This window comes from Cucurbita pepo, chromosome 18 (assembly GCF_057944985.1).
Source record: "Cucurbita pepo subsp. pepo isolate OVF chromosome 18, ASM5794498v1, whole genome shotgun sequence".
In the NCBI taxonomy this organism is placed as follows: domain Eukaryota; kingdom Viridiplantae; phylum Streptophyta; class Magnoliopsida; order Cucurbitales; family Cucurbitaceae; genus Cucurbita; species Cucurbita pepo.
In genome coordinates this window covers 11,107-83,195 of record NC_141815.1, presented here as the reverse complement: position 1 = coordinate 83,195, position 72,089 = coordinate 11,107, and the positions used below count along the sequence as shown (strand labels likewise).

The following is a 72,089-nucleotide window of genomic DNA, read 5'->3' as shown; positions in this document are numbered from 1 at the left end:
AACACGTCAAATGGATCACCAAAGTTTTAGACGGCAATTTTGTAGGGAGTAACACAGATTTAGTTGGCCACTCTCCAGCCATTTTTAGGATAGGTTATATTTAAATAGGAAATCTGTTCCGAAGATTTAATAACCTGATTTTAAGCGCAGTCAAAATTTCAGTTATTCTCTCTCTTTGTTATTTTATGCATTTTATTTTTCTTCCAACAACCTCCTGTCGACAATTTCCTCTCACCGAAAAGAAAGAATTTCCCTGGCCGATTATCGAAAAACAATAGTCCCAGCACCCAGAGAAATCTAAGGAACAGGCTCGTAACATATCCTCTAAGGTTTGTTCGTCCGTTTGACGATGGAACGCTGTACTGAACCTCAACTGAGTTCCTAGTGCTATCTGGAGACTTTTCCAAAATTGAGAGGTGAACCTGGTGTCCCAGTCTGATACTATGAACACTGGTACCCCGTGCAGGCGTACTATCTCCTTGATATATAACTAAACCCACTGATCGACTCGATATGTGGACTTGCCTCAAATGAAGTGGGCCGTCTTGGTCAATCTGTCTACAACTTCCTAGATGACGTTGAAACCCTGCTTTGTCTTTGGCAAACCTAAGATAAAATCCATACAGACTGTTTCCCATTTTCACTGGGGAACGTTTCGGGGCTGTAGCAGTCTTGCTGGGTGTCACAATTATACTATGAAGAGAGTAGGTTGTGACCCTCACGTCATGACAAGCAAAGTGGCGTCCCTCAAGAGACGCCCATCCAGCCACATGCGGGCCAATATAGAAGAGTGTCATGATGCGATCGAGGAGGATGATGCATCATCCAACACACCACCATGCGAAGTGGACATTGAAGACAAGTTGAGACATACAGAGACATCGGAATAGACATGAAGGGCAAAGATAGGCTTGTTGAAGGGTCGGGTAGGGCCCCGGGCCTTAACCTCAAAAGTTGGAGTTTTGGAAGAAATATGGGCATGGAGTTTGGGAGTTAAGTCCGTCCATATGAAATATGATTGCTCACCAAGTTTCGTGTCAATTGGAAACCGGACGGACAATGCACGACACCGTATGACCGTTCACCAAAATCATGTCTACATCTGGAAGATTGAAAATGACTCGAAATGTAATATAGGGGGTACCATGGTGTTAGCTCTCCACCACCCCTGGACCCTGTGGCCTAAGTGAGCTACCCTATGGCAAAGTGTGTCGAGACGAGTGTCTCGAGCGACTTCCTTTGAAATGGGTTTTTGAAGGACGGTATCGGACGACACAGGAGTGCCGATATTGTGCCCCAGCCCGCGTGTTGGAGGTTGCTGCATACACCCGCTATCCAATACAGTATCCATAAACGACTCGGCATTGGCACGGGTGGGCTAATGCCTCGATAGAAATCAGATGGATGGATGTTCGGGAAGTTCCCCAATGAGATGAACGACACGCGGGCCCATTCTTGATGGCATGATCGAGCGAGTTATGATGGCCGACGACATCCCAAGACTCGAGATGGCATCAAGACATATGGACCCCGTCGATGGGGATCAAGATGACAAGATAAGATGCGACGTTGCATTGAGAGACCTTGGCCCGAGCAGAGGCAAGGTCGAGCCGAATGACTTGGCCTAGTGTAGAGGCAAGTCGGATGTGTCGCAGACGATTGAACATACACGCGCAGGCGGCGTGTGTGGTTGAACAAGCTTGAATTCCGCACAAGCGATGTTCGATTGGCGAAGATAAACCTCGCCTAAGGTCCGATGAAGCCACAAAGCCGGGGTGAAAAATATATATGGGGCTTAATTCTCCTTAAAGCTAGTCGTGAGCGTGTCAAGATCACGATGTCGCACGGTAAAAAAATGTAGGACCATGACACTCGCCGTTGCCTCGGGGCCTTCACCTGCTGCCAAGTCAAGCAACGGCTTACGAAATCCACTATGTCCCTTTTCATTCCGGACCACATATCTTTTCAGATCTTGATACATCTTTGTACTTCTAGGGTGGAACGTATAAGATGTATCATGGGCTTTAGTCATAATATCTTTTAAGATTCTCTCGTCACGGGGAACGCATATGCGATTTTGCCACAACAGGCCCCTGTCTGAGGAGATAGAATATCCTGCTGGTCTCTCTGTCTCAGTCTGACTCCACACTTTACTAAGGTGTTCATCAGATCTCTGAGCGTCGATAATTTGCTTTCATAGGGTTGGTTGTATGGTCAACTGTGTCATCTGAACAGTACCACCTTTGACCACCACATCTATCCCAACCCTCTTCATCTCATCTTGTAGTCTTTCCTGCGTGGTGATCATCGCGGAAGTATGCATAGCCCTCTTGCTCAATGCATCAACTACAACATTGGCTTTGCCTGGATGGTACAGGATTTCTATGCCATAATCCTTTATCAGTTCCAACCATCGCCTTTGTCTCATATTGAGCTCCTTCTACATGAACAAGTACTTGAGCCTCTTATGATCAGTGAAGACTTATACTTTTTCCCATTCAGGTAATGCCCCACGTTTTCAGAGCAAACACTACCGCTATTAACTCGAGGTCATATGTGGGGTAGTTTTGTTCATATTCCTTCAGTTGTCTAGAAGCATATGCTATCACCTTACCCTTCTGCATGAGCACACACCCTAAACCTTTCCCTAATGCATCACTGTACACCACGAGGTTACCTGACCATTCGTAATTGTAAGAACTGGTGCAGTCACCAACCTCTTCTTGAGTTCCTGGAAACTCTGTTCGCAAGCTGGAGTGGAGTCCAAGCAAAATGCTTGCCCTTCTTGGTTAGTTGAGTGAGTGCTGAGGAAATTTTGGAGAAATCTTGGACAAATATCCAGCTAGCTCGAGAAAACTCCTCACCTCCGTGACTGGTCGGCTTTGGCCACCTCATCACTGCTTCTATCTTAGCTGGGTCCACTATAATCCCCTTGCTTGACACTACGTGACCCAGAAATGCTACTTTAGACAACCAAAACTCGCACTTGGAGAACTTGGCATACAGCTGCTGGGCTCTCAGTATTGTCAGAACTTTTCTTAGGTGTTCCTCGTGATCTACCCCTGACTTAGAGTATACCAGAATTTCATAGATGAACACTATGACAAAAGTGTCTAAGAATTCCTTAAACACCCTGTTCATTAGTTCCATGAAAACCGCTGGTACATTGGTAAGACCAAAGGACATAACGAGAAACTCGTAATGTTCATATCGACTTCTGAAGGTTGTAATGGGTATATCCACTTCTCTGATCCTCAACTGATGATACCCCGACCTTAAGTCAATTTTCGAGAAAACTGTTGCTCCCTGTAGCTGATCAAATAGGTCGTCAATTCTAGGGAGGGGGTACTTATTCTTTATGGTGACATGGTTTAGTTCCCTGTAATCAATACACAACCGCATGGATCGATCCTTCTTCTTGACAAACAGAATAGGGGCTCCCTAGGGTGATACACTGGGTCAGATGAAACCCTTATCTAACAGCTCCTGTAACTGTTCCTTCAATTCCCTGAGTTCTGCAGGTGCCATCCTGTAAGGTGCCTTGGAGATCGGCACAATTCCTGGTTCTAAATCGATCCCAAAATCGACTTCCCTAGCTGGGGGCAAACCTGGTGAATTCTCCAAAAAGACGTCTACTAACTCCCTGACGATGTGTACCGATGAGGCTATCTGTTTGTTACTATTGGCTAAGGTCACGCTGGCTAGAAATGTACTTGTGCCACTACAAATCAACTTCTTAGCCCTTAATGCTGTTACAACGCTTGGGGTTCCTTGGGAAGTGGCTCCCTTGTAGGTAAAGTTGTCCCTTGACGGGAGCCTGAGAGTCACTATTCGAGTCTCGCAATCTATCACAATGCGATTCTCGCCTAGCCAATCCATACCCAAGATGACATCAAAGTCTTGCATGCTTAACACTATCAGTGTAGCTTCGATGACACGTCTTGATATTGTTACACCACCTCCCTTAACCCTATGGGTAGCTAACAACAGCTCGTGAGCAGGGGGGACACTAATAGGGTGATCTCTAGAGGTTCTTTCTCTAGGTGCGTTAGCTCTACAAATTCCTCAAAACAAACGAATGCGTTGAACCCAAATCAAACAATACTAAAGCAAGATGGCCAAATATGGGTAGCGTACCTGTGACAACTGCATCAGGCTGGTTAGCTTGCCTAGCTGTCGTTGCGTGGGCTACAGCTCGCTCCTACTGATATTGAGCACCCTGCCCCTCTGATGTTGTACTGCAGACCATTTGATGCGCTGATCGTCTCTGAGGGCAATCCACTGCAAAGTGCCCTACCTGGCCGCATCTGTAGCAGGCGTCTGTTCCTGCCTTGCACTCCCCCATGTGAGGACGCCGACAGTTAGGACAAAGGGTCATGTTCTGTACCAGGGCTCTTCTTCGTTTATCAGTGCGGCCAGGGGCGGTCTACCAGTTCTGGGGTGGCTACGGTCTGTCCCCTTTTCCTGGGCTGCAGTGTGAGATGACTGTGCTGTTCCCAATTGTAGCTTGTTGGTATGGGGCGCGTCAAGGAGGGTCGCCACCTGAAGGGCTTTCGCATAATCGAAGATGACTGGGCCGTCACATTCCCCTTCAGGTCCTCCCTCTGGCCAGCAATAAATCGTTCAGCCTTCAACTCATTAGAACTAACATAGGCTGGAGAAAACCTTGCCAACCTACTGAACTCTAAGTCATATTCCTCCACTGATCTGTCTCCCTATTTCAGTTCGAGGAACGATGCCTGCATTTTCACTCTGGCAGTGATTGGGTAATATTTGTGGAGATAAGCATCTTTAAACTGGTACCATGTAATAAACTCTCCTTGTGTATAATGGTCTTCTGAGCACCCTTCCACCAGAAGTGTGCCTCTCCTTTAAACATATACGTCCCACAATGGACTTGATACTTTAGCGGGCAGTTCATAAACTGGAAGGTCGTTTCTATGGCCTCTAGCCAATTCTCTGCGGCAATGGGATCCATCTTGCCTCTGTCAAAGGAAGGCAGTTTATGCCTCTGGAAATCTCTTAGGTAGCATGACTTCACAATCATAGTTCCTGAATCTTTGGCCCCTTGCCCTATTCACTGATTAGCCATCATGGTCTGTATCATTTGGTTCGTCAGAGCCTAATTCTCCATCGAGATCATCATGAACATCTGAAACATCTCTATTGTTGGCATGACTAACAACTAGTTTAGTGGGACTTCTGTACTAGTAGTTGGAACCAATGGGACCTCCTAAGAGAAGGGAGCAGTAGGGGGTGTATCGAGCAGCCTTCAAGCCTTGGCCTTCCTTCGGCGTCTTTTTGTTCTTGATGGCTGTGGTACGGTCCCTTCACTAGTTTGGGGCGTATCCCCAACCTCCTCTTCAAATTCAAGTTGTTCTACTTCAGGTGTTGGAATCGGGGTGTCCTGAATTTCCTCTCTTCTTCCCCTTCTGGGTCCGGGCCCAACATAAGGTTCGTGTCTCTTGGGTGCCATTATCTACCACAAAAGAAAGAAAAGGACTATGGTTACAATTACTTCATAGCACATCTTCTAGACAATGTGCGATTATAACGCCATAGAAGGTCGTGGTATACTCTATAAATACTAGCTTGACTTTTGTCTCTATGTTTCCATCACGTGAGAACATCTGGTCATGAGAGGCATGTGTTTGACGAGCGTGGTCACAGAGGATACGACTTTCTATCCTAAATGTCTACAGGACCTATAACCTGGCTGCTCTAATACCAAATTTGTAACAGCCCAGATTCACCACTAGTAGATATTGTCCTCTTTGGGCTTTCCCTTTCGGGCTTCCCCTTAAGACTTTAAAACGCGTATGCTAGGGGAAGGTTTCCACACCCTTATAAATGGTGGTTTGTTCTCCTCCCCAACCAATGTGGGACATCAAAACAGCCATGTCCATACACCCTGCAGTGGTGTACAAAGTTTCAGATTTTGTGCCACGTGCTACCACCATAGCACCCTTCACAATCTTCCATGAACTCTTCTCAAACTTTGTTGCATAACCTGTGCTATCCAACTGACCAATAGAGATCAGGTTCTTCTTGAGACTAGGAATATATTTGACATCCTGTAATGTCCACTGATTTCCTGTTGGAGTTTTTATGCAGACATCCCATTTTCCTTCGATCTTCAAATCTTTGTTGTTGGCAAGATACACCTTCCCGAAACTTCCAGACTTGAAATTTTGAAACAACTCTTTATTTGGAGATGAATGAAAAGATGCACCTGAATCCAAAATTCAGGATTCAATCGGATTGTCCACGCTAAGGATTAGAGCATCCCCAATATCTTCTGTTGAATGTATCGAATCATCGTCATCTTCTAATTTGGGATTCTGCTTCCTCTTTGTACAATCTGCCCGAAAGTGACCTTTTTACAACTCCAACACTTAACGTTTGTTTGGAGATTTTTCTCGGTTTCTTGATTTTGATCGCCCATTGTTTGGTCCCTTTGATTTACTTCTTCCCCTTCGATCGACACTGAGAGCATTGCCTAATTAATCTCCAATTTTCCGTTTGCGAATACTTTCGCTAAGAACTACATCTAGAATTTCATCAAACTTTAGTTTATCAGATCCTCGTGAACTGTTGATCGCGGCAACAACAGTATCCCACGACTCGGGTAAAGATGACATCAAAATCAATGCCTTAATTTCATCTTCGAAATTAATATCCACTGAACTAGTTGACTTGTAATCATATTGAATTCGTTTATATGACCAGCAACAGATCCACCTTCAGACATTTGTAGATTAAACAGCCTCCACATCAAAGACCTCGTTCATAACCGACGATTTCTTGTACATATTCGACAGTGCCTTTAATAAATCTGACATTGTCTTCTCCTTGATAATATCGAACGCCACGTTTTTGGACAGCATCAACCGGATCAACCCTAAGGCTTGACGATCTTTGAGCTTCCACTGCTCCGTGGTCATAGTATCCGGCTTCACCCCCAACAGGGTTCGTGAAGACCTTTCTGGTACAAACAATCTTCAATTTACATCTTCCAGAAACTAAAATCGAATCCATCAAACTTTTTAATTCCAATCTTTGAAATTTCCATCTTCACAAATCGTGGTGAATTTTGCCTCGCTCTAATACCAGTTGTTAGCTCTGAAACCAACTGTTAGGATCGCTCAACAACGCACACACTCGATCAAGATGAACACAAAGAATAGGAGAGAGAAAATACAAGGAGGAATGATGGCTAAAGGTTTTATTATTGATGACTTCATGTATGTATAACACAATAGAATACAGAGAATGAAGAAAAGTACGTTTTGAGAGCACGGCCTAATGGGGTATATATATGGTTTCAATTTACTAAATATAGCTTTCAAAGATTTAAACCTACAAGATATAATCTAACAAATATATCTTTATCAAATCTTTACCAAATATGTACCATATATCTCTATTAGATTTTTACCAAATATCTTCCAAATATATCTCTACCACATTTAGGCATCAGGCTCCATATCCCAACACGATAAGAACTTTTAAAAGCTGTTTGCGATTTCAAAAGGCTGAAATCAACAAGCATATAGATCACAAAGTTAAATTGGAGAATTGGGTTTGAAAAATCTTTACAAAACAGAGTTGAGAGGAGAGAATTGTGTGCATTGTTTGGTGTATTCCCCTTTGAATTGTGTACTTGATTTGTGTGAGAAATCTTCTTCTTTATTTGCGAGAGCTTTCAAGACACATAACAGATCTCCACAATACTATGATATAAGCTCTCATAGTTATGCTTTGGGCTTTTGGAGAACATAAGCTCTCATAGTTAGTCGGGGAGATGTGTTCTTTACTTATAAACCATAATCATTTCCTAATTAACTAACGTGGACTCCCTCCAACAATCCTAAGTAGTCTTGCCTTTCTTGAGTCATCTTTATTGCTCTTCGGTTTAGGGCTTGGTTGCATGTAGAAGTGTTTATTTATTATGCAACGTGTAAGGTTTATGTGTTAGCTTCTTGTTTTGTCTCGTATCTATTATAACAGTCGTACTCTTCTAATCGTGCAGTGCCATGAATATATATACAATCATGATCAATCTTACGAGGAATTCAAACCTCGTTATACTTCATTGCTTTTTTTTTTTTTTTTTTTAACTTAGTTGGACCTTAGGTGAGATCCTTGCTTCCTCAACCAAGCTTCACTTCATATTTAACAAAGCTTTACTTTGTCATACAAGTCACTTGTATTTTTTTTCATTTCTAAACGACTTACCTCTACTCTAGATCAAGTCTTAAGGTTCAGTCTATCTTTACTCTATGTCAAAGTTCTTCAAACACAATGTTGCATCTCATTTAAGTATCTTAGTTTTCGATGACACAGTCTCCATGTTGCTCCATCAACTCCAAACTTCAGAGTTTAGTTTGAACCATTTGTTGGTCAAAACAAGCTTACAACACTCTGCCGAGGCTTAACATTTTCATTCAAGTACTTATTGAGACAATTCAAACAAGTATTGTACCAACAAAGAAATATTGAGTCCCACTAATATTTTATGATGCCACTAGGGGCATCACGATATTATTTACTTTTGTAGCTCATTCAAATGTTATTATCAAGAATCAACCCCTAAGTTAATTTCGTATTCAAGACTTTTAGATATTCATTCATTTGATCATTATTGAAGCATGGATTCTTCCATGTCAATAATGAGTCATTTCTCTATGAACTCATTCTCAAAGAAAGATACTCAAGAATCTCGTTTTGCAATGCACTCACTTTTGCCATGACACACATATGTCATGGGGTGGCTCACTTAGGCTATGAGACTCAGGCGTTATGGAGAGCCAACTCCATAGTTCCCCTATAATATATTCTAAGACATATTTGGTTTGACATCCATACACATCAAAATGACAAGAAGTTATATACGTCAATGTGGGGCTTACACCGGGTGGAGAGTTTATATCTTTTACTTAAACAAACTTAACTCTCGACCCATTTATCAAAACTCACATTATTTCTTATGTTCTTATTCTCACCTTAGCTTAAGAGTATTGTCCTCTCTTCCATGTGTGCTAAATGATGTACCATTCTCCTCTCGATAGTGCCATAACACTTCGCTCGATCCTTGAAATAACTTGACAGATGACACTTGCATGCCACAACTATTAGCATGATAGTGACATCTAGCACTAGCAAGTGTGGTAATTGCCGGTAAATATTCAAGAATCATTTTGTTGAAAATGACGACATGGACAAGTTTGATGGAAAGGGTGAGTTTTAGGTATGTGTAGCCAAAATTAAGGCCATTCTGGCGCAATTCAAGATCCCTCCAAGATTCAAGCCTCTGTGACTGAAGAAGAAAAGGAAACTCATTCTAAATGTAAGTGACATTGTTCTTCGACAAAACTCCAAAATCAAGTGCCCAACCAGAGGTTTGGTTACCGTTCCGGATGCTTTGGTTACCTCATACCAACATTCCAAACCAAATGAGTTGCTGGAAAAGCATCAAAGGAATGATTCTCAAGCATTCAAAGAGTTCAAACAGTGGAAGACCTTACATCAAAAACAAACTTCTTTCTAAACACATAAAAACACTGAAAATGGTTGAGAGTTTTGTGGAGAAGACTTCATTTTGTTTTTGCACAATTATGTGGCCTCCTCTGACCCCAGACATGCTACAACAACAACATGAACAACATGGACGCATCTTTTCCAATTACTGTTTTCTATCACCCAAAACTTCAAATTGATAGTGATTTAAAATGATATGTAGAAGGGGAGACTTTCAACTTGATTAAATTAATATTTGATTAAATTAAAGTTTTGAATAATGGATGATTTAAGAGGAAGTTTGCAAATATAATGTGATTATTATTTATGATACAACATAAAGAGAGAACTTTCAAGGCATAATGTGTGGTCATATCTTTAAATATATTGTTGAGTTTTGAATTATTATTTATGAAAAGACTTTTAATTATCACACCTTTGTCTTCTTCTTAGGTTTTAAATGTACCAATAATTTATTGTGATTGAGTTGTCAAATCAACGTTTATTAGTATTGATGTAATATTTTTCCCATCCAAGGTCATTTATGTCATTTACCAACCAACCCCGTTTCCCCCTCGCTTCCTATTTCATCTCCACTTCTTTCGTATCATTATTATTTCTTGGAATCTTCCTCTCTTCACAAAAACTCATCAAAATTATACTTAAAAACAAAATGTGAATGAGTTTTAAACTGAAGTAGAATACATTTAGGGAGACAAAAACAACTTAAAACATTAAATTGTTGAAACACGGTGCGGCCCTGTACGACATTTGCTTCAAATCTGCATCTATCCTAGATCAGCTTCTTCTTGTCACCCAAAAAACATGGAGTGAGTACTAAAACTCAATAAGTAGCTTACTCATAAGTGTCCTTAAGATGTGTTAGGGTACACTTATTCATTTTCCTAATCTTGTTCTTATTCTTGGTTCTTGTTTCTTGCGTGGTGCTTAGCAACCTTCATGCTACTTTATGGCAGGATTGTGTAAAACATGCTTGACTTGATTTATGTCCTTGAGATAGCATATTGATTACTTGAAAATCAAAGGCTATCTATTACTAACTTGATTGATCCTTAGCCTTAGAGTATCATATTGGTTACTTCAAAATCAAAGGCTATCTAAAACTTACTTCTTGATCTTTACCCTTAAGGTAGCATATGATTACTTAAAAATCAATGGTATGATATTGTCCACTTTGAGCATAAGCTCTCATGGCCTTACTTTGGACTTCCCTAAAAGGCCTCGTTCCAATGGAGTTTGTATTCCTCACTTATAAACTCATGATCATTCCCTCAATTAGCTGATGTGGAAGTTTGTATTCCTAGTTTAAATCTTTGGAAGCTATATTTAATAAATTGAAACCATATATATCCCATCAGGCAGCTCTCAAAATGTACTTCTCTTCATTCTTTGTATTCTATCTTGTTGTACATACCTGAAGTCATCAATACAAAACCTTTTGGCCAATATTCCTCCTTGTATTTTCTCTCTCCTATTTTTTGTGTTCGTCTTGATCGAGTGTGTGCGTTGTTGAGCGATCCTAACAATTGATATCAGAGCTAACAATTGGTATCGATCCTAACCCTAATAGTAATTATGCATGAGATGTAGATGATAGGAAAAGCACTTCTAGTCATGTGTTTTTACTCAGTGAACGAGCTATGTCTTGGTCCTCTAAAAAACAACTTGTAGTTACCAATTGTGTCTTTATCCTCCAAAAAAATAACTTGTAGTTACTTTGTCTACTACAGAAGTAGAGTTTGTGGTCCGGAAGAGTATTGGAAAGGGTTGTGGACAAGGAGAGCATGGAAAAACTTGGTCATTTTTAGAGTTGGCTAGTTTGTAAGCCTCTAAAATCCAACCAAATTGGTTTGTATAACAATGTAATTGATTTCTGAGCTTTAGTTTGTGTGTTTACAACAAATTTTATTAAAATAATAACATTTAATTATGAAGTATTGAGTTGAAGTTGAAGCACTATGTCACAGAAGAACAAGTTGCAAATATTATGACAAAACCACTTCAGCTAAATGCATTCATAAAACTGCGTGAGACGACATGTATATAGTGCCTTTAGGCGTGAAATTATATTAAAATAATGACATTTTAATTATGAAGTATGAAGTATGTTTGTAAGGATAAATAAAATATTTTTAGTATGTTTGTCCATCCAATTTTCTTCTAATAATTTTATAGAATAAACATCTTATTGTTCATAAATAAATAAAAAATAAAACTTTTGGAGTATTTATCCAAAATAAATACCCTCCCAACATAGTGGAAGAATAAGATGTACATATTATAATAAGCAGACAGGAAGAATAACATAACTAACTACCTTGAATGAAACATCACAACATCTAAATGGAACATTTAGGTTCAACTGTATTGAAATTCTTTGAATTCAATAATAAAGATGTGGTTTTTAATTTTGGTTCTAAGCTGCTTTTCCAAATGGAGGAAGTGTCTAATCTTCTTGCGTGTTGAAACAAGGTTTCAGAAGGAGTGCAGATCAGATTTGTGATCTCACCACCTTCTTCTTCCTCGTTTATTGACTTCTCAATCAAATTGCAGTATGTGTTCAGGTTCCATGACGACAGAAAGAGAGCAATAAATGAAGAATCCAGCCGTTGAGGCTAAGCGGCTCTGAAAACCAGATGGTGGCATGTGGTGTCGCAAGGATAGGGACAATCAATCGCTTTCACTGCTGCTCGGTCGAAGTACCAATCTCCAACGGCCAGAGCAATTGGCTGCATATTGTCAATCCCCACATGTTACACATTTTCACACTAACTAACTATATTTACACACTCATCTCACCTTGTTTCCGATGACAGGAGAATTGTCGCCGAACCATGTATCCTGTCTCTCAGATTGGCAGTGAGCAAAGCATGAGTTAATAAATAACCCATTTTCTGAAGATTTTGAGAAATCCCGAACAGCATCCAACATTTGGTTCCTGAATCCTGTTAAAACAAACACACATGCAACAGAAGTCACTAAGAAACACAAGGTTAGTTAAGAGCTTGATCACATCCCATTCCGAGAATGTTACCTTGAAGAAATTGAATCTGAGGTTGGCTACATTTTGCATAATTCAGCCTACAATCGTGCCATTGCCCAGCCGGATCCACAGAAGGTGGAGCTATACTAGATTGTAGCTGTTTCGTAAGAGAAAGAGACCATTCCATCAGACCCCGATCCAGGCTTAAAATAAAAGGTTACAACACTCTCAGCGCAGGAGAATATACCTGCCAGGAATCGTATGCTGCGTTCACTAGAAACAGTGGGGTTTTGATTCCAGCAATTAAATTTTGTGGGAAGAAACACTGAGTAATTATGAGGAACACAAAGGATTTATCAACATCAAGTTCTCAATAATATTGAGACTACCAAATTAGGAAGGGAAAGAATTACCGAAGTTGGATCGAGATGGTTCATACAGAAGGATGGCAGATTCCCTCCTGCTCCCTGCAACAACAATTATAATGCATAATCATTTAACACTGAGATTCTTAGTAGAGAAAACAATTATAAATTTAAGTATCTTAACTAACTCCTCATGTCTCTTTACTTTCCTCACTTGTTCGGGTGGTTCGTGAGGAGTTACTTAAAAAACTCACTTTCGTTGGATGTTGGATGAAAGTCCCACATCGGCTAATTTAGGGAATGATCATAGATTTATATCAAAGAATACTCTCTCCATTGTTACGAGACCTTTTGGGGAAGCCCAAAGCAAAGCTATCATACGATTGTGGAGAGTCGTGTTCATCTAACAACTTTTATGATTTCCACAGTATGAAAGGGAAAATAAGGAATGGTGCCAATTACTACTTCCATCTTCACAAATTGACCAGATTCCAAGACCAAATTATCATCCTCTATGCTTCTAAATCTAAATCAAAACGATAACACAATTTGTGTTCATGGCAGAAAGTGGTACACATGAGGAGGATCTCCAAGAGATATAAAGAATCTGAAGAACTAATGAATACAACTTTGTACCTGCAAGCCCACCACACCACCAAATAAGTTTCTAATGTAGTGGCCTCCAGATATATCAGTCCTGCAATTCCATGAAGAACTAATGAATACTAGAAGCATCTAACTAAAGCCATGGCTCATGATTTTCATAGGAGCAATTGCTAACGAATATAACGAACAAAGTGAAAGGATACGAGAGCATAAGAGAACTTACACATCAAGGAATAATCCAGCATCACTCAGACATTTCACTTTAGTAGTTTTTGGAAATAAGTCTCGAAACTCATCACAGTGTAAAATAGATGCCAAACCTCCAGCAGAGCATCCAGAAAGCAAGGCCTGAAACATGAAAAAAAAGCATAAATCAGAACTAATGAGTTAACAAGCCGAGATAATGTGGCAGGTAAACTAGACCTGTTCAGCAAAACGCATTCCCTCGGCCTTCAATGCTTCCATAGCAGCCATCCAAATCCGCTGTCCTCTAAATTGCAACTGTGCAGCCTATAAAATAATCGCTCTATTCAAAATGTGATAAATGCAAGATAGCAAAAAGAGATAGAACAATCAACAATTGGAAAGCATGAATATATGTCAAAATGAGTAACAATAGCACGGCAGTCACTAATCTATTGGTAGACCGTCTATAGATAGCAAGATGTGAAACTGCCATTGACAGACACTGAAAAGTGGAACATATATTTTACAAACCTTGTTTTCTGAATCCCCAGTAAAAGAGGCGCCATCACAGTAACGAACCTTCACTCTGTTCCAATTAAAAAAATCTGGAATCAAAGTATGAACATGTAATTGTTAGTGTACATAATGTGAGGAAAAACTAAGACAGTAAGTGAGGGGAAAATAATAAATTCAAGAGAATGAAAAAGCAACCAGGATTTTCTTCAGCTTTGTTACTCAGAATTCCTGTAAATGGTATCTGCTTCTCCATAAATTTTGACGAGCCACGCCTTGTTGTTTTCCGATAGACACAATTCCTGATATTGTTACACCATCCACCTCCCTGCCAAAAGATGCTCAACTTAAGACCTCAAAGTTTGGACATTAATAGTATGATGGCAGAATATGTTGCAATTATCATGGCCAACACTAAAATCCTGAACAGATTGGTATTAATGTCTCATTTGGGAAGTTAATGATCCAAAGATATTAATGGGAGCGCGACCATGTATCGCATTCGCTAGATAAGTGAGAGACAATATCTCTATTAGTATAAGACCATTGAGTAAGGGATTCTGGAGCTAACACATTGAGTAAGGGATTCCCTTCTGTTCTAAACCTATGGAAGGTGGAGAGTTGGAGATTAGTGTATATCTCAAAATGTTTAAGAGAACATTTCTTGGATATGTAGATTCCATCTCGAATGTTTAAGAGAACCAAAGAAAACAGAAAAAAAAGAAACGTACATATAAAAAGGATATGAAGTTGAAAATAGATTGACCCATAATTCAAAACATGTTTCATTTAGTGGCATTGTTTGAACAAACCTCCAATTGAAGAAGCCAGCTTTTTGCTCCTGACCCATATCCACGATGCAGGTGATATCCTGGCAAAGTGCCATCCAAACAGACTGCACAGGGTAAAGAAAGAAAAACAAACACAAACACAAAGTTTACATGAACAAATCTAAGGTGGGTATGAAGAAAAGTAAAAAAGTGACGGAAGATTCAGATCAGCACCCAAAAAGAGGCTCCAACAATAGACAGAGAAAAGAAAATGCAGGAAATAAAAAAGGGGACCTGCTTGTTTTGTATCCGCTCCTTGAATGAGAGTGAGTCCCACCATGAGAGGAGTCAGGGTAGCAGCAAAGGAAGTTTCATAAGAGTCGAAGAGAGAAGAATCAGAGAGATTGTAGGGGTTTAAGGCGTGAACCCATTTAGTAAAAGGCAGTGCTAAGAGAACGAGAAGGAGCAAAGGCTTGGACATGGCTCTGCTCCTACCTCACACAGTACGAATCAATGTGGTTGGAGTGTGTAGAAGTGAATCGGTTATAGAAATCTGGGAATAAAGCAAAAGGGGGAAGAAATGGGAAAAGCGGAACAGAGTAGAGTGTTAGTATAAGAGCGGCAAAGGGGGGGTTTGTAAAGGCGTGAAGCTGGGAAATAAGAGGATGAATTATTGAGAAAGAAGGTTTGCCGGGGTTGTCATGCAAAGGATTTTGAGCTTACACTTTACAGGGAGGGACGGTAAGGCTTTACTTTAAGCAAGCACGAGCAGGTAAAAGCTACGCAGCAGTGTCAAACCATTTCTGACCGTGGGATCCGAAGCACCAATACCAGGCGGCACCGCACAAACCCCACGCTCCTCCCTCATCTCTGACGTCGGTGCCTTACATTTACCTCCCCATAATAACTGTTCGCTTTTAGTTTTAAAATTTTTTTATTTTGTTTATAAACTCTTTTCTTTGTCATTCATTTATTGCCGGTTGCCTGCTTTAATCAATTTTTTTTTTTTAGAGATTGTGTTTGTTTTTTTTACTGTTCTAGATTATAATTTGAATTTGGAAGAAAAGGCTTATAAAAATGTTTTAAATATGAATGTAATGGTGAGGAATTATTGAAAATTAGTATTCCATAAACAGACAAATGTTTAAATAAGTGTGATAGGAAGGTGTAGTATCAGTAAATATTCAAACATCTTTATGAACTTATTTAGGTAACTACATCTCAATCCTTGTAGCACATTAAAAAAAAATTGGGTCAAAAGTGATACTCACAGGTAGGCTACCAAATTTATCTGAAAATCACAAATTCCCTTTTCTATACCATTTTAAAATTTCAAAACTGTGACTAATAAAATTCTGAATTTGCCTCATATATTTAATTACTTTCATTAAAATCAAGAAATGAATTTAAGTCAGCAAATGGGAAAATAACAACTCCAGTATTATTTTTAAAGCAATAAATAAAGCATCAACTACTACTTTATTGTTGAATTAAAAATATATTGAAATAAGATTGAAATTATAGAAAATTGAAAGTAAACAAAAAATGTAATTAAGTAAAATAATAGAGGGATTAGTGGTTTAAACAAAGATGATATAAGAGCGTGAAGTCCGGCGCACGCAATTAATGAGGCTGCTCCATTCAAGTCTGTTGTTTCTTGATTGTTGTTCATACATATATTATATGATGATTTAAACATAAAACAAATGGGGGATGGGAGACCGGTGTCTGGATTGGGTTTTAATTAAGAAGAATAATAGTGGTTTAAACAAAGATGGCCCACAAACATTAGAGTGGAGGAGGTAGATGAGATCTAAGCATCAAACATCTTTTTCTTCCCAACAAAGCAACATTTTAATCAATTCTTTTACAATTAACCACTTTCACATGCTCTGATCTTAACAATTGTGTTTTTCTTTAGTACTGTTTTCAATGGAATGGGGAAGAATGATGGCGATGGGTGCGGAGGCTACTCGTGCAGTAGCAACATCAAACCAATAGTACCAACGTTATGAGTCTCTGCCTATCACAAACTCCCCACCGACACAATTTCACTCCCAAATCAATATATCCAACGCCCTTTCTCTTTCCTTTCGTTTTCGCTTCATTTGCCTTCTTATCCCACCACCTCAAACTCATCACCATGCTTAATTTCAATAATTATGTGTGCTTTGACTTTCCATCCCCCTTCCTTTTTCCAACATCCAATATTATACAAACTCACAATTCAACTTTCCCGTGATAAAAATTAAATAAAATTTCTATAATCATGTCTAAGATTCAATGTCTTATCACCTATAATTCACCCTTTGTTACGACTTTTAAAGAAGATGTGATATGAGAGGGCATAATTGAATAAAGGAAGCGACTAGTACGTGTCACTCCTCTCTCTAATTTTAGTTACCATACTAGGCTCGATCATGACAATAGGTTGCCGAAAAAGTATAAATACAAGGAACTTTTCTCACCTATAGAGGTATTCAATAATCTCCGGCTCAATTTGATACTACTTTGATCTAAACACTAATTTAAATATTAAACATGTTGCACTAGTATGAGTATTTTCTATACAAGTTGTTTGACTAAATGACAAATTACCTTCGTAGATACAACATTGACTTGTGACTAAATTTATGTGACTAAATTTATGCCTCCACTCTGAAGATACTTATTCTAAAACTGTTCTTTAAAATTTAACAAAACTAGTAAATAGTAACATTAGAAAGAAAAGAAAAGGAAAGTGTATTATTTCACATGTTTTTAAGAGAAAAATATTTTATTTGTGGTGGGTGTAGGTGTTTGAATTAATGAAAACAATTGACGTAGACAATCACTTGTTCAAGTAGCCTACCACCAAAGCTCTACAAGCTAAACAATCCACACAAAGTTTAAGTGGATGCAAATGTTTGGGAGCCTACAAAATAATATCTTATTATATTGATGTAATGCTATGTCCACACATTTTGTTGTTTAAGTTAGCATACATTAAGGAGCTGAGATTTTATAACTTACTTGTCGGACAAAGCAGACATTTTTAACAGGGAGTTGCTTCCTATTTTTAGTGTTTGAGCCTTTGGAAGTAGCCTTTTAGTTATTTATTGTGGTCACACTTACGATTTGAAGACGTGTGTTAGGAAGAGATTTTCACGCTCTTGTAACAAATGTTTCGTTCTTCTTTCCCACGCATGTGGGATCTCACAAAGACTTAAACTAAATTTGAGTGTCAGAAATTAGAATATGGGGCCGGATAAAATAATATATTGGGTGGTAGATTTAAATTTGAATTGGGGGGGGGGGTGTGGTTAAGTTATGAGGTGACGTTAAAAAAGGATGAAATAATAGGTATGTATTTATGAGATGATTGAGTTTATTAGTGGGCACGTGAAAGATCCATGATTGATGATAGAACATTAGAAAGAAAGAGGAAGGTGGTAGGGCAATACGGCATTAATCGCTCCCACACAGCCACATGAATATCATCACACATACTCAACCTCCCACTAACGGATGTCCATGTAACACACCATCTTCTTCTTTTATGTTAATTCTACTAATATCTTCTCATACTATTAAAATAAAGCCATTTTAACGTTAATATGAACATAAATTGAACTTCATTTTTTCTTCTTGAAACTTGGTGAACAAATTTGGTTTCAACGGGCCAAGAAAATACAAAATGGAGTTTACTTTGATGTTGGGCTCCATTATTCTTAACCATCTTCCACTTGGGAGACAAAGCAAGCAGCACGCCGACCCTACAGTGATATGGATATTGTTAGTGAAATAGGGATTGATTGAATGATTGATGAGAAGATTGAATTTTGAAGAGCAAGAATGCTCTATATATACACAGAGAATAGAAAGAGATATCTAGAAAATCTACCTAGAAATCAGAAAATCTGGTAACAAATCCGTAAACAAATCAAAACAAAATCTAATCAAATCAAGAGTAAATCAAATAAAAAACAAATCGACTCCTAACCATCAGAAGATTTAAATCAAATACAGCAATCTAAACACGTAATCTTTTAACACTCCTCCTGGTTTAGATGCTGCAAACTCCAAGTTTTTTTCTGAAATCTTCAAACTTGCTAAGTGGCAGCGGTTTGGTAAGGACATCTGCAATTTGATCTTCAGATTTGCAAAAGCAAAGAGTCACATCACCACTCTTTTGAACTTCTCGAACAAAGAATAACTTGATGTTGAAATGCTTAGTCTTTCCATGAAAAACTGGATTATTGGAGATTGCAATAGCAGCTTGGTTATCAACTAGTATCTCAGTGCTGTGTTTTTGCTCCAAGTTTAGATCCACGAGAATTTTCCTTAACCAGAGAGCTTGATTTACTGCGGCGGTTGCAGCTATCAATTCTGCCTCAGCAGTGGATTGAGCTACAGTTTCTTGCTTTCTTGAGCACCAAGAGAACATGCCTGATCCGAGGCAAAAACAGTAACCAGATGTACTCCTCATGTCATCGATTGAGCCACCCCAATCACTGTCAGAGAAACCAATTAGCTTCATTTCCTTGTGCTTTAAGAACTTCACTCCATAATTCCAGGTCCCCTTGATGTATCTGATAACTCTCTTTGCAGCTTTCATGTGAGTCTCATTGGGACAATGCATAAATCTGGAGAGAATACTTACAGCATTTACGATATCAGGTCTGGTTGTTGTTAAGTACATCAGGCACCCTACCAAGCTCCGGAACTCAGCTTCAATAACTTTGGTAGAAACATCATCTTTGACCAACTTCTCCTTTTGATTCATAGGAGTATTCATTGCTTTGCAATCCTCCATCTGAAATTTTTTTAGTATCTCCTTTGCATACTTTTTTTGACAAATGAACACTTCATCTTGGGTTTGCTTGATCTCAATGCCAAGGAAATATGACATCAGACCAAGGTCTGTCATTTCGAATATCTTTTTCATTTCCAGTTTGAACTTGTTAATTTGCTTTGGATTGCTTCCTGTAATTAATAAGTCATCTACATAAAGAGAAATGACTAAAGTGTTGGTGTTCGTATAACACATGCGGAAGCAATTTGGATCTTAGGCACTTTTAGAACATCAATAATTGTAAATAACTAGCATGTTCATAAGTATTAAAACTTAATGGGTTTAAATACTAACCTTTTGTAGTTCAAACTTCTTTTGCCTCACGAACCGGTTTCGAACCACCACTAGTGTCTTCTCCACTATCCTCCGGCCTTAGAACGGGATTGTGGAATCCGGTGAGTGACTAAACTTGGGAGGGATTTGTATATGTGAAAGAGAGTGTTTGTGAGAGGTTTTTCTCAAGGTTTTTCATCAAGATGAAGAATCCCTTTTCAAGTATCATGATCACTCTATTTAAAGAGTCAAGTTTGCATGTTCATGCAAACTTGAGATCACCAAATTTTGACACTTAAAATTCCACTCAAATGTTTGGGATTATGTGGCAAGCATGCATGTTTGAGTTAACCAAATTTTGACACTCAAAATTCCACTCAAACTTGTGTGGTTTATTTGGCAAACATGCAAGTTTGGATAAACCAAATTTTGACACCTCAAAATTCCACTAACATGGATTTTTCCATTTGATGAAAGTCAACATTTTGACTTTCTTCATTTTAATTCAACAATTAATTTGAATAATGAATTTCAAATTAAAGTAACATTAAATGATTAATTAAACTATTTAATTAATATTTAACATTAATTCAAATGCCAATCCCAATCAATTCCGACACATAATTGATTAAGATATTTAAATCTTATTTAAATATCTCATATTCTCTCTTTTTGTTTAATTCGTAAATAAAACAAAATTGTGGTTAAATATATCGTATATATGTAACGCATATTCCCTAATTTGAATTCGAACACTTCGAACTCACTCGTCACACTGTTCTATGGTTTAGTCTGATATGAGCTAGCAGAGGGACCTAATGGACCTATAGATCATGGGCTCCAACGATCCAAGATTAACCGATTAAACTCATTAACCTGGTTAACCAGCATTCGTTAACTACTAGGACACTCCACTATAGCCTAGTAGTTGCACTCCCCTCACTATAGATATATTTCTGTCCATCTGATATAACCATGATTAGTAAGTCGATCCTTCACAGGTTGTTCGTAACTAGAGCTGGGTCAATTTACCGTTTTACCCCTGAAGTTATTTCTTGTTCCTTATGTCTCACTGATCCTCTAATGAACAATTGGTTTGTGGTCCAACCAGTAAACCGAATCCCTCTCAGGGCAATGAGAGGGTGGGGCCCCTTGTTCAAGACCTGGAGTCAGTGCTTAAGGGAACTACCTTTCTTCTATCCCTAAAAGTGGGTAGGAGTGAATTCCATCTTGCACCCCACGTCCCCAGCCATTCACCCAGTCTTACCCCTGAAATGGGAGGCCTGTTGAGTCGGCGAACTAGAGCCACTCTCACCCATGCAAATCTAAGGATAATTCCGAATAAACAGGAGTTCATGGTTAGCTCAGGATTAAAACCGAGTTACCTAGGTTATCGAATGAAAAGAAAATCAGTCTCAACAGTAAACGACTTTATAAAGTGAGAGTGGTTTTCTTCATGGTCCGATCTTATGCAATACTCATTGCATAGGACGCCCCCACTCACATGTCTCCACATGCACAATTTAGTGATCACATTGTTTATATCATATACAAAAGTGGGCCGCATCCATAGTGTCCCCAGAATAAGGTACTCAGCCTTATCCTTATACTATAGATCATTTTGACTATATACTTGAACTTGATCCACTCTTATGTCTCTACATATAGTTCAAGTAATCATACTATAGCCAGAGTGTTCTTAGTTTATTGGATTTAGATTAATGATCGTAAAGTTCACTTTATTCAATAACAATTTTTACTGAATAAACATCAATAATAACTTTATTGAAAATAGAATATATCTTTGTTTACAAACTATGAGTTTTAGGACATAAAACCCAACAAACTTCCACTTGGACTAAAACTCTAGTGGGGTTTTATAATGTTGAGTAGAGAGAAATACAATAAACTAGGGCATCACATACTCATGCCTTTTCTCCCACTTGCCCTAGATTACATAACTCGTAGTCCTAGACTCACTAGGTGCCCTTCAAACACTTTAGCCGTGAGGGGCTTTGTAAATGGATCAGCAATGTTGTGTTCTGAAGCTATCTGTGTGACGATCACATCTCCTCGTTGCACAATCTCCCTTATGAGATGATATTTGCGCTCAATATGTTTTCCTCGCTTATGGCTTCTTGGTTCTTTTGAATTTGCAACTGCTCCACTGTTATCACAATAAAGAGTGACGGGAAGATGCATATTTGGAACGACTTCCAAATCAGTTAAGAACTTCCTAAGCCATACAGATTCTTTCGCTGCTTCACAAGCAGCAACATACTCAGCTTCCATGGTGGAATCAGCAATGCAACCTTGCTTTATGCTTCTCCATATTATTGCTCCTCCGTTCAGAGTGAAGACAGATCCTGATGTCGATTTCCTCGAATCTACATCGGTCTGAAAATCTGAGTCAGTGTACCCTGTAAGGATCAGATCCTTAGCACCGTACATTAGCATATAGTCCCTCGTTCTCCTAAGATACTTGAGGATATTCTTAACGGCAGTCCAATGAGCACGTCCCGGATTGGACTGATATCTGCTGACAATTCCCACAGCATAGCATATGTCGGGTCGGGTACATAGCATGGCATACATCAGACTACCGACTACTGATGCATAGGGAATGTGTTTCATATCCTCAACTTCTTGAGGTGTCTTAGGACTTTGTTCCTTCGACAAATGAACTCCATGCCTGAAAGGTAATAATCCTTTGTTGGAGTCCTGCATCTTATATCGAATCAACATTTTGTCGATGTACGATGCTTGAGACAATGCTAGTGTTTTGTTCTTGCGATTCCGAACAATTTGGATTCCAAGAACAAACTGAGCCTCTCCCAAATCTTTCATTTGGAATTGTGTCGCCAGCCAATGCTTAATGTCAGTCAGAATTCCCACATCATTTCCAATGAGTAGGATATCGTCAACGTACAACACCAGGAAAGCTACTGTAGAGTTGACTATCCTTTTATAAACACAAGGTTCGTCAACATTCTGTTTAAAGCCATAAGATTTGATCGCAGTATCAAACTTTATGTTCCAGGATCGAGATGCTTGCTTCAACCCATAAATGGATCTTTTAAGCTTGCAAACCCTTTGCTCGTGATCCTGTTCAATGAACCCCTCTGGTTGAGCCATATAGATACTCTCTTCAAGATCGCCGTTTAGAAAAGCTGTCTTAACATCCATTTGCCAAATTTCATAATCATAAAATGTGGCAATAGACAAGAGTATTCTAATTGATTTAAGCATAGCAACAGGTGAGAAGGTTTCTTCATAGTCCACCCCCTCTCTTTGGGTATAACCCTTTGCTACTAGTCGTGCTTTAAAGGTCTGTACCTTACCGGTTTGGTCTCGTTTCCTCTTATAGATCCATTTGCAACCAATAGGTTTTACCCCATCTGGTTGATCTACAAGTTCCCAGACTGAATTGAAGTACATTGACTCCATTTCAAGATTCATGGCTTTAATCCACTGATCTCTATCTACATCATTCATTGCCTGTTTATAGGACAATGGATCCTCAACGCCATCATCAGGTATGATGACTTGAGTTTCTATCAAACCCAAGTAACGATCGGGTTGAGTTATAACCCTCCCACTACGTCGAGGCATTCTCAACTTTTGAGAAGGATGTGATTGACCAGAAGTGTCAGCTCCATCAACAACTCTGGTTGAAGGACCAGCTTGATCAACAACTCTTGTTGTTTTATGAGTAGCTTCTTTAGAAATCTCACTTAATACTAGTTTGCTACGAGGTTGATGATTTCTTACGTGGTCTTCCTCTAAGAATGTAGCGTTCGTTGATACAAACACTCTATTTTCTTGAGGATCATAAAACAAACCACCTTTCGTCTCTTTGGGGTATCCTACAAATAGACATAATTTTGAACGACGTTCTAATTTCTTGGAATTTTGCAACAACACATGTGCTGGACATCCCCAAATTCTGAAGTGACGTAAACTACCTTTACGCCCTTTCCATAACTCATAAGGTGTTTCTGAAACACTCTTAGTAGGAACCATGTTCAAAATGTATGTAGCAGTCTCCACTGCATATCCCCAAAACGAATCAGGTAATTGAGCGAAACTCATCATAGACCGAACCATGTCTAATAGAGTTCTATTTCTCCTTTCTGATATACCATTTTGTTGAGGCATACCAGGGGCTGAGAGTTGAGACCTTATTCCATGTTCTATCATATAGTCCTGAAATCTTAAATCCATGTACTCTCCTCCTCGATCTGATCGAAGTGTTTTAATAGTTTTACCTAATAGATTCTCAACCTCGATCTTATACTCTCTGAATTTGTCAAGAGCTTCAGACTTGTGATGCATTAGGTAAAGATAGCCATACCTTGAATAATCATCAATAAAACTGATGAAATATTCATACCCTCCTCGTGCTTTGACATTCATTGGACCACAGAGATCTGTATGCACGAGTTCTAAGGTTTCTTTGGCTCTATAACCTTTTTCGCAAAATGATCGTTTAGTCATTTTACCCTCAAGACAAGACTCACATGGAGGTAAAGAATTGTCTTCTAACTTATTTAGAAGTCCTCTTTTAACCAATCTCTCAATCCTATTGAGATTAATGTGGCCTAGTCTTAAGTGCCAAAGATAGGTATTAGGAGAAATCTTTTGTCGTTTATTTTGAGTTTCAGCTGTTTTAAACATCTCAGTATTTAAAATAGCTTTTGTTTTGCTCGGTTTTAACATATATAAGTTGTTTTCTAGTTTTGCAGAACAAATATGAATACCTCTTTTGCAAATGAACACTTCATTGATTTCAAAAGATACTTTATACAACTGTTCTAATAAACAAGAGATGGATATTAGATTTCTTTTCATTCCAGGAACAAAAAGTACATTATCTAATATAATGAATCTATCTCCAAAAAACAACTTTAAATTTCCTACTGATCTTGCTGAGACAACCTCTCCTGTTCCAACCCTGAGTGTTATCTCACCGTCCGCAAGCATTCTCCAGGAGCTAGTTTCCTGGTAAAAAGAACAAATATGATTAGTCGCCCCTGAATCTAGTATCCAAGTTGAGTTGTCATACTCTACTAAACACATTTCTACAACGAGTAAATCATATTTACCTTGTTGTGTCTTTTCGGCTTTCTTCTCTGCAAGGTATTTTGGGCAGTTTCTCTTCCAGTGCCCGTTTTCGTTGCAATGGAAACATTTTCCTTTATCTGCTTTTTGAACCTTGTTCTTGCGGTTAGTAGGAATCTTATTTTTCCCTTTTCCCTTCTTCTTCATCAAAACACTTTTAGAAGTTGAAGGTCCAGACTTATTTTTGGAGGACGATCCTCGTAGTAATTTCTTGGAGATAGCAACATTTGCTTCTCCTGTTTGTCCCTTGTTTGTTAAGAGGGACTGATAAGTCTGTAGCTCATTGAGAAGAGCAGTCAAGTTATATTCTATTTTGTTCATAACCACATTGGTGCGGAACTGGAAGAAGCTCTTCGGAAGAGACATCATGATAAAACTGACTTGACTCTTCTCATCAATGACAGCTTCATTTTCTTCTGCCACATTGAAATGGACCATCATGTCCAGGACATGTTCTCTTACTGAGGTCCCTTCTTTCATACGGCAGTTGTAAATGTATTTTATGGCTTCATGTCTAAGGGAGAAGGACGGTTGTCCAAACATCCCTTTTAGAGATTCCATAATCTCTTTAGCAGTACCCATAACATCGTGTTTCTTAGCCAAAACATCAGATATGCTGGCTAGAATGTACACTCGGGCTTTATCATTTGCCTTTATCCATCTGTCATATGCATCCCGAGCTATTCGATTTGCATTTGAGTTTGGGTTTGGAGGACACTCCTCAGTTAAAACAAACTTTAAATCATCAATGACCAGTATTGTGTTTAGGTTTGATTTCCAAGTTGAGTAGTTGTCGCCGTTTAATTTCTCAGAAGCGAGTAATTGTACTATTGAGTTTGTCATGCTGTGATATAAAGAAAATTCTATTAGTGATTTGACTTAATCCTGTTTAATCCAATCAGTTTTAGCAAATGTAATAATGTACCCAAATCATTATTAATTTGCAACGATACTTTAGTGAGTTAGAGCAACTGCTACCGAGGGGCAGTCAATCACTCATTCACTAAACCAAGACATTCTTGACTTTAAACACTAATTCCAAAATAACTCTTGTTCCTATAGTGTTTTAGTTATCGCTATTTTGGTCAAGAATATACTAACTCTTAGTAATTCTTCGCAAGTGTGACCCACCAATTTCAGACCTCAGAAATCGGTCCCAACAACGCTATCGAATGAAAAAGCCAAAGTTAGGAATGGACCTAAGAAATCCTATCCATTTCTGGAGTTTGCGTTGTTCCGACTCCCATGTTACGACCCTCCGAATGGGTAGTTGTTCTAGGGCAACATGCAGGCGGAACATGGGAATCTCACGGTGCAACCTAGTGGTGGAGACCATAGGACGTGTTGACTTCCTTCTCCCACTTACTATAAATACTTTCTCAATTCACCTTGTTATTGACTCATGCAAATACCTTCCGAATGGAGGACGCTCCCAGGGCGACACGAGGCCGAGCATGAATCTCACTGTGTGAATTTTACAGAGAGCGTGAAGAGAAAATGATGTATCTTATACACCTTTTTCCTCCCACTAAGTATTTTAGACGGTTGGGTATACTCATTACTTAAATATATTCCGGCTAATTAAATATAACTTAAGTCTAGGTGATTTTTCTAAATCTTACATCACTTAAGCATGCTCATAAAACTGGGGTAACTAAGCTCAAGTACTGGTCCGATCTCCAGGTAGTAGGTGTTCCGTAAACCGTCAACTTAAGTACCTTCAGCCTTAGACAAGATCGTGCCAGGTGAGCTTTCTCGTAACCGCAATTTTATTAGACATCGACCCTTTTTAACTGTTAAAATTGATCGTGCTGGGTTCTTAACCCTTAGTGAGCATGCACTTATCTTTATTATAGATTTTAACGTCTACCTTATTTTATGACGTTGAAAATAACCTATAACATGATCTATATAACAATTTATATAATCATCCATCCCATGCAATAATATAACAATTTATATCTATCACTCATGGAACCCTAAGACATGCATACTATACATTATAACACTTATAACATACTTGGAATGCATGAAACATGCTTAGCCTATGGTGGGATTTTAAATCTATATGACATACTTTATGCATATACATTTTCTATTTAATTAAAACATACATTCATAATGCATAATTAATTAAACACACTAAAGTGGGTTGGTTTTGGCATTTTAAAGCAAGCAATTCACTAAATTATTACATTAATAATTAAAAATAACTTGAGCCGCTCCCGAGGATCACGAACTGGACAAACCAACCCTTAAAAACGTTCAATCGGTCCCCTACGACAGAAAAAACACCCGAACCGCCTCTTCCATCTTCTTCGGTTCAGCTTGCTTATCTCTTCCATTTTCGATCAATTACAACCTAAAATGGACTCTAATGACTCCATAAAAATTACATACCTTTCTTCATTCATTAAAGCCCATACACCTTAGGCTTATTACAATAATTGTATCAAATGGAAGCATAAAAAAAAAATGCCAAAAACCAAAACCATCCACTTTAGCAACCACAAATTTCATGCATGAAATGGTACCCACCATGATCAAATTAATGTAAAAAAAGTGCCTAAAACTTGCTCTGATACCAATTGTTGGTGTTCGTATAACACATGCGGAAGCAATTTGGATCTTAGGCACTTTTAGAACATCAATAATTGTAAATAACTAGCATGTTCATAAGTATTAAAACTTAATGGGTTTAAATACTAACCTTTTGTAGTTCAAACTTCTTTTGCCTCACGAACCGGTTTCGAACCACCACTAGTGTCTTCTCCACTATCCTCCGGCCTTAGAACGGGATTGTGGAATCCGGTGAGTGACTAAACTTGGGAGGGATTTGTATATGTGAAAGAGAGTGTTTGTGAGAGGTTTTTCTCAAGGTTTTTCATCAAGATGAAGAATCCCTTTTCAAGTATCATGATCACTCTATTTAAAGAGTCAAGTTTGCATGTTCATGCAAACTTGAGATCACCAAATTTTGACACTTAAAATTCCACTCAAATGTTTGGGATTATGTGGCAAGCATGCATGTTTGAGTTAACCAAATTTTGACACTCAAAATTCCACTCAAACTTGTGTGGTTTATTTGGCAAACATGCAAGTTTGGATAAACCAAATTTTGACACCTCAAAATTCCACTAACATGGATTTTTCCATTTGATGAAAGTCAACATTTTGACTTTCTTCATTTTAATTCAACAATTAATTTGAATAATGAATTTCAAATTAAAGTAACATTAAATGATTAATTAAACTATTTAATTAATATTTAACATTAATTCAAATGCCAATCCCAATCAATTCCGACACATAATTGATTAAGATATTTAAATCTTATTTAAATATCTCATATTCTCTCTTTTTGTTTAATTCGTAAATAAAACAAAATTGTGGTTAAATATATCGTATATATGTAACGCATATTCCCTAATTTGAATTCGAACACTTCGAACTCACTCGTCACACTGTTCTATGGTTTAGTCTGATATGAGCTAGCAGAGGGACCTAATGGACCTATAGATCATGGGCTCCAACGATCCAAGATTAACCGATTAAACTCATTAACCTGGTTAACCAGCATTCGTTAACTACTAGGACACTCCACTATAGCCTAGTAGTTGCACTCCCCTCACTATAGATATATTTCTGTCCATCTGATATAACCATGATTAGTAAGTCGATCCTTCACAGGTTGTTCGTAACTAGAGCTGGGTCAATTTACCGTTTTACCCCTGAAGTTATTTCTTGTTCCTTATGTCTCACTGATCCTCTAATGAACAATTGGTTTGTGGTCCAACCAGTAAACCGAATCCCTCTCAGGGCAATGAGAGGGTGGGGCCCCTTGTTCAAGACCTGGAGTCAGTGCTTAAGGGAACTACCTTTCTTCTATCCCTAAAAGTGGGTAGGAGTGAATTCCATCTTGCACCCCACGTCCCCAGCCATTCACCCAGTCTTACCCCTGAAATGGGAGGCCTGTTGAGTCGGCGAACTAGAGCCACTCTCACCCATGCAAATCTAAGGATAATTCCGAATAAACAGGAGTTCATGGTTAGCTCAGGATTAAAACCGAGTTACCTAGGTTATCGAATGAAAAGAAAATCAGTCTCAACAGTAAACGACTTTATAAAGTGAGAGTGGTTTTCTTCATGGTCCGATCTTATGCAATACTCATTGCATAGGACGCCCCCACTCACATGTCTCCACATGCACAATTTAGTGATCACATTGTTTATATCATATACAAAAGTGGGCCGCATCCATAGTGTCCCCAGAATAAGGTACTCAGCCTTATCCTTATACTATAGATCATTTTGACTATATACTTGAACTTGATCCACTCTTATGTCTCTACATATAGTTCAAGTAATCATACTATAGCCAGAGTGTTCTTAGTTTATTGGATTTAGATTAATGATCGTAAAGTTCACTTTATTCAATAACAATTTTTACTGAATAAACATCAATAATAACTTTATTGAAAATAGAATATATCTTTGTTTACAAACTATGAGTTTTAGGACATAAAACCCAACATAAAGTATTTGTACCTTCATGCTTGACATACAGTGTGAGTTCAGATTGACTTTTCTGAAAGCCAAGACCAACCAAATGATCATCAATTTTACTGTACCATGCTCGCGGAGCCTGTTTAAGACCATATAAAGCCCTTCTCAGCAAGTAGACTTTATCTTCATTGCCTCTGCTAACAAAACCTTCAGGTTGCTCGACAAAAATTTCTTCTTGCAAGACTCCATTTAAGAATGCAGATTTAACATCTAACTGGAATACTTTCCAACTCTTTTGAGCAGCAAGAGCAAGCAACAATCTTACTGTATCAAGCCTGGCAACAGGTGCAAATGTTTCTGAATAGTCAACTCCAAAAACTTGTGCATATCCCTTCACAACAAGTCTTGCTTTGTATTTGTTAACTGAACCATCAGGATTTAGCTTTGTTCTGAATACCCATCTTACTCCAATTATCTTTCTGTTTAGAGGTCGATCAACCAACTTCCATGTTTTGTTTTTCTCGATCATCGAAAGCTCCTCCTGCATTGCAGCCATCCAATGTTGGCTGTTTTTTGCATCATGGAACCCTGCAGGCTCACAAATAGCTACATTACACCTTTGATAAATATCAGATAGTGACCTTGTACCTCTCACAGGTGCATCATCAACCAAATCATCTTGTTGTTCATCTTCAGACTCTTCTTGTCGTTCATCTTCAGATTCTTCTAACATGCTACCAAAGGTTAAATTGTTTGGTGCATTAGGAATCTGATTCACCTTTGTCAGTTCTTCCCAATTCCATTGCTCATTTTCAGCAAAATGAACATCTCGGCTCATAATAACTCGACTAGTGTGCGGTTGAAAAACTCTGTAAGCTTTGGATATAGTGCTATACCCAACAAATATGCCAGCTTCTGCCTTCTTGTCAAGCTTATCACGCTTGATCTGTGGAATGTAAGTGAAGCAAAGACACCCAAATACTTTAAGGAACTTTAAAGAAGGTTTGTAACCATACCAAGCTTCAAATGGCGTCAGGTTCTTCACAGCTTTTGTTGAAATTCGATTTTGCAAGTACACAGCAGTGTTTGCTGCTTCTCCCCAAAAACGTTTTGGAAGATCCTTCTCATGAAGCATGCATCTCGTCATCTCCATTATGAATCTATTCCTCCTTTCACTGACGCCATTCTGTTGAGGAGTGTATGGTGCTGTCAACTGATGTTCAATTCCAGCCTCTTCACAAAACCTGTTAAAAGTTTCTGAAGTGTACTCCTTGCCATTATCTGATCTTACAGTCTGAATCAAGCATGCACTTTCATTCTCGACTCTGGCCTTGAGTTTCCAAAATACACCCGCAACCTCTGACTTTTGCTTCATAAAGAAGATCCAACACATTCTTGTTAGATCATCAATAAAAATAATGTAATAAAGATTACCATTTAATGATGGTGTTCGCTGAGGACCACAAAGATCAGTATGAACCAGCTGCAGTTTTTTCGAGGCTCTCCATGCCTGTTTAGGAAAGGGTTGCCTATGTTGCTTCCCAAAATTGCAAGCACGGCAAGGAGGCATGTCATCATTAATGTCAGCGAGTCCTTCCACCAGCTTCTTTGACTGCATCTGAAGCAAACCTCGATGATGAAAGTGCCCAAGTCTTTTGTGCCAAATCTCAGTGGCACTAGCTTTGGATATAAAGGCCATCTGCTCTTTCTCCATCGGATTTAGAGTAAAGCTTTTTCCTTTCATTTTGACATTGAACAAGTCTTTGCCACTAGCATCTTTGATAAAACACTGTTTATTCTCAAACAACACTTTATAGCCTTTATCAAGTAACTGACCAACACTTAAGAGATTTTGATCAATTTTAGGTACAAATAAAACATCTGGAATAAATTTTGTACCTTCATAACTTGTTATAGCTACTGTGCCTTTTCCTTTGACTTCCAAGTGTTCACCGTTGCCAATCCTCACTCTCTTGACGTTAGTGTCTCTTAATTCCTCAAAAAACTCCTTGTCATATGTCATATGATTTGTGCACCCACTATCAATCAACCAACTCTCGCTTGATTCTTTGCCTGAGAAACAAGTGGCCACAAGCAATTGATCTTCTTCTTCCTCTTCTTGATCAACTACCTCTGCATCTACTTCTTTCACCTGATCTTTGGCTTTACAGATCACAGCTTCATGTCCAAGTTGATTGCATTTGGAGCAGAAGGCGTCAGGTCTTCTCCAACACTTGAATGGTGGATGACCTTTCTTCTCACAATGGCGGCAAGGTGGATAGGATTTTCTGAAACCTCCTCCTTTTGTCTTCTGATAATCTGCAGATGGATCTCCATACGTCGATTGGTTTTTGAAAATTTTCTTGTTTTTATACCTGTCCTGATGCTTAACAGGTAAGGCATCTTCAATCACCCTTTCTTGCCTCATAGACCTCCTTTGCTCTTGTGCTTGTAAAGCATTCAAGAGCTCTGTAAGAGAAATCTTTGACAAGTCTTTGGTGTTCTCCAGAGTAGTAATGGTGGCTCTGATACCAATTGTTAGTGAAATAGGGATTGATTGAATGATTGATGAGAAGATTGAATTTTGAAGAGCAAGAATGCTCTATATATACACAGAGAATAGAAAGAGATATCTAGAAAATCTACCTAGAAATCAGAAAATCTGGTAACAAATTCGTAAACAAATCAAAACAAAATCTAATCAAATCAAGAGTAAATCAAATAAAAAACAAATCGACTCCTAACCATCAGAAGATTTAAATCAAATACAGCAATCTAAACACGTAATCTTTTAACAGATATCAACAAAAACAACCTTGATAAATTCATCGGTCGAATTCTGGGCTTTATGGATTCTTAATATGGAGGGCATAATGCCTCTAAAATGTCAATGACCAAACATGGGTATACGTCATTTAAAGAAGGGAGAAGGGAGGTATGAGTTGCATCATAGTCATGATTTAAAGTTATGGGTACTTTCATTCATTTTGTATGTCGCGTGCATTGGAATACTTTTCCGTTATGATTAGTATGGATGTATACACTAAGATACATGACACCATGCATTATGCGCACTCCTTTGCCTTCGTAGCTTTCAACAGCGTGCGTGAACCATGTGTAGAAAAGTACTACACATCCAATTTCACCCGACTGAAAAGTAGATTCCAATGTCATGATCTTCTACGAAAGGATAGATTCTACCATGATTGCATTTCCTGTCCCTAACGGTGGGACTACTTACTGAGCATTTTAAATACCTCAGCCATGTGCTACTTCTTTTTAAGTAAAGGCAAGCACCCATATACAGATGACAGCAATACTATGCTCGCCACGGAAACACAACTAGTATGGTTGTATTTTCTTTCAAGATTGTAACGGGCATATGCATTTCTTTTAGATTGTTGTTATTTCAATTTTCACTATTTTATTGATGTTTATTTTTCTTTATCCGGAACGAATTTAGCAAACATTTAAACCCATGACATCGTTTACATGTGATTATTTCTAAATGAATTTCCACACATATAGTGCGTGTAGTGCCAACCATCGTTTACGTGTGATTATTTCTAAATGAATTTCCACACATATAGTGCATGTAGTGCCAACCATCGCTTACGTGTGATTATTTCTAAATGAATTTCCACACATATAGTGCATGTAGTGCATTTCCACACATATAGTGCATGTAGTGCCAACCATCGTTTACCTGTGATTATTTCTAAATGAATTTCCACACATGTAGTACTAAAACAGGTTCATTACATTATTCTCTTTCAGATGGACTATTTAATCTCAGTCATCCATGTGCTTACTTAAAAAAATGCGTAGTAAATTATAACAAGTAGATGCAATAATGATCACAAATTTAGAGAAACTGAAAAATGGGAAGGACGCTGCTGCAGTGATTACGGCATTCAACAGCCAATTACCAGGACCTCAGTCTATTGCCGCCACTCTACTTGCACCTTCATTGCCGGCTAACGTACTCACCAAGGCTTTCCAAGTTGGTACCAAGATCACGTCTCGCTTGGCGCCCAAAACCAAACAAACACTTCATTCATACCTATAATTTGCCCCAACATCAACATACATACACCAATATCGAACATCAAATGCATGTTTCTTTCATATTCATCATTGTACTAATCTTAAAAACAACACTTGTTCGTTTGATATATATTCTATTCTACTCCCAGCCCCAAACACCTAAGCTAACCAAGCACACATTCTCTCGAGAAACAAAGAACCCGTTGCAAGCCATTTTGAAATTGCCCAAGGCCAATAGTTTGTACATGATTTGCCCAAAGGAACTATGACCATCTAAGATATGCCAGAACGTAGAGAATATTTAAATTATATGATATCCCAAGGGTATAGGTACAAATCTTTTAGAAGAAAAAAAGAAAGTAATGGCAAAAACTTCGATAAAAGTACATCCTCAATTATAGACCGGGCAAACTTCACAATAAACCCCGTTCAATTGCTAAAGAGATTATTTTACTTCGAACATGATTGTTGCCTGCCATCTGGGATTGCGAGTAGGACTATCGGTTTCGATGGCCTGACATATGGAACATCGCATCTGAAATACCCCTTCCTCTCCAACTGCAATATGTCTCCACGCTTTATATTTCGCATGTTTGAATCCCCAACAGCAACGGTCTCCTTCTTTGTGCATGGATTTAATACATCAAGAAAATCCTCTCCTTCTTCGAGCTGCAATAGTAATTTAAACGATGGCTAAAATCCATAATTTCTATAACCCACTTTCTTAACATGAAATAAGCAACAAAAAGCCGCAGCCCACAAATTGTTACAGTCATAAGCACATTCATCGTATGAAAAGGTTCACCAACAACTTCTAACCCATGCAAGGCAGCTCAGTTAACATCTAATTTCATAAACCTTCGGAACATTCGAACCATTTTACATTAGTACTGAACATTATCCATACTTCGACAAACTGGCTTACCTAAGTGATGCTTATTGCTATCTGGCTTTTAAAAATAGAAGACAGAAATAAAAACACAAAAGTGGCCATGCAAATACACTGATGTCAGCAGCATGCATGGTTTAGAACTTTGATTCAAAACCAACAGGAAAGAGGCTATAATATCACAATCAAAGCATAGAAACAGACTCACATCCACCATAAAGAAAAGTGCATATGATACCACATATTAAAGGTCCATACCTTCTTTTTTGTGATTAAATAATCGTACTCCATAAGTGAGAGGGTGACTAGTTCGTTTATATCAGGCAGCCAAGTGGCCTTCAACTTTGTGGTCTTCACAGAGCCTTCGAGATGCAATATTCCTGACAACCGTGTGACAAATCCATCTCCGTCCTTCTCGATGCATTTCACTATTGCATTACCCCAGTCCATTAAGGTGATTTCTTCATCCACCTTGATACATTGTGCATCCACTTGGTCGATCCATATCCTCTTCGTGAAAGTTGAAGATTTCTCACCAGCACCTTCATATTTTTTATGCTTTGGTATAACCCGGACAAATGGTTTCTCTGGACCATTATCTAGGGTAAATAACACACGTCGTTCTTCTATAACAGCAGTATGCCTGGGACACACAGGATCAATAATCTTTTTATTAATGGTCCATAGTTTATCCCATTCCATAAGGTTGAGGTTTTTCGATGCCCCCTGAAATAAAGAAAAGAAAACGATGAGAGCAACTTTCATAAAGATGCACGCATAGAGTCATAGTGTCCTGAATAAAAAAATGAAAAGAATATAATATCTATCATTTGAAATATAGAAATGACAGTTACAGTAAACAAGGATCATTATAAAATACTTTGATCTTTCGAACTGAAAATCAAATGTTTAATTATAAACTTTACAGCGTTCACTGATGCTATGACAAATAAAAATCCTTTGGGAGGACAACGATCACAAGTGCATACCAGCTTTTGTGCTATTAGAGCAAGATTTATAACCAACTCATGAATAAACACCAAAATAGTCGCACCTGTTCAAGGATAAATTGGATCAAAGCTTCAACTTTTAAACCTCTTCGAACAATCCCCTGAACAGTTGGAAAACGAGGATCGTCCCACCCATCAACCATCCCATTTTGAACAAACCACAAAAGCTTACGCTTGCTGAGAAGTGTATACACCATATTCAACCGGCTAAATTCATATATATGGACCTTTCTTAGACCCATATCTTCCTGGATTCGGTAGTACTGTGCATTGCGGTCATGGTATTCGCTAGACCGAAGTGCATGTGTAATGCCTTCAATAGAATCAACAAATGGACAAGCAAAATCATACGTTGGGTATATCTTAAACTTGGAACCAATCCGATGGTGGGGAATTGGATTACAACGGTAATACACAGGGTCTCGGAGAGATTTATTAGGGTCCTGCATATCAAGTTTTCCACGAAGACAGCAAAGTAAACCCTTCTCAGTTCCTAATATCATCTCCTTCCATAATCTCAGATTCTCTTCAGGGCTATTACTTCTATTTTTTGATTCAATGCCTTCCATTCGTTCTTTCTGCATCTGCTCACGTGGAGTATCGTCAATATATGCTTTACCCTGACGAATTAAGTTTTCAGCCATTTCCATTAATTGAGGGAAGTAATCTGAAGTATATGTGACAGTTTCATACTTTATACCCAATGTCTCAATGTCTTTTAAAAGATTTTCAACAAACTCATTGCTTTCTTTAGCAGGATTTGTATCATCAAACCTGATAATTACTTCACCATTGTACCGCTGGGCAAAATACTGATTCAACAATGCTGCTTTTGAGTGCCCAATGTGAAGATACCCACTAGGCTCAGGTGCAAAACGCAACCGCACTTTCCCAATCTCTGCATTTGGAAGATCAACTTCAAATGTAGATTTGCTTCCCGACTTCCCCTTATCATATGTGTCCTGATTGACACTATTTGGCTTTTGAGTGAGACCCTGTTGATCCTTCAATTTAGCTCCTGAAGATTTTCCGCCTCTTTTGCCAACATATGTAGTTAAGACATCATCCAATTCATCACTATATTCTACTAAGAGTGAGTTAAACCATCGTTGAAGATTCAGGTACTTCTTTGACTTTCTCAAGCTTTCCCACCGTGGCCCAGTTCCTGTAAAGAACACAATATCATAGTATCAATAAGCCAACTCTCTCTCACTCTATGTATACAGAGTGTTTGTGTGTGACTATGTCTGTCTACAAGTGCTCTGTGGATAAGTGGGCATGGGGTTAATAAACAAGGAACATTGTAAATAACTTTAAAAATAAAAACAAACACAACATGGCAACCCATCTTTCTCAGCCTCTCTCAAGATAGGCATGGTGATGCAGAAAAAGTTTCTGAGGAACAATGGATCAATGGTGCCTACTAAAGAGGATGCTCAAAGCAGAAGATTTTATTTTCTTTATTAGAAAAAAAATACCTGCTAAACCAGACCATATAGCTACATCTGCAAGTGACAAAGAATGGCTAACGAGAAATGTGCGTCTTTCCAAGTACTTATCAACATAACTGCATGCATTCTCAAATGCAGAACCAGTCGAAAGGATAGGAGCATACTCTAGCCATTCATCAATCTGGGTTAAAATCCATGCATTGATATGAGAGAAGTTCGTTTAGCAGAAATTAGCCTATTAACTAACAATCATGAAAATAAATAAATAACAATCCATACATCAGAATACACATTTGGATTATGTTATTACATTTATTTTTCAGCTTACCTGGCTGGACTCATATGCATTCTCTCCATAGAAATTAGGAATGTTGGTGACTCGACCAATATAACGTAGAAGCACAGACGTTCCATGCAACTTCGACCTATAACAAATTTACTTGACTTAAGCATTGAGAAACAGTCCATTACATATTCTTTCCTCTGATCCACATTGAATGGAGAGAAATTCCTTTGAAGTTCACAGGAGTGTAGTGCAAGCTTTCATAAATAAATAAAAAGTTAAAAAAAAAAAAAAAAAAAAAAAAAAAAAAAAAAAAAAAAATTAGTGGAAATGATTTACAATTGGATCAAAGGTTGTGCAAGCAACAATATATAAAATAATCATTAATGTTGTGCCTCAGCAAAAATCAAATTCCAACTCATAAACCATAAAAATAAAATAAATAAATAAATAAGAAGACAGTGATATATGAACCAAGACATTTCAAACGTGCAATATGAACTTTTGGGAAGGTGTGAAAAAATATTAGTTCAAATTACCACCCGATAAACTCAAGTCACATGAAGTGAAGTCAAGTTTCATCGGTGTATTTTTAGTTTTAATACATTTTATTTACATTTTAAGTTGTGTTAATGGCTAATCATGATCATAGAGTATGAAGGTTATAACTTTTGAAATGTCTCGTAAAAGTGAAGTCAAGTTTCATCGGTGTATTTTTAGTTTTAATACATTTTATTTACCTTTTAAGTTATATTAACATAATGGCTAATTATGGTCATAGAGTACGAAGGTTACAACTCTTGAAATGCCTCATAAAAGGTCAAGGTTTTAAGTGAGACTTTATATTTATGTTGTTTTTGTAAAATATGCTTGGAAAATGTAGTAAAAAGAAACTTTGTGGTTTCATTGAGCCTAAACCAAGTCTTTTTGCAATTTTATGTAGTTTAGGTTGTATGCTTATAAACATTCAAGCTTAACTTGATCAATCTTGCTTGTGGAGTGATTCGAATCTCAAACAAGTTTTCTTGTCTTGAGATATTTAATCAACAAGGTAATCCAAATCTTACTTTCCCTTAGGTTCATTTCTTAAGTCTTAGGGTTCTTGAATAATCTAAACTTGAACGATTTTTTTTTTTTTTTTTTTTTTATATATAAGAGACAATTTCATTGATGAGTGAAATTTATAAGAGGGATGTATAATCCATGGTATTTACAAAAGACCTTCCCAATTTGCAATGAGGTGTATAACTATAGGAGGTAAAAATATTACACTTTACACCATGATATAGCTTGGTAAACAACATTGTCCAAATCATCTTGATTTGGATGTTTTAGCATTAGCAATTTTAGGGGTTTGCATATCGATAAAGATTCTTAGATCTAATTGGCTAGGGGTTTCATATCATTTGGTATCAGAACTTTAGACTCAAGATTGAATATATGTTTCCTCTACATTTCTCTTCGATTTGATTTCTATTTTCTTCTCGTTGTTTGAATCGGTTCAATTTTGAAACGGGGCAAGAGAGTGAAAAATATAAATTAAAAAACTTGTTCTAGAAAACTGCTATACCTGAGAACATATGTTTTTGTAATACTGAAATAATCAATTGTGTTCTAATATGGCTTTTAAGTTTAGGTTGCATGCTAACATATAAAATAACATACGGTTAGTGAAATAGGGATTGATTGAATGATTGATGAGAAGATTAAATTATGAAGAGCAAGAATGCTCGGTATATATACAAGAGAATACAAAAGATATTTAGAAAATCTACCTAAAAGTCTGCAGAAAATCCGGTAACAAAACAGTAAACAAATCAAAATAAAATCTAATCAAATCAAAAACTAAATCTAACTCCTAACTCTAACGGAGATTTAGTTAGATACTAACTGACAGCAATCTAAACAAATACGTGATCTTTAACACTCCTCCTTGTTTAGATGTTGTGAACTCCAAGCTTTTTTCTGAACACCCATCTTGCTCCAATTATCTTTCTGTTTAGAGGTCGATCAACCAACTCCCAGATTTTGTTTTTCTCGATCACCGAAAGCTCCTCTTCTGACAGGTGCAACATCAACCAAAGCATCTTGTCGTTCATCTTCAGACTCCTTTTGTCGTTCATCTTCAGACTCTTCTAACATGCTACCAAAGGTTAAATTGTTTGGTGCATTAGAAATCTTATTCACTTTCGTCAGTTCTTCTCAATTCCATTGTTCATTTTCAGCACAATGAACATCTCGGCTCACAATAACATGACTAGTATGTGGTTGAAAAACTCTGTAAGCTTTGGATATAGTGCTATACCCAACAAAGATGCTAGCTTCTACCTTTTTGTCAAGCTTATCACGCTTGACCTGTGGAATGTAAGTGAAGCAAAGACACCCAAATACTTTGAGAAACTTTAAAGAAGGTTTGTACCCATACCAAACATCAAATGGTGTAAGGTCCTTCACATCTTTTGTTGAAATTCAATTTTGGAAGCACACAACAGTGTTTGCTGCTTTTCTCCAAAAACGTTTTGGAAGATCCTTCTCATGAAGCATGCATCTCGTCATTTCCATTATGAATCTATTCCTCCTTTCACTGAGGTCATTCTATTGAGGAGTGTATGGTGCTGTCAATTGATGTTCAATTTCAGCCTCTTCACAAAACCTGTTAAAAGTTTCTGAAGTGTACTCCTTGCTATTATCTGATCTTATAGTCTGAATCAAGCATGCACCTTCATTCTCAACTTTGGCTTTGAATTTCCAAAATACACCCGCAACTTTTGACTTTTGCTTCAGCAAGAATATCCAACACATTCTTGTTAGTTCATTAATAAAAGCAATGTAATAAAGATTACCATTTAATGATGGTGTTCGCTGAGGACCACAAAGATCAGTATGAACCAGTTGCAGTTTTTTTGAGCCCCTCCATGCCTGTTTAGGAAAGGGTTGCCTATGTTGCTTCTCAAAATTACAAGCACGGTAAGGAGGCATGTCATCATCAATGTCAGTGAGTTCTTCTATCAGCTTCTTTGACTGCATTTGAAGCAAATCTCGATGATGAAAGTGTCCAAGTCTTTTGTGCCAAATCTCAGTGGCACTAACTCTGGATATAAAGGCCGTCGGATTTAGAGCAAAGCTTTTTCCTTCCATTTTGACATCGAACAAGTCTTTGCCACTAGCATCTTTGATCAAGCACTGCTTATTCTCAAACAACACTTTATAGCCTTTATCAAGTAACTGACCAACGCTTAACAGATTTAATCAATTTTAGGTACAAATAAAACATCTTGAATAAATTTTGTACCTTCATAGCTTGTTATAGCTACTGTGCCTTTTCCCTTGACTTCCAAGTGTTCACCATTGCCAATCCTCACTCTCTTGACTTCAGTGTCTCTTAATTCCTCAAAAAACTCCTTGTCATATGTCATGTGATTTGTGCTCCCACTGTCAATCAACCAGCTCTCGCTTGATTCTTTACTTGAGGAAGAAGTGACCATACACAATTGATATTCTTCTTCTTCTTGATCAACTACCTGTGCATCTACTTCTTTCACCTGATATTTGGCTTTGCAGATCACCGCTTCATGTCCAAGTTGATTGTATTTAGAGCATAAGGCGTCAGGTCTTCTCCAACACTTGTATGGTGGATGACCTTTTTTCTCACAATGGCGGCAAGATGGATAGGATTTTTTTAACCCTCCTCCTTTTGTCTTCTGATAATTGGCAGATGAATCTCCATACGTCAATTGATTTTTGAAATTTTTGTTGTTTTTATACCTGCTGCTGTCTTGATGCCTAACAAGTAAGGCACCTTCAATCACCCCTTCTTGCCTCATAGACCTCCTTTGCTCTTGTGCTTGTAAAGCATTCAAGAGCTCTGTAAGAGAAATCTTTGATAAGTCTTTGGTGTTCTCCAGAGTAGTAATGGTGGCTTCAAACTTCTCTGGAACAGTGACTAGCAGCTTTTCAACGATCCTTGAATCATTTAAAACAGAACCAAGCAATCTCACCTTGTTGGCAATACTGAGAAGTCTGTCAGAGTACTCTTTCACCAACTCCGACTCCTTCATCTTCTGCAACTCGAAATCCCTAATCAAATTTAGGGCTTTCATTCCACGAATCCTCTCATCTCCTTCATATTCGGCCTTGAGATAATCCCAGATTTCCTTTGCTGTTTTGAGGGACATTATTTGCATGAAGATCATTTGAGATACTGTGGCAAATAGGCAAGCTTTCGCCTTTGATTTCCTTGTCTTCCTTTCCTTCTGTAATTTGATTTGTGCTACAGTAGGATTTGCTGGAAGTGGAGGGACCTCGTAATCCCCTTCTATTGCTTCCCAAAGATCCAAGGCCTCCAAATAAGTCTCCATACGAACTGCCCACATTTGATAATTGTCTCCATCGAAAACTGGTGGTGCAACAGCGAAAAAATTGGATTCTCCTCCCATTTTGATCTCACAGATCCCTTAAGAAGATAGCTCTGATACCAATTGTTAGTGAAATAGGGATTGATTGAATGATTGATGAGAAGATTAAATTATGAAGAGCAAGAATGCTCGGTATATATACAAGAGAATACAAAAAGATATTTAGAAAATCTACCTAAAAATCTGCAGAAAATCTGGTAACAAAACAGTAAACAAATCAAAACAAAGTCTAATGAAATCAAAAACTAAATCTAACTCCTAACTCTAACGGAGATTTAGTTAGATACTAACTGACAGCAATCTAAATAAATACGTGATTTTTAACACATACCAATGTGGAGATATGTAGGAGTTTCATTGTCCCTAACATTATCTAAATTTTTCTTCTAATAACCAATATGAAAACTTAATCAACTTGATGCTGATTCTGATCAAATATGACTAAACTACAGAAGTTCAGTTTATCCCCTAGTCAATATCATAAATTTGCTCAATAGACCCACGTATCCAAGTTCTGTATATATATCAATGATTGTAACGTCTTCTTTTCCTTATTCTGATCAAATATGACTAAACTACAGAAGTTCAGTTTATCCCCTAGTCAATATCATAAATTTGCTCAATAGACCCACGTATCCAAGTTCTGTATATATATCAAGGATTGTAACGTCTTCTTTTCCTTCCTGATTCTATCATAGTTCAATCAAGTTTGAAAAGCGATTATAACTTCAATTAAAAAAAAAATGTCGACCCATGCAGACAATCAGCGTCGTATAAAATTTATGCAGAAATATATTTCTAACAGCATCATGTCTCTGAAACTGAAAAGAAAAGGTAATCCATGTACCAGTTAGACCATGATGCAAAGTACCAATAAATCTTGGATAAGATAAAAGTTCGGCCCTTAACCCATTAGCATTGAATTTTCATAAAATGGAGCACAATGTTCGAAGAAGCAGCAGCCTCTTCTCTTCTTGTAACAGCCTAAGCCCACCGCTAGTAAATATTGTCCATTTTAGTTCGTTACGTACCATCGTCAGCCTTACGATTTTAAAACGCGTCTACTAGGGAGAGGTTTCGATACCCTTATAAGGAATGTTTCGTTTCCCTCTCCAACCGATGTGAGATCTCACAATCCACCTCCCTTTGGGGCTCAGCGTCCTTTCTGACATAGCACCAGAAGCCTTGTGAATACTATTTGTAACACTCCAAGCCCACCGCTAGTAGATATTGTCCGCTTTGGCCCGTTACGTATTGTCGTCAACCTCACGATTTTAAAACGCATCTACTAGGGAGAGATTGGAGAGGAAGAAATCAAGAGCGTCGGTCATGGCAACGTTTTGTGGGTTTTCCAAAAGTTCATCAACTCATATCTCTCTCTCTCTTAAAACTCAACCAAATGTCACGATTTTTGTCCCTATAGGTTCCATTTGACAAGATCTTTAAGATCTGTGAAGAAGCCGAACATGGAGGAGGCTAGTATTGGCACAAGTTGGTTGAAGGAAGAAAAAGGCGAGAGAAAGGGGCAGTCGCGCAAGGTGAGAGAGAAGAATAAGAAGAAGAAAAAGGATATTCTCAAAGACGAAGGAGAAGAAGGAGAAGGAGAGGAGGAAGAAGAGAAGAAGAGGAAGATCCTGTAAAAGGAAAAAGGGAAGGAAGGAGAAGAAGGAAAGAGAAAAAGGAAAAAAAGAAAAAAATAAGAAAAAGGAAGTGTGACGTCAGCTGACCGTACGTTAAATGAGTTGGTTTGATGCATTTAAAAGCACGCTAAATGTTATGGTGCACACTTATCGATGAATGAACTGATGAGCTATGATTTGACCAAAATCGAGAGCATGCCTTTAGTGTGATATAAAGCATGTTATAGGAAACCTATTATAAATGTTTGAGCATAGAATGAGCGGATGACACAGGTTGAATGCTATTATGCATGTTTACGAAACGGGTATGCATTGTACTATGAACTGAAATTCATGACTAGGTATCCATATTTAGATCGCTATGCTACGTCTCTATTTCATATATTTGTGATGTATGCAGTTATATGTGAACGATTAGAGGCTCACCAACTAACCTCTAATCGTGAACATAACTCGATTGTCAGGGGTTCGGATAACTATAGAACTGGTTTATGATATTTTATGACTTATGACTGTACCATGTGGTGACTACTATGAAGTTTCAAGTTAGCTTTCTGTAGTGAGTCTGTCACGAGCGGCAAGGATCCACAATTGCACCCTACGAGTTGGTTATGATAGTAGTTCATGCATGTGAGTTTACGGTTATATGGAGACGGTTAGGGGTTCGCCAACTAGCCCCTAATCGTAAATTCGACTCGATTATCAAGGATCCAAATAACCATATAATTAGCATATGATGTTTTACGACCTATGATTGGTGCTTTGTGTCAGTTAGCTTTCCTTTGGTGAATCTGTCACGAGCACATGGGTCCACAGTTGCGCCTTAGTCAAGCCTTAACATGCATGAACCCTATGAGATTGATACTGAGGTCGCGTCTCGAGGACTTAGAGATATGGTGATGAAAGAGACTAGCCGAAACGACTAGCCAGAAGACCTAGAGAACTTAAGAATATTCCAAGGGCGGGAGGGCCAGATAGGACCAAGAACCAATAAAATAGAATGAATAAACCTAGGGTGTAGTCTAGGAAGTTGCCTATATTGGGGAACGAACCCTCAAATGAGAATAAGACACCGAACAAATTAACTAAGATTAATAAAACCTGATAACGAACTATGAACTACCAGGAAGCTGCTTACTAAGTATATTTATATACTCAACTCTGCTACTTCAACTTTCTTTTTAGGTGGAGCTTGTTGTAGCAGTCAAGGCGAATGCACACATGGGCTGTTGACTATAGGGAGTGATAAGGAATCACTACAAGGGAAGTAAGATTCAGATTACCTTGTTGATCTAATTTCTCAAAACAAGAACACTTGTTTGAGATTCGAATCACTTCACAGGCAAGATCGATTATAGCCAGCTTGAATGATTCTAAACATGCAATCTAAACTACATAGAATTGCAAAGAAACTTAGTCATTAGCTAAATGAAAGCACAAATGCTCTTTTTACAACATTTTCCAAGTCTATCTTTACAAAGATAACATACATGGTTTTATATAGCCTCAAAATAAAACCATGGACCTTCCCTGAGGCATTTCAAGAGTTTTTAACATTCATACTTTATGATCATAATTAGCCACTATGTAAATGTAATCTAAGAATAAATAAAAAGATTTAGAACTTAAAGTACATTAATGAAATACCATAAATCTAGATTTTAATCATCTATCATAAATTTGTAAGCATCTAAGAATAAATGAAGCCGCGTTTGAATTATCTTGAAGCCCCTTGTTGCATAAATGAGACTTGATTCTTCTTAATGTGAAATTGATTGCAGCTTGAGTTCAACTTTAATAGAACTTGACTTTATCTTAGGGTAATTTGAACAACATTCTTCACAACTTCCTTCAAGTTGATATTGTATGGTTGAGATGCCTTGGTTAGGGAGTCCCATCATACTTGAGTCTAGATTTCCTTTTGTACTTATCTTTTAAATCTTGTATTTCATGTATTTTAAATATTTTGATCTTGTAGTAGTGTATTTTGGTGGTCTCCTTTTCGTCTTTTGTAAAAGCAAAATTTTCACTACTATTTTAATTAACTTTCAAAGTGCATGCACGTGTTTAAGTGTTTTAAATTTTCCACATTTTTACTTATTATGCGTCAATGAGTAACGGTTTGTGGCTCAAGTGCCTCGAAAAATGGGTCATTACACTTCTGGACTCTTCTTTGACATCACAAGTGTATATCATCAGATTGTCCGGTTTCTCCCTATGGCTAAGAAGCTAGACCCAATAACCTCATGTCTAAATCAACTAAATTTTACATTAATAATGATAGGTTCCAATTTAGAGTAAAAGAAATACTTGTTAGAAATATTCCATGGTCAAACGAAGGGGCATAATAAGGTATTAGTGTCACTGATCATAAGAAGCTATTAGTGTAAATTTTCTAATTCCTTTGCTTTCTATTGTCCTTCCTCTCTCATTGTAAAGGTTTTTTTTTTTTTGTAAACATTTTGGATAATCCATCCCTTTTATAAATTTCAAACATCAATGATAATACATCCATTTTAATTCTAAATATTTGAGTTCACACCAACAACTCATGAAATAGACAAAAAAATCAGAAAGAGAGACATTGGGGAATGGAAAATAATTCTACAAAAAGATGTGTTATTAATCAAAATCAATAGCTTTTGAAGGTTGAATCTCAAACATTTTGCTATATCAGAAGTTAAACAAGATAAAACTAGCTGAGAGAAGAAAGAGAGGGATCTGATTGTACCCGTTCGTGAAGAGAAATGTGGGAGCGGAGCCAGAAGCAAGAGAAGAATCTGCAGGAAAAGTGATACTAGCAAACTTGGCAGCCACAATGACGGAGAGTGGAGGGCTATCAGCCGGAAATGACAAAAGCTTAATATCCATGATTCTCAACACCAGAACCAATCAAAACCAGACTGAAATGAGAGCAAGTATAAGGCGTTTAGGTAAAAGAAGCCAAATCGTCTACGTAAATGAGAAAAAAATAAAGAAAAAAGAAGGAAAGAAAGCTGCTGGCAGGGACGGATTAATACAGGAAGTGAACAAACAAGTAGCCGCCAATATCCATGGGCCAAAGGCGACCGGAATTATTTAACTAGGAAGATTTGAGCTTAATAATCAATTCGAGAAAATGCAAAAAGCCACGTATAGGGTAAGTCCCAATTAGCCACAAGGATGTTGGTCAAGTTCTAATTTGTGTTTTTCAAGCGAGAATAAAAGCATAGACGGAGGTGGGGAGAATACCAGTAGCAACAGAGTAGAAAATCAGTACAAACCCGCTGGAGAAAGGCTGCGGTGGCACGAGCGAAAGAAAGACGGCAGCACTACCGAACCGGAGGAGGCGCCGGCGACACTGAACTGCCGAGACGGAGAAGGAGACGCTACAAGTAGCAGAAGGAAGCGGAGCCGGGAGGACAAAAAAGATTTAGGTTTTTCTTTCCTATATTTATTTAATTATTTCTATTGGATTGAGTTTTTTTTTTTTTTTTTTTTTTTTTTTTTTTAATGAAAAAACGTTTTGGGTTTATTGGGATTTCTTAAAATTAATATTGTATTTTCTTTTTCTTTTTTTCTAAATGAGGAGTTATTTTGGAACTTATTCAATATAGTAGTTTTTATTTCACTTCCAGCATCTTCATTTCTTTAAAGAGATAAGATATGCTCCTCTAGATTTAGAGATTGATTTCATGGTTTTTGTGAACGGTAGATGAAAATATTAATATTAATCCAAAAATACCTTTGAGAAGTCAGTTTAATCTTCCTTTCTTTTCCTCAAGCTAATTGAATGGTTCTTCAGTAACGAATTTGTGTGTGACCTCCAAATTTCAATGTCAAAATTACAACGACTGACAAAAAAAAAAAAAAAAACAAAATTATGGGTCGCCAGAAACCTCGAGAATTCTAGTGAGGTGCTAGAATTCTCGGGCAACGCGCCGAGAATGCGTTTCACACTTCCCTGACACCCATGTTACGGCCAAACGACGCCACAACCCTCAGCCACACTCCAGAACATCACTTGCAAGGAAAAAAAACGAGATACAGAGAGAGAGAACGAGGGAGAAATACCAACGGTTCGAGTTTTTTCCAACGAGATTTGGAGAGCCGCCTTAATACATATGACGAGCAAAGCATGTGGCGCCAACGACTCCGAGCATACTCATGGTAAGATGCTTCACTCATAGAACATGTATGTTTTCCTTAGTCGCCGGTGGAATCATGTAATATTTGTTAAAATAAAAACTTACTCTGATATCAATTTGTTAAAGTAACACTCACGAATCTGTGAATTAATCTCACACTCACTAACAATCGAACGCTCCGATATCGCTTTGCAAAAATACTACTTGCGTACTTGTGAAGGAGGTGTCGAGGGGAGAGACAAGTAGACAAATAATACTGAAAATAAACCTTTTTTATTGCACTACTTCTTTAACTCTGTATTTTTCTTTTTTATCTTGTTCTCTTTGCTCTGCTTTTACCATGGAAAACAAACGTATTTATAAGCTTTCTAAACACTAAATATATGCTTGGCTTTTCATTCTTTCAAAACCTAACCCACTAAACTTAACAAAAAATAAAAACTAACCCTCATTACGTAGTGTTGCGAACTCTATTGGTTCAGGGGGCGTAGCAGGAGTTGCGGTCGGTGTTGACGTAGGCGTGCCCGGTGCAGTTGCTAGCGTCGGTGATAGTGCTTGGTATTGCGCTCCTTCTTCTCCCAGCTCGGCGACGAGGTACTCCATCGTGAATTGATCTGGGTTCTGGTCTACCTCGGTCACGTCGTTCCATGTCAAGCAATATCTCGATTGAAATCACGACTTGCTCGAGGGGCGCTTGGTGGAGAGAGACGCCAGATCTCCGAAAGCACAGCCCGCAGTATGGCGGCGAACACCAGCCAATCCTCTCGATACTCGATCACTTCTCCTTCCGTCGGCTTGACGGCGTGCCACATCATTGCGCTTGCAAGTTGGCACGCATCAACAAAGCCCACTCGTTGTAGTTGGACCTCGTCGGCATCGGGTACTGCACAGAGGCGGTTGTCTCCTTGATCACATGCTCGACGACGACTCGGCATCCGTCTTTGCGGCGGTGATGGAGACGCCGGCGCTCGGCCGCGGCGTGGAGGTTTCCACACCCTTATAAAGGGTGTTTCGTTCTCCTCCCCAACCAATGTGGGACTCTCACAATCCACTCCCTTTGGGCTCAGCGCACTCTTTCCTTTCTCCAATCTATGGGGGGACCCCTGTCGAATCCACCCCCCATCTTTGGGGCTAGTGTCGTCGTTACTGGCACACCGTCTCATGTCTACCCCCTTTAGGGAATAGCCTCCTCGCCGACACATAGTCTGGTGTCTAGTTCTGATTCACAGATCTCTACAATCGTATGATATTGTCCACTTTGAGTAAAAGCCCTCATGGCTTTGTGTCCCCAAAAGGTCTTATACCAATGGAGATAGTATTCCTCACTTATGAACCTGTCCACTTTGAGTAAAAGCCCTCATGGCTTTGTGTCCCCAAAAGGTCTTATACCAATGGAGATAGTATTCCTCACTTATGAACCCATGATCTTTCACTCAATCGGCCAATGTGTCACTCCCTCCCAACAATCCTCCACAATCCTCTCCTCAAACAAAATATATCATAGACACCTTTGAAACTAACAATTTCTTTGGACAGTCCCAACAATCCTCCACAATCCTCTCCTCAAACAAAATATATCATAGACACCTTTGAAACTAACAATTTCTTTGGACAGTTGAAGATTCTATTGACATGGCTAAGTTAAGGGCATGACTGCCGTCTTTTGATTTAGCAAGAAGAAATGGTAGGAAGAAAATAACATAAAGCTCATGAACTAAAAGCTTGAATTTTGTTGTTGCTAAAACATTGTGTTGATGTTCCGAAGTGGCCAACCCCCACTCCCCTTGTGTTGATGTTCCGAAGTGGCCAACCCCCACTCCCCTCTAAACATGGCTGAAATGACCCGCTAAAATTATGTACTCCACTCTAGACTTATGCTATGCTACTCCACTGATGCATTAAATTGTCTTAACAAAAAAATTCAACTAATAATTCATAAGCCCTTGCCTGAATCCGTCAGGGCCGTTTTCATTCCACTCTCGCAGAGAGAAGAGAAAGACATTAACTAATGTTGCATTTTTCTTTTGCTAATTTATTGTTTTATTAATTTTGTGTTTCATGTCTTTAGATAGAAAAAATATCAAATTTCTGGTTACATGAAGATATTCCTTGTATTCTAAAGATTGATGGGACACTGAAAGAAATTACAAAATATGAAGGTAGAGGAAATTAGAACGAAGCGGTAGGGGCAGATATTAGAGAAGAAAAGAGGTGTAGAAAGAAACAGAGAGCAACAAATGAGGTATAATTTAATAATTGTAAAGAATCCGAATGAGGAAAGATAATTAGAAAGTAAAGAGAAGGAAGGAGGTGATAGATCATGAGAAACAAGAGAGCGAGTGAATATGGGGGTGGTGGAGACGAACAGATCTTCTTCTACGTGAACGAGAAGCATGTCGGAGCCTGCAGGAATGAAGCAACAAGTTCTTGAGCCTCACCCATATAACTCTCTTGATTTTGAGAAGGGAGGCGTTTATCTTCTGGGGTACACTCTTTTTTGTGCAGAACTGATAGCTCCTCAGAAATAGTTGCCTCTTCTCCAGCATGGTCGACGAGTAGCCCTGATCTGAATAATAATATCGCAAGGATTCACTTCGATGATCCACATGACTATGATGATTGTAAATGTTATCTGAATCCATGAAGTTGAAGGCCATGGTTGCTAGCAATAACAGAGAGGATCGTAGGCCTAGATGTCGTATGATATGTGCATATATAGAGAGAGAGAGAGATGGGGCCGTAAACGGATCAATTGATGCTTTTGTGCGTGTGTGTGTGTGTTTGAAGCCAAGTTTTAATTTGGGGGAGAAGCGATGAGGCGAACTGAAGCGCGTAAAATGAAGTGTACGGGTTTGGTTGAGAAATTAAGCAATGTCCGGATGGCCTGGCCCGGCAGCCTAAACTGCTGATTGCTAAATGCTTACGAGTCCGGCTCTCCTTTTTTCTTAATTCGTTACATTCTAAATCTTCTACTTATATATATATTTCCTTTTCCATTGAATGCTTTGGAACACCGCCACAACTATAAATACAATATGATATTGCATTCAGTCTTCATATTTCCCACTTTCACAACACCGTAATTGCTCCTTTGACCATTCAAACATGGAAGGCTATGAAGTCTAAAATAGATGCAACAAACTTCAACCTTTTCCTCCATTTATTCCCTTTCTTTACTCCTACTTTTCTCGCTTCACATTCAAATTCAAATATAATTAGAAATAATGTCATTTTTACTTCACACACTTTTAACTTTTCTAATTTGTCAAATTCAACGTTAGTGTTAGTGTACAAATATTTAATTGAAATTTATAATTTAGTTTATATTTGAAAAATTACTATCCAAATAGTTAAAAATTATTTTAAAAAGTTGTTAAAGAATAAATAATTAAAAAATAAGTATGATATTAAATAAAAATAAAATAAATAGGTATTATCATTTTATTATAAGTAAAATTGTACGTTTTAAAAATAATAAATTTAAGTTTGTTTAGTATCTAATTTGAGAGAAATTTATCCACCAACCCCATCCATAAAATTTGATTTATTTTAAAATTACTCCCATGAACTCATGAGTGTTTTGCAGTCGGATTTTAATATATGTGAGATGAGGATAGAGATGCAAAAGCCATGTCACTTATATGAATGCCACATATCTTATCTTACAAGTAAACTTATTTTTTCTTTGTTTTTGAGCATTTCTTTCTTACAAGTAAACCAGCTGATGGCCGTCTTATCTTGCAGTAAACAAGTCCATTTTTTAGATCCAGAGAATTAGTCTTTACGACAATGGATTCAACTTCATATTCTTCCTTGTATTTTGTCTTACGTTAAAATTTATTGTTTTTATAGAAAATATATGAGTAGATGTACTAACCACAGACTTAAGTTATTTATTTACTGCAATATTGATGAACGAGAATGTTACCGTCTTTGAAAATGTTTATGAAACCATGGATAAAACACTACCCCTTAAAACTGTCGATAAAATATTTGACCTTGTATAAATAAATACAGAAATTAATTTGAAAAAATTACATATGAATAGCATAATAATAACAAAGTATAGCCATGCTATAGAATAACATATATAATCATGCTATAAAACATAAATACATAAACTACTCCAACCAGCTGAACTAAAGATCAAATACTTACTTCTTATCCCAGCCTTTCTTCTCTTTCTCAAGATTTGGATTTAGCTTTAGAAGAATAACCTAAATACTATTGAGAATTGTTGGAGTTTCTCCTTAGCTAATTAAGGAGAAGATCATAAACATATAAGTGGGGACACTATCTTCATTAATATGATCCCTTTTGGAAGACGCTGAAAAAGAAGAATCAGCCGAGAAGGACTTGACAAAGACAGCGTGGGAGACGCCACAAACAATGCATAAGGGTGTGGAACGAGTCAAGGAAGGTGAGTCATCCACATATGTGCCGATTATCATTGCTTTAACTCCATTAATTTTCTTGTAGAGAGCTTATTCCTGTGGTTTAAAATTTCAGGCCCTTGGAGCCTGTTTCAATCCATACAAGGCTTTACGTAGTTTTAACACCATGTTTGGATTTTCCTTGTCAATAAACCCTTATGGTTGAACAACATACACCTCCTCTTCTAACTCGCCATTCAGAAAAGCTGTCTTTACATCCATATGATGTACTTTCCAGTTCTTAATGGTTGCATAGGCAAGAATTAATCTCACTGTTTCTAACCGGGTCACTGGTGCGAATACTTCACTGTAATCTACACCAAACTGCTGTGCATATCCCTTTGCCACGAGCCTCGCCTTATGTTTCATGATTTCTCAATCTGGATTTTTCTTTAACTTGAAAATCCATTTGATGCCGATTGCTTTATGATTCTTCGGCAAATCTGTGAGTTCCCACGTTCTATTCTTCTCAATGGAGAGAATTTCAGACACCATGGCATTCCTCCAGTTTTCATTCTTAGCAGCTTCCTCATATGAGGTTTGTTGGTGACAACAAAAAATTGAAGTGAGATTGAGAGGAGGAGTGATTTGAAGGATGGCAAGGGAGGTCCTTTTATAGGACGGGATTTCATTGATTCCCGGAGTTGGTTGGGATTTTTGTGGATGAAATTGAATTCACCTCCTCCTTCTCCGGAGTAACTAAATTCAAATTTCTATTATTAGCTTCAACACCCTCCCTTAAACTGAATTCTGCAGAAATCAGTTTAAGACTTCACTTCATCTTCTTGATATACATCTTGGATTCTGCACATCCCCATCTTTCTTCTAAGCTTCTCGAACAATGGTTGTTTCAAGGGTTTTGTGAATAGGTCTGCGATTTGTTCATCACTTCGGCAAAAGTTGAGTTCAATAATGCCTTCTTTACACAAATCACGCAAGACATGAAATCGAATATCGATGCGCTTACTCCTTCCATGCAACACAGGATTTTTAGACAACTTAATAGTTGACAAGCATGCTGCTGCTGCCACAAATTCTGCTTCTGTAGTTGAAAGTGTTACAATAGGTTGCTTCTTTGAAGACCAGCAAATAGCTCCTGAACTCATCATGAAAATACTTCCTGAAGTACTTTTACGATCATCTATATCACTTGTATAGTCGCTATCTGTATAGCCTACCATCTTCAGATCATCTCCTTTCTTGTAGAATACCCCAAAATCAAAGGTTCCTCTCACATAACGAAGTATCCTTCTTGCTGCATTGAGATGTTTTTCCGTTGGATGCTCCATGTAACGACTTATCATACTAACCGCATACATGATGTCTGTTCTTGTTGAAGTTAGGTACATCAAACTTCCCACAATTTGTTTGAAGTACCTATTATCAACCTCTCGCCCTTCAATATCCTTGTGCAACTTCAAACCCAATTCTGACGGAGTTCCAAATGTGCACTCATCCTATTTAAATCTTTCAAGTAATTCTTGAGCATATTTCTTCTGACAAATAAAGTTACCAACGGGAGTTTGAGTAACTTCTACTCCAAAGAAAATATCTCATCAAACCAAGATCTGTCATTTCAAATTCCTTCATCATGCTTTTCTTAAAAAATTCAAACATTTCTTCATTATTGCCAGTAAATATTAAATCATCAACATATAAGCAAATAATGATAATGTTACCTCTCTTTTCAGTTTTCTCATACAACGTATGTTCATACGGGCATTTAGTGAATCCCATCTTTTCAAAATGAGAATCAATGCGACTGTACCATGCCCTCGGAGCTTGCTTCAAACCGTACAAAGCTTTCTTCAACTTGTATACTTTTTCCTCTTTACCTTTTTGAACAAAACCTTCTGGTTGCTCCACATATACCTCTTCTTGAAGCTCTCCATGTAAGAAGGCCGATTTCACATCAAGTTGATAAATAGGCCAAGATTTCTGTGCTGCAATAGAAATTATGAGCCTGATAGTATCTTGACATGCCACTGGTGCAAATACCTCCTTATAATCAATTCCATACTTCTGCTTGTATTCTTTTGCAACGAGTCGCGCCTTGTACTTATCCACCTCACCGTTTTCATTCAACTTGATTTTGAAAACCCATTTTACTCTAATTGCTTTCTACCCTCTAGGAAGATCAGTGAGCTCCCAAGTCTTGTTCTTCTCTATGGATTTGATTTCACTGTCCATAGCTTCCTTCCATTTCTTCTCCTTTACCGCTTCTTCATAGACAATTGGATCACTATCCATAAAGAATGCAAAATAACCACTATCACTTGATTCATAGTCCATCTCATAATCAATCATCCAATTTGGTCTCTTTCTTGTTCTTTGATTTCTTTGATTATGATCATGATCTTCTTCTACTAGTTCTTCTTGTTTCATAGACAATTTGATCACTATCCATAAAGAATGCAAAATAACCACTATCACTTGATTCATAGTCCATCTCATAATCAATCATCCAATTTGGTCTCTTTCTTGTTCTTTGATTTCTTTGATTATGATCATGATCTTCTTCTACTGGTTCTTCTTGTTGAGCTTGTGATGAGCTCTCTCCATGCTCATAGTGAGGCTGAATAGGAGCTTCAGTTTGTTCTTCTTCAAGATCTACAAGAATCTGCTGATTCACAGTGATCTTTTCTTTCCATATCCAAGTTTTCTTTTCGTCAAAAACTACATCACGACTTACCACCACCTTCTTTGTCAAGGGATCATAGAGCTTGTATGCATTAGAGGTCTCGCTTACTCCAAGGAACACACATTCAAACTCTTATCCTCAAGTTTCTTCCTTTTCTCATTAGGAACGTGTGCATATGCTATGCACCCAAAGATTCTAAAGTGGTCTACTACAGGTTTTCTTCCTCTCCATGCTTCTTGTGGAGTCATATCTCTAACAGAAAAAGTAGGGCTCCGGTTGAGAATGTGAACGGACCACACGACAGCTTCTGGCCAGAATTCCTTCGGGACTTCTCCTTTATTTAGTAAACTTCGAACCATGTTGAGAATGGTCCTGTTTTTCCTTTCGGCCACACCATTTTGTTGTGGTGTATATGCTGTTGTTAACTGCCTCCTTATGCCCTTCTCTTCACAAAATGTAATAAACTCGTTTGAGCAGAACTCTCCACCTCTATCAGTTCTTAAAGCCTTGACTCTTTTTCCAGTTTCCGTCTTCATAGTAGCACAAATTTTTTTGAAGCAATCAAAGGCTTCTAATTTGGCGTGCAAGAAATAAGTCCATGTTTTTCGACTAAAATCATCGATGAGGGTCATAAAATATTTCTTGTTACCATTTGATGCTGGAGAGATGGGACCACATATGTCTGAATGAATCAACTCCAAAATTGCTTGAGCTCTTCTTGATTTTCCGGATGGAAAAGAATTTCTTTCATATTTTTCTACTACACAGCTCTCGAAAATTTCTGTTGGAGGAGTAATATCTGGCAACCCAGTTACCATCTTCTTTGAAGACAACGTCTTTATTCCTTTGAAAATTTCTGTGATCACATACCCCTTTTCTTGTGACTGACCGATACTAAGTAGGTTGGCCTTCAGGTTAGGAATGTAGAATACATTAGAAATAGACTCTACAAAGTCATTTCTAGTCTTGATATCTACGGTTCCTTTCTCCATCACTTGGATAGTTGAATTGTTGCCAAGAGAAACCGTAGTATGAAAATTTTCATCCAGAATTGAGAAGAATTGCTTACAACCTCTCATATGGTTGCTGCATCCAGAGTCTACGACCCATACACCTTGATCTGCAACCTTCATAGCATGGAATGACATTACCAATGTTTCTTCTTCTCCTCTCCACAAAATTGGATTGATCTCTTTTCTCCTTTTGGAGCCTGGTATAGCATTCATTTTTGTAATGTCCAAGGCCTCCACATCGGTAGCATTCCACCTTTGACTTGTTAAAGTGTCTCTTGCCTTTGTTGTCATAATCGTTTCTGACTAGATCTGCTGACCTGCCAACATCTCCACTTCTTTCTCGACTGCCTCTCCCACGACCTCTGCCTCTTCTTTAAGGCGTCATCTCCTCTATTGCACTTGTACGATTGAGCCTCTGCTCATGTACTAACAGAGAGCTTTAGAGTTCATCTATTTGCATCTCTTCGACATTGTTTGCTTCTTCGATAGAACATACAATGTAATGGAACTTTGGAGTTAGTGATCGCAAAATCTTTTCTACGACCGCAACATCCGTGATTGAATCATCATGCATCCTCATTTTACTTGCAAGACTTATAACCTTGCCAATATAATCATTCACCGTTTCTCCCTTTTGCATTTGGAGAATTTCAAAGTCTCTTCTAACTGCTTGAAGTTGAGCACGCTTTACTCTCGTTGAGCCGTGATACTTCCTCCTCATAGAATCCCAAATTTTCTTGGATGTCTTCTTTTGAAGCATTGTTTCCAAGATAGTCCTATCAATGGACTGAAATAAATAGTTCTTGACCTTCAGGTCCTTCAACTTCGATGCTGCCAACAGTTGCTGTTGACCAGCTGAGAGTACCTCGCCTTCACTTGGCTCTTCATAACCTGTCTCCACCATATCAAAAAACTCCTTTGATATGAGAAAAATCGCCCAATGATCATAGTGACCATCGAACCTCAGGATGGCGGGCTGAACGTAGCTCTCAACTTGTTTTTCTGCTGCCATACTTGCTGCTACAAGATTGCTCTGATACCAGTTGTTGGTGACAACAAAAAATTGAAGTGAGATTGAGAGGAGTGATTTGAAGGATGGGAAAGGGAGGTCCTTTTATAGGACGAGATTTCATTGATTCTTGGAGTGAGTTGAGATTTTTGTGGATGAAATTGAATTCACCTCCTCCTTCTCCGGAGTAACTAAATTCAAATTTCTATTATTAGCTTCAACAAGGTTGACTCCTCTATAGAAAGAAAACAAAGGTCCACTACTTCCTCCTCTGCTTCGTTCAGTTCTCTATAAATATCTTCTAGAGACCTGAATTTTTTTTGACGTTGATGAGCTTGACAATGATGCATTTGAGGTACTGTCTGGCGTTGATAAAGTTGAGGACGAATTTTTCCTTTGTCTTTCATCTGGATCAACTTCGATATGTTCAATATTCCTCTCATCTGTTCTACTCTGTTTTTCTGAAATTTGGACGGTGAAAGTTCCTCTTTGTTCATCATCACCGTTTGTGATTTCTTCCCAATACCACTTTTTCTCCTCTTCGAACACCACATCCCTACTCACCATAATTCTGTTCTTTTGTGGATCCAATAGTCTGTAAGCTTTGGTTCCATCTTCATATCCCAACATAATTGTCTCCACACTCCTATCAGCAAGTTTAGGATGGTGTGAATATGTATTCTTGACATGAGCAAGACACCCGAAGATTTTAAAGTGATGAACCTTTGGTATCTTGTCAAACCAAGCTTGATACGATGTACCATCTACAACTCCTTTTGTTGGCGATCTGTTCAGAATATACACGGCAGTTTTGATAGCCTCTCCCCAAAATTTTGCAGGCATCTCTTTGCTCTTTAACATACATCTAGCCATCTCTACCACCGTTCGATTACACCTTTCTACTACGTCATTTTGCTGTGGTGAAAATGGTGCAGTAAGAAGTCTTTTCATGCCTTCATTCTCGCAATAGTCTTTAAAAGCAGTAGATACGAACTCTCCTCCACGGTCCGTTCTAAATCTCTTAATCTTCTTGCCTTTCTCTACCTCCACACTGATCTTGAACTTTTTAAATACCACCAGTGTTTCATTCTTGTTTTTCAACATAAACACCCACATAAATCGTGAAAAAATCATCCACTAGTAACATAAAATTTCTATTACCTCCATAAGTCATTGGCGAATAGGTCCACATAGATCTCCACAGACAAGATCCAATGACTCCTTCGCACGATATGTTGTTGTTTGGGGAAAAGGAGTCCTATGCTGCTTTCCAATTAAACACCCATCACAAAATTGATTGACCTAGGTGATTTTCAGCAACCCTTCAACCATTCTTTTGTCATTTAATTGCTTTAAAGAGTGAAAATTCAAGTGTCCATACCTAGCGTGCCAGAGCCAACCACCATTAATATTTGTCATTAAACACACCTGATCCGCAAGCTTCAGCTTTGCTACATATAATCTGTTGGATTGTCTGGTCACCATAATAATCAGGCTCCTAGCCCTGTCATATATCTTCATCACATTGTCCTCTATGACAATTTTATTTCCACTCTCATCCAGTTGTCCCAAACTTATAATATTGCTTTTGAGTTTAGGTATGTAACACACTTGCAATAAGATCAAGTGCTCATTGGTTTTACATTTGAGGAGCACTATTCCTCGACCACAAATGTCTATTACATAGTTATCACTGAAGCGTACCTTTCCAACAACAAATGTGTCGAGCTCACGAAACACCCTCTTTTCTCCTGACATGTGGTTGCTTGCTCCAGTATCTAGGAACTAGAAATTTTCAGCTCCAATATTGGCGGGTGGCGGCCCTATAATTTCATTTAACACACAAAATCAGGCTCTTTGTCATGTGTGGTTTTAATTTCACACGCCTCTATCATCAGCAATGAAGACTCCTCATCCTTTTGCATCTCGATCAAGTTGAGTTGTTCGTCTTTTGTGGAACGCTCTGATGCGAAGTATCCCATTTGCTGACACCTGTAACATTTAATTTTACTTTTGTCAAATTTCTTCTTTTGAGTTTGCGACTCTCCTTCATCTCCTTGATGCCAGTCACTTCTCCCACGACCTCTCCATCTTCCACGACCTCATCCCCTGCCTCCTCTAGAACTGTCTTGATCCTTCCATTCTTTCTTTGAGGATTTTGCATATTCTCGTTCCTTCCATTCTGCATGAGTGAGGAGAACGGTTTCATCTTTTTCTCCAAACCCTTGCAACCTTTCTTCATGTGCCTTGAGTGATCCAATAATCTCATCAATGGATTTCGTTTTGAGATCACTAAACTCCTCAATCGTTGAAGTGATTTGAAGAAACTTTGCAGAGGTGGATCGTAGAAGTTTCTTAACTACTTGGATATCATCCACAGTATTGCCGAGGCCTCTCAATTTGTTAACAATAATGGTAAATTTTCCATAATACTCATCAATACTTTCTGAATCACCCATCCTCAACGCTTCAAACTCCCGCCAGAGAGTCTGCGTTCTTACTTCTTTCACTCTTTCCGCACCTAGATTCATATCAACATGATCCAGGCTTCCTTGACCGTTTTCTTGGCACCCAACTGTAGCAATGTATCTTCTCCAATACTTCGATAAATAGCTGCTAAAGCCATCTTATCTTTGCGGTTATCTACTGTTTCGGGTGACTCAATTGCCTCCCAAACACTTTGTGCCTCATAAATACCTCCATCTTAATCGCCCAAGTTGCATAGTTGCATTTTGTCAACATCGGGTATTTGATTGTGACAGATCCCTCCTTTTCTTGAATCTGTACACTCACTTCATGTGAGGCATCACCTTCTATCGCACCGGTGTTTTGGCTCCTGTCACTCGATTCCTGTCTCATTTTTTGATCTCTCTCCCTTCTTGACCGCTCAATCTCTAGGAGACATGATTGAAAACAAGCCTTGATCTTGTAGCTCTGATACCAATTGAAAGAAAAAAATAACATAAGGGGAGAAGAAGTGAAGACACACAAATTAATTTTCTTCTTTTTGTGGTGTATTTAGAACTTGGCACCATTTTCCTTATATAAGGAAAATTTACTCATTTCTATGGCAAATCAGCCAGCACTCCACCACTCCTTCCACTCCTTCTACTATTCCACTCCCTAAAAACTAGTTCCTTTCACTACTTCCAATATCTCCGCCTTCTTTCATGTAGAAATAAGCAACATAAATCAAATAAATACTAACCACTATTTTTTTTAACCCCCAAAAAACTTATAAAGCAAAATAAAAAAAAAACAAGTTTATAACCAACAAAAGAACGCGTATAGAATGAATCCACCTGAGTTAGCGGAGCTATGAAAAAAACGGGATGAACTACTTACTTCCGTGGTCATCAGACCTGCGAAAGCTCCTTACGGAGCCCCAGTGTTATTTCAGAAGAAGAAGGACGAGAGTCTTCGCTTATGCATAGACTACCGCGCCTTAAACAAAATCACTATCAGAAATAAATATCCTCTGCCCATCATTACAGACTGTTGAACACAACTCACTGTGGGAAACACTCGCACTCTTTATTAACACCAATCGAGAAGAGAATACAAGACACTCTGTAGAATACTTCTTCTTTTTATTGTTTTTGGATTTTTTTTGGATGAATAACCTAGGTAGGGTGGAGGGGTATTTATACTGAGCCTAAACAATCTATATTTAACCAATCTAAATCTATACCTACCAGATTTGTATCTAGACCTAACAAATCTGAATCTTTCTCCTAAAATATCTAGATCTCTTACTCCTAAAGTCTCTACTAAAATAAATATACTGGGCTCGTACAATAATTGGGCTTGACTCTATTAGGCTAGTACAATTATTGGGCTTGACTCTATTGGGCTAGTGATGATATTTCAACACTCCCCCTCAGCACTAGTCCTCATTCGCTGCACCATGTTGAGCTGACAGCGAAAGCTCTCACGTTTGCCAGTATTCAGCCCTTTTGTAAACAAGTCTGCCACTTGGTCATCTGTCTTGATCTGCTGCATCTCGATTTCTTCCTTTAGGGCCTTCTCTCTAATGAAATGGCAGTGCACCTCCACATGCTTTGTTCTAGCACGAAACACCGAATTTTCTGCTAGGCGAATCGCAGATTGGTTGTCGCAATGAAGTGGTATTGGATACTCAATTTTCTGGTGCCAATCTTCCATCAAAAGTTTTAACCATGTATTTTCCTGAGCTGCTCTATACTCTGCTTCTGTAATTGATAATAATACTGTTGGTTGTCTCTTGCTATACCAAGAAATTGTTCCTGAACCAAACTTGAACACATACCCAGTGGTTGGCCTCCAAGTATCATGGTCTCGTGCATAGTCAGCATCACTATATCCAGCTAGCTTCCAGTCTTCGCTTCTTTTGTATAAACGATCGTAATTGATTGTACCTTTGACATATCTCAAGGTTCGTCGAGACGCATCCAAATGAGCCTTCTTCGGATTTTGCATATATTGATCAATGACTCCAACTTCATTTTCAAATTTCTTCGGTTGGTTCATGTAGAACTCTCTGTTTAACTCTCCATGCAAGAAAGCATTATTCATATTCATCTGCCATAATTTCCAATCTTTATTTACCGTAAGTACTAGAGGAACTTGTACGATAATGATCTTTGCCACTGGACTAAACGTTTCATCATAGTCTAGTCCATATTCTTTAGAGAACCCTGAATCTATAGTCTGAGCTTTGTATCTCACGATTGATCCATCCGGGGTACACATTATTTTGTAAGCCCACTTGCAAGAGATGAGTTTGGTATCTCTTGGTCTTGGCACTAACTCCCAAGTCTGATTGTGTTCCAGGGCTATAGTTTCTTCCTCCATTGCTTTCTGCCAAGCTGAGTTTTGTGATGCTTCTTCATCTGTCTCCGGCTCATTAACTTCGTCTTCTACTGCGTTGGCATACTCTGGATTTGCCTTTAGGATTATTTGTGAATGTCTGAGTTGTTGAGGTGTCATTTCATTTTCACTAGGCTCGCTTGGTTGAATCACTTCTTGCTCACCAACACTAGTGTCACTTGAATCTTCAGGCACATCAGCACTTAAGCAAATGTGTACAATTTGCTCCCCCGTCTTTTGTGGAAGAATCTCTTCAGTTTGCTCCTCTGTGGTCTGTAAAAGAATTTCTTCAGTTTGCTCCCCCGTGTTCTGTAAAAGAATTTCTTCAGTTTGCTCCCCCGTGTTCTGTAGAAGAATTTCTTCAATTTGCTCAAGGCCGGGTAATACTTCCTTCTCTGAGGGCCACCCCTCTTCTATTGCACCGCTTTGATCGTCAATCATGTGGTTTAAGCATCCTGAATCAATGATCCAGTCATCCTCGTAATCGATATGCTCTTCCATCATTGCCATGAGTGCTTGCTCGTCTTCTACTATTGGACATAGTACCTCTGCATCCCATTCATCCTCTTCCTTTTTGGAGATTGCCACATTGCTTTCAACAGACTTTTTCTTGGACCAGCAATCTCTAGACATGTGGCCCTTTTTCCCGCAATTATAGCAAATACCTCCAAATCTCTTTCCTTGGAAACTCTTGTTGTCGTTCTTCTGAGCTCTCTCTGGTTGTGAGGTTCCTTGGTGGCTTCTTCTTTTGTCACCATTGTATCCACGTTTGCTAGACGGCCTATTATTGCTCCGACTTTCACTCGTGTAGAGTGCTTCTTCTTCACCCTTCAATGTGAAGCCTCCTATTTGTTTAGCCATGGCTTCTTGGCTGGCTAACAAATTTTCGAACTCTACAAGTGTTGGTTGAGTGGGCCATCCTTGTACAGCAGTAATGAAGCTTCGATATTCCGGTCGTAATCCGTGGATTATAATCCTCTTCATTCGAGATTCTACAATGGTGGACTTTGGGTCTAGTTCAGTAATCTCCCGACAGATTGATTTGACCTTGTGGAAGTACTGAGCAATTGTCATATCACGTTTAATTGTCATATCACGTTGTGTAATTGACAACAACTCATTCTCCAGAAGTTGTAGCCTCGTATCGTTCTTCTTTGAGAACAACATCACGAACGTGTCTCATGCTTCTTTCGGTGTCTTGTCATCCCAAATATGTTCTAACATCTCTTCTCCGATGGTGGTCTTCAAGGCAAACATTGCTTTGCCTGCTTTGATTCTCCATTTGCGCAAGGCGCCGTTGGAATCATCCTCTGGCGGCGTAGTTTCGCACCCGCCAACGATCTCCCAAAGATCCTGTCCTTGTAAATAGGACATCATGCATGTTGCCCATGTGTTGTAGTTGTTGTTGTTGAGTTTCTTAATTCCTCCAACGATTTGGAAATCACCCATCGTGTTGGCCATACCTCAGTAATACCAAACAAGTTCTTTTGACACAAGACTTGCAGAGTCACAGACTTCTCACGATACAAAAGAAACTCACTCACTACTAATCTTAAGAAATCGTTTCTGATGTGGAAGATCAGACAGAGCTGCAACCACAGAGCATACTAAGAATTCCAAGAGATCAGATAACCTACACTCACCTCGCTCTGATACCATGTAGTCAAAAGTGACTAAAGTGTCGAACAAATGGTGTACTTTGTATGCTCTGTGGTTGCTCTATTGTGTAGGTTATCAATCTAAAAGTGACTAAAGTGTCGAACAAATGGTGTACTTTGTTCGAGGGCTCCAGAGAAAGGAGTCGAGCCTCAATTAAGGGGAGGCTATTCGAGAGCTCCATAAGCCTCAAAGGGAGGCTTATAGTGTGCTTTGTTCGAGGGGAGGATTGTTGAGGATTATTGGGATTGGGAGTGTCCCACATTGGTTAATTTAGTGGAAGATCATGGGTTTATAAGTGAGGAATACTATCTCCATTGGTATGAGGCCTTTTGGGGAAGCCCAAAGCAAAGCCATGAGAGCTTATGCTCAAAGTGGACAATATCATACCATTGTGGAGAGTCGTGATTCCTAACACAGACTTGTTCAATCGACTACATGGTGCGAAATACTTCTCGAAACTCGACTTAAGGTTAGGATACTATCAAGTTCAGATTTTCGAGGGAGATGAGCCCAAAACGAATTGCGTCACTAGATATGGGGTTTTTGAATTCCTAGTCATGTATTTTGGTCTGACTAATGCCCCTGCCACATTCATACATTAATGAACCAAGTCTTCCACGAGTACCTCGATAAATTCGTGGTAGTTTACTTGAATGATATAATGGTTTACAGCTCCACCATGGAAGAGCATCAACACCACCTGCGGTTAATTTTCGAAAAGTTGAGAGAACACCAACTATATGTGAAGAAGGGAAAATGCACGTTCGCGCAACAGCGAATCAACTTTCTCTGACGTGTAATCGAAGCAGGCAGGGTGGGTATGGAAGAAGAGAAATTCAAAGCCATCAAGGATTGGAAGACCCCCTCTTTAGTGATAGAAGTGCGCTTCTTTCTTGGGTTAGCAAATTATTATTGGCGGTTCGTTGAAGGATTCTAAAAGCATGTAGGTCCCTTGACTAAACTATTAAAGAAGAGAAACAAGTGGAGTTGGACTCCACATTGTCAAGAAGCCTTCGACAACTTAAAGAATGGGATTGTTGACGTGATGAAACCCTTCAAAGTCGAAACAGATGCGTCAAACTTCGCCCTTGGGGGTGTCCTGCTACAAGAGGGACACCCCATGCATACGAGATTCGGAAGTTAACGAGGCAGAAAGAAGGTACGCAACATTCGAGAAAGAAATGACACGTCATTGTCACATCATCACATAACATCGTCACCATATAACATCATCACATCATCACATAACATTGTCACATCATTACATAACATCGTCACATCATCACATAACATCATCACATCATTACATAACATTGTCACATCATCATACAAGATCATTACAACATCACATAACATAAAACATAAATGACACGTGCAAGGGCCACTGGGCACGTGTCGTCATACATAAGGCAAATCTTCCGATCGAGCCGATAATAAGGTCATTTACTTGGTTGACATAGGTCGAAGCTACTATGACTCATTGATGCTAGCTTAACGGTACTCTCTAAAATTTATTTTTGCCTAAGAATTCCAACAATTATAAATTAGAATTCTACTATGAGAATTGACTTACAATAATTTAAACTTCTCCTAATGATTTAAACTAGATAAGCCTAATTATGCGTAAATAATTTAAACGTACTCCAAAATTTTAAACTAGCTAAAAGGTATGTCATACTAACTTTAAACGCTTTCGAAGAGTTAAAACTAGAAGGAAAGGGTCCGAGCATATTAGACCCAAACCAAATCATCCGAAATGCTGGTCTTGAGCCGTTAGAAAGTGTATTCTCTGACTGGCTTCGAACCGTTCAAGTGGGATGATAAAATGGAGCGTGGAACCTCCCTTTTATAGTGGAGGCCAACTCTCCACCTCTCAACTTACAACCTCCCTTCCCTTTTTTTTTTCTTATAACTTTTGGGTTATTACATCTAGAGTGTCGTAATCGTTTGAGGAAATGGTCAAGGGCTCCCTCATCAAGGGTACTACATGGTAAACTAGCCCTGAGATGGGACAAGGGACCACACAAGTAGACTAGTAGTTGGCCGGTATATAAAGTGGCTCCCCCAGACTTTATGACTCTAAGGTGGGTTCTATGGAAAGGTTGCCAATTAACATTGCAGGGTGGCATTCAAAAAGAGACATCATACTATCTTATGAGATATGATGAGGTCGCGCCTCTACCTAGGATATTGTTCATTCGCTACCAAAGCAAAGTAAACTTATAAGTATGAGAATAGAAAAAATAGCTCCGCAATACTAGAGATGGGTTAACTACTTTTGGACTCAGAGTGAGTTTGTGATAGACATGAGAACCGCTTGAAACTTCGAAGTCTTCTCATAATCTTAGATAACTGTAAATCTTAGGTCCGAACTTCTTAGAGCCTAGAGAAAAGTTCGTGATAGCTTCTAGAATTAGATCGAAGATAGCCTACAAGTAGTCTGCTTACTGAATATTTTTATACTCACCCTATTCTACATTTCTTCTTCAGGTGTTTGTTGACTGTTGGCCTAGGCGGGAAAGAGTTCAGGAGCTATGTGGTTATAGAGGAGGTTGCTCGAGGCGCTAGTCCTTTAGTGAATTTGATCCCTGATCTATAATAAACTTGAACAACACCAATTTGTAGTCGATTTTGATTTGTTTTGATTGTAGTGTTGTTTGTCTTTAAATTGCGACCGTATTTTTACTTTTATTTTCTTCGCATTTCAAGATTCAAAGTTCCAAAAATCAGGTCATAACAAATAATCCACATAAAGGAACCAAAGTATCTAACCTTAACCATTGTATTTTATGTATTTATAGGTACTTGAAAATAAAGAAGAAATAAGGTATAAGCGAATTATGAAATATAGTGGAAGGAGGATGGCGTTTATACATTTGTGATGTTTTCCATGGGTATACGCACCTTATGGTGGATTGAATGGCGCACATTGGTTGGGGGAAGAAGTAGGAAGTTAAAAAGGTAGGAGATAAGAAGTAGGAAGTTAAAAAGGTAGGAGATGAGAATGCAGTAAAGTATTCAAACTGTACTTAAATTAAAGATAGGTCCCTCAATTTCACCTTCAAAGGAATATATTCATCCAAAAGAATAGAATATTTATATAAAGATCGATGCTTGAAATTCAAGCAACCATGTCCTTGACGCTGCCCCTGGATCTTTTGATTTTTGAATTTAAATTCCCACCCAGCTTAATTCATTAAAGAAGTATGCAAGCATTTTAAGCATTCAAACAGTGCAAATAATTAAAAGAATCTTGAACATTCCATCAACCTCTGAAAAATGCTCCTTCTTGCAATATTTAAATATGTGTCCAAAGTCATTTCATGAGGCATAAATATTAAGCAAATGGCGTGGTGTCCACTCCAACTTTTTTGAATTGGAAAATAAATTTGCATGTTGAATAAATTGAATTATGAAATTTGCATGTGTACACCCTAGCTGATTGCTGTATGTACATTAAAATCTTAAGTGTATTGAACAAATTAATTTGGTCGCCAAAAGAATCTTTCATTGATTGGTAAAGAAGAGAAGCATTTATTCCCGTTTGGATTTAGCCACAGGTCATGGATGGTGTTCGAATTTGTTTTCTTTTTTAGGTAGATAGATTAAAAGGAATTGATACTAATTCCAATTTATTGAAAATGGCATCCAATTGCATGCTTGTATTGTAGTGGGTACAGAAAAAACAAGAATAGCATAGAAATCGAAGTAATTGGTTATTAAAATGTGTGTTTGTGTATGTGACGTTCAACTTAAGGGAGCAGTATTGAAGGGGGCGTTCATGGAGGTAACTTTAATCTGTCTGTTTGTTTGTGGACTGTAGAGAGACGGAAGGAAAGAAAGAGCAGAGAGAGAAGTGGAAGAAGAGAAGACAAGCTTGAATTGGACAAAAGAGATAAAGGGTCAGTTTTTTAGTCTAAAACTAAAAACTTTAGAAGATGGGAAGGTCCCTCCACTTGTGTCATAAAAAGCTTCACAAACATTCTCCCCTTTTGTATTTTACACTGATTTCCACATCGCCATCGCTTTTTTCTAAGAATCATTAGCATACCTTAAATTATGTGCATAAGTTTACATGCGATCATAACTCAACCCTTCACCTAATTTAATCATGAAAAATGTAATAGGTAAAAAGATTAATAAAATATTGGTGTAGGTATAAGTAATTATTATTATAGGATTTGAAAATTAAACGCACAATAACATAAGACATAATATTATAATGTTATGATGAGAAACTTTTTGTTTGGTATTTTGATTCGAATGACCTAAATGACCTAATGATGTGTGTGTTTAAACTTTTCAAACACATCTGTACCATTGGTGGGATAGAACGGATCTTATTTGGTCATGTAATAATTAAACTAAAAGTAAAAGATGTGTAACTCAAAATAAAATTAATCAACTTATACTACTTGGTTGGAGTGGGAGGATGTTAATATAATAATTTACTGTATTAGCAAGTGATGAGATTTGTGTTGGTAATTGAAAATGCATAAAATACAAACATAAAGCATGACGAATTTGGGTTTATTTACTACTTAATTAATGGCTGTCTCTGGCTCATACACGGTGAGAGGAGAGAGAAAGAGAGAGAAGGGGTATCTTTATAGAATGGACATTATATATTGTTTACTTTATACTATTTATCTAAATTAAAGATAGTCTGAGGGAGGGTCAGGTGCTTTTGAGTTGAGAAAGAAAGCGAATTAAGGGCTTCACCGCCAAAGTGAGTCGGCAGCTACTACTTTGGGGGTGGGATTTGTTCTTGAATCTATCCGTATTCGCTTCGGAGGTAGAGAGAATGTTCCATCCGAAGAAAGCGTCGAGTATGAATTCTCACGAGAGAGGGGTGTGCGTACAAGGCGACTCTGGTCTCGTCCTCACCACCGACCCCAAGCCCCGCCTCCGTTGGACTGTCGAGCTTCATGAGCGCTTTGTCGATGCTGTCACTCAGCTCGGAGGCCCTGATAGTAATGCTTCAGTTCCCAAGCCTTACCACCTAATTTTAATTTAATATTTCTTAATTTCTCCTCCTCCTCCTCCTCCTCCGCCACCTCTTTCCTCTCTCTTTCTCTCTCTCTCTCTCTCTCTCGATATATATATATATATATATATATATATATATATATATATATATATATATATATATATATATATATCATATCATTTTAGCACATCATATCAATCACATAATTAACTTGTTTTCATTTTAATTCAGAGGCAACCCCAAAGACCATCATGCGAGTTATGGGAGTAAAGGGTCTTACCCTTTACCACCTCAAGAGTCATCTCCAGGTATACATACACCTATATCTATTTATGACTATATGGATATTGCCTTTGTTTTCGCTGGCTTATATATTGTAAAATAACCACGTTTTTTCATTTTAACCTAACAGAAATTTAGACTGGGAAAGCAGCCTCACAAGGAGTTCAATGATCATTCAATTAAGGATGGTATGCGAGGTATCACATCTTTTTTCCACCTCCAACTTACACACCTATTATATATATATACACATCTTCATCTCACAATGGACTATTTCGCTCTTGATTCAGCTTCAGGTCTAGAACTTCATCGAAACACGATTTCTTCATCCAATATGATCAACCGCACCATGAATGAGTATGTGTATTAATATATATATATATATATATAGCTATTTCTGGCAACAACTTTCTTCGTTGTTAATGTTGAGAGTCCCACATTCGTTAATTTAGTGAAAGATCACGGATTTATAAGTGGGGAATACTATCTCCATTGTTATGATGTTTTTTTGGGAAGCCGAAAGCCAAAAAAGCCAAGCCAAAGTGGACAACATCATACCATTGTGTGGATCCGTGATTCCTAACATTTAATTCATTTGAATAGAATAAATATAACTTTTTCTCCTTTTTCTTCCTCCTTCGCTATTAGAATAATATTATTAAATATAATAATTGAAGTAGTGATGATTTTATCATTTGCGGGTAATTTAAGGAAGGGTTCGATTTTTTATTTTATTTTATTGTGTAATGGCATTTGTAGTAGCAACTCAAACATGGTTGATGTGATTAGGATGCAAATGGAGGTGCAGAGAAGATTGCACGAACAATTAGAGGTAAAAACTTGGTCGCTCAAAATATTCACAATCGATATATAGTTTTGAAGGAAAACGAATCAACGAATATAAGCACATGCAGGTGCAAAGACATCTGCAGTTGCGGATCGAGGCTCAAGGGAAATATATGCAGAGTATACTAGAGAAAGCTTGTCAAACCCTTGCCGGTGAAGATATGGCAGCTTCCGGGGGCTACAGGCTCATGCCTGGAATCCCAAGCAATAATAATCAACAAGGTGTTGGCGACATGGGCGGAGGTATCAAAGATTTTGGGACCCCTCTCGGCTTCCCTTCATTTCAAGACCTCAACCTCTATGGAGGCCACCAGCTGGATCTTCAGCAAAACGTGGATGGATTCATGCCTCACAACGACAGCTTACTGTGCTTGGGAAAGAAGAAGCCGCGGCCACCGGCAAACTACGGATCGGGAAAATATGCGTTGGACTGGCCGGACGATCTCCGGCTGCAAGGCATAGGAATGACGCCGCCGCAGCAAGCAGATCATGAATTCAAAGACATTAGCATTGGTGCGACGCTGGCAGAAAGAGGTCATTTGGAGGAAATGTATGAGGCAAAGGCAGTGGGATCGGATGAGAGCATGCTAGGGGATCACAAGAAATATGATACCAATGACAATGCGTCCTTAAAGCTTCAGAGGCCGTCGCCCAGAAGGGCACCCCTTTCAGCAGAAACAGTCAACCAGTCTCTTACAAGCGCTCCGCAGGTCACACTTTCACCTTTTGGTTAATTTTGTTAAAATATCATCGGTTTAGTGTTCAGAGTTTTCAGTTAAGTATTTTAGTTTGAGTGAATACTTCCATTTTCAACGAGTGGATGTTAATTATCGTGTAATTAACCTCATTTTACTTTATGATCTTAAATTCAGTACTTACTCATGGACATAATTTTTGTTGGAATCTCATATGGACTAATTAAGAGGAAGATACATATGGACTAATTAAGAGGAAGATACACGCAGTAAAGAATAATCTTTATTGATATTAGATTTTTTTTCGGAAAAAACCAAAAGAAAAATCATGAATATCAATGCTCGAAGTGAATGATATCATGTGGGGGTTTGTTATTCTTGTCATTGTGAGCAAGCTTTGAAAGAGTGTTGATTCATGATATATTGTTAAATCAATTGCCGGATACCTACAATAATTGTACGAAAGATAGTCTTCAATTATGACCAATACCGTACTTTAGTAGTTAATCAAATTGATCGTTAATTTTTCTAGTACAACAAAACATCTGAGTATGTAGAGATTTACAAAGATAGTCAATTTTGTTAGGATGGTCTAAGCAATAAGCATTTTATTACTGTTCTTTATTTATTTTTTAATTTTTGAGTCAAAGTTAGTTAGCGGTATGATCGGTTGTGAAGACAGACATTGTAATTGTAATTGTATTGACCCGGTGATATTCCCGCTATGTCATGGATTTCCAAATGAAAGTATCCGACCAACTCCTCCTCTGTACCAAAATAAACAAAGGCGTAGGATATTATTCATACGACAATGATCTTATCTCTCTACCTCAGATCTCCAAAGAACGAGGCTAATGGCTACACTTTTCAAGGCCCAAAGAGATTCTGGATTACGGCCTAAATCAGTACACGCAGACACAAGACTTAGTAAAAAATTAAAGAGAGAGATGTATGTGTGTGATGAGTTGATTGAAGATTATTAGATCCATGCATGGCATGGGATGGGAAAGGACAGGAAAGGAAAGGAAAGGCATATGGTTGTGCCAAGCATAAATTAAAGAAGGTACGCGCGGCCACCTATTTTATTGGTTGCAGAGAAAAATAAAGGCAGTTGGCAAGAAAGCTCCTTGTCTTCTTGGAGGAAAAGAAGATATGGGTGGGACGAGACGGAAGAGGCGAAAAATAAAAGGCAATAAAGCCCAAAGTCAAGGAAGAATATATCCAACGCAATTCCATGCGTGCGCATATCGAGGAAGCTTCTATCTTTTTTTCTCATTAATATAACAAAAGGATGCATGTGCCTTACTCTATCTACACTTTTTCCAATTTTCCATACTTTCTTCCGATTTCAAGCAGATGGAATCAATTATGCATATGAAATACCCATATTTTCTTATATCATATCATATTCTTCATTTTTAATTCATCATCATCTCCTTTGATCTGTAATGGGAGAATCGTTTCCTCATCTACCTGCTACAATTCCTCTCCCTCTCCCTCTCCCTCTCCCTCTCCCACTCCCTATTATTACTTACTGCTCCATCCACGTCTTATCATACTACGGAGTCCTCTTTTCTTTTGTCTAGCTCCCTCCTTTTTGACATAGCTGGTGACTAAAATTTTTTCAAACTGTATTCATAAATACTTGGAAGGAAAAAGAAAGACACCGCTGTTTTTTTTAATACAAAGAATCAAACATATTCCAAGCACACATATTTTGACAATTTTAAGAAAATATAAATAGAATATTTTTCATCTTCCACACTTTCCGAGCACAATACTAAGCTATTTATCCAAAGCTAAGTTCTTATTACAACTTCTAACTGAAATAACGAATAAAATCATTAGTAAGATTTGTTTCTAAAGATACTATAATATTGAACTCTCTCTCAGTGGCTTTCTTCTTCTTTCTTTATAGCAAACTAGACTTTTATTGATTTGCACAGATAACATTTAAAAAATTACTAAATAAAGAAAAATTGTAAAATAAGATTTGTTATTTCTATTTTACCCTTCTTTTAGAGAAATGATTGTTTGTTCGATTTGATCTTCCAAACAGTTTCTGTCTTGCATTTCTCTATTAGGGTTTAGGGTTTACGGTTGTAGGGTTTTAGA

At 38.1% G+C, this 72,089-nt stretch overlaps 4 protein-coding genes across 7 annotated transcripts; 1 reads left to right on the top strand and 3 right to left on the bottom strand.

The window, feature by feature from the left end:
- Positions 1 to 11,743: 11,743 nt before the first annotated feature.
- On the bottom strand, positions 11,744 to 15,765 carry LOC111784689 (pectin acetylesterase 12). The gene is made up of 12 exons (XM_023665307.2): positions 15,258 to 15,765; positions 15,006 to 15,088; positions 14,392 to 14,521; positions 14,212 to 14,285; positions 13,918 to 14,004; positions 13,718 to 13,842; positions 13,525 to 13,585; positions 12,937 to 12,990; positions 12,771 to 12,848; positions 12,575 to 12,680; positions 12,340 to 12,485; positions 11,744 to 12,269 (listed from the first exon to the last, which is right to left on the bottom strand). Exons 1-12 carry the CDS (start codon positions 15,442 to 15,444, stop codon positions 12,156 to 12,158), a joined length of 1,245 nt encoding a protein of 414 aa, XP_023521075.2. The 5' UTR covers positions 15,445 to 15,765; the 3' UTR covers positions 11,744 to 12,155.
- An 18,034-nt stretch (positions 15,766 to 33,799) lies between these two features.
- On the bottom strand, positions 33,800 to 47,628 carry LOC111784687 (glutamate--tRNA ligase, cytoplasmic). 3 transcript variants are annotated; one of them, XM_023665306.2, is made up of 7 exons: positions 47,485 to 47,628; positions 46,163 to 46,334; positions 37,422 to 37,518; positions 37,121 to 37,274; positions 35,687 to 36,807; positions 34,891 to 35,358; positions 33,800 to 34,412 (listed from the first exon to the last, which is right to left on the bottom strand). In XM_023665306.2, exons 2-7 carry the CDS (start codon positions 46,300 to 46,302, stop codon positions 34,194 to 34,196), a joined length of 2,199 nt encoding a protein of 732 aa, XP_023521074.1. In that variant the 5' UTR covers positions 46,303 to 46,334; positions 47,485 to 47,628; the 3' UTR covers positions 33,800 to 34,193. The 3 variants fall into 3 exon arrangements, with proteins under 3 accessions (XP_023521074.1, XP_023521072.1, XP_023521073.1); XM_023665304.2 differs by lacking the exon at positions 47,485 to 47,628 and adding an exon at positions 46,695 to 46,834; XM_023665305.2 differs by lacking the exon at positions 47,485 to 47,628 and adding an exon at positions 46,663 to 46,804.
- An 11,128-nt stretch (positions 47,629 to 58,756) lies between these two features.
- Positions 58,757 to 59,185, bottom strand: LOC111784686 (uncharacterized). The gene has a single exon (XM_023665303.1). It carries the CDS (start codon positions 59,183 to 59,185, stop codon positions 58,757 to 58,759), a length of 429 nt encoding a protein of 142 aa, XP_023521071.1.
- Positions 59,186 to 67,801: 8,616 nt separating this feature from the next.
- On the top strand, positions 67,802 to 70,155 carry LOC111784683 (myb family transcription factor IPN2). Of its 2 annotated transcripts, none has more exons than XM_023665299.2 (6): positions 67,802 to 68,134; positions 68,383 to 68,459; positions 68,564 to 68,630; positions 68,724 to 68,790; positions 69,193 to 69,265; positions 69,348 to 70,155. In XM_023665299.2, exons 1-6 carry the CDS (start codon positions 67,966 to 67,968, stop codon positions 70,011 to 70,013), a joined length of 1,119 nt encoding a protein of 372 aa, XP_023521067.2. In that variant the 5' UTR covers positions 67,802 to 67,965; the 3' UTR covers positions 70,014 to 70,155. The 2 variants fall into 2 exon arrangements, with proteins under 2 accessions (XP_023521067.2, XP_023521069.2); XM_023665301.2 differs by having other exon boundaries at positions 67,803 to 68,134; positions 69,223 to 69,265.
- Positions 70,156 to 72,089: the final 1,934 nt, after the last annotated feature.

Bases quoted from the DNA above. Each gene is read 5' to 3' on its own strand.
- LOC111784689 (XM_023665307.2), bottom strand. From the start codon at position 15,444: ATGTCCAAGCCTTTGCTCCTTCTCGTTCTCTTAGCACTGCCTTTTACT. The intron at 14,522-15,005 runs GTTTGTTCAAAC...ATCTTTTGGCAG, and splicing joins GCTGGCTTCTTCAATTGGAG to GGAGGTGGATGGTGTAACAA. The intron at 12,486-12,574 runs GTAACATTCTCG...TTGTTTTAACAG, and splicing joins TCAGATTCAATTTCTTCAAG to GATTCAGGAACCAAATGTTG.
- LOC111784687 (XM_023665306.2), bottom strand. From the start codon at position 46,302: ATGGATATTAAGCTTTTGTCATTTCCGGCTGATAGCCCTCCACTCTCC. The intron at 37,275-37,421 runs GTAAGCTGAAAA...ATTTTAACCCAG, and splicing joins ATGCATATGAGTCCAGCCAG to ATTGATGAATGGCTAGAGTA. The intron at 35,359-35,686 runs GTGCGACTATTT...TCTTTATTTCAG, and splicing joins TCCAATTTATCCTTGAACAG to GGGGCATCGAAAAACCTCAA.
- LOC111784686 (XM_023665303.1), bottom strand. From the start codon at position 59,185: ATGAATCTAGGTGCGGAAAGAGTGAAAGAAGTAAGAACGCAGACTCTC.
- LOC111784683 (XM_023665299.2), top strand. From the start codon at position 67,966: ATGTTCCATCCGAAGAAAGCGTCGAGTATGAATTCTCACGAGAGAGGG. The intron at 68,460-68,563 runs GTATACATACAC...TTAACCTAACAG, and splicing joins ACCTCAAGAGTCATCTCCAG to AAATTTAGACTGGGAAAGCA. The intron at 68,791-69,192 runs GTATGTGTATTA...TGGCATTTGTAG, and splicing joins ATCAACCGCACCATGAATGA to TAGCAACTCAAACATGGTTG.